Here is a 72,089-nt window from a genome sequence, read left to right as displayed (position 1 = left end):
ATGGAATTAACGAAATATCATCATGGAATCACCGAGAATAACCATGGTATCAACGAAACATCATCATGGCATCACCAAGAATAACCATGGTATCAATGAAATATCATCATGGTATCAACAAAAATCACCATGACCAAAGTACTAACAAAACATCATCATGGTACCATCAAAATCACTATGGTATCAACGAGAAATTATCAATAAAACGACGAAATTATATCTCTAAAAGAATAATTATACGAGAATGAATGAACAAGTATATCATACAACAAAAGATCATGTACCAACAATAGCTCGATAGAATTTGGACGATCATCAACTGCTCAACTGAATCGGAACGATATGTAACTAGCTTCTGCAGCAAAGTTACGTCAGTAACAAATATATGATTGATGAAGAAAAAATATAATTGAGAAGTTTTCAATTATGAGAAAAATCAAAAGCAAAAAGTAAATTTTTTCTTTTCAAACATATTCGCAGTCCAAGACGATAACCCAAAATCGGTGCAGAATTTAGAGAAACTTTCTTCTGCAAAGTTATAGACCACATCGATTACGATGGCTTAAGCAAATAGTTTCTCATCGATTCCGATGCCTGCAGCGGCTAGTTCCTTTTGCAAAGTTGTAGACCACATCGATTCCTGTCCCTTACACAGGTAGTTTCTGCAAATTCGTTTTCAATTATAGTAGAAAACTCAAAAACATAAAACGAAACTTGCTTTTCAGACATGTACGCAGTCCGCGAACGATAACTCAAAATCGGTGCAGAATTTGAAAAAACTTCCTTCTGCAAAGTTGTAGATCACATTGATTCTGGTCCCACTCTCGAGCAGTTTTTGCAAAATCGATTTCAATCAAGAGAAAACTCAAAAGCAAAAAGCGGAAGTTGCTTTTTGAGTATGTACGTAGTCCGCGAACGATAACTCAAAATCGGTGCAGAATATGAAAAAACTTCCTTCTGCAAAGTTGTAGACCACATCGATTCCGGTCTTTCGCGAGTAGTTTCTGCAAAATCGTTTTCAATTAGCAGAGAAATCAAAAACAAAAAGCGAAAGTTGCTTTTCAGGTATGTACGCAGTCCGCGAACAATAACTCAAAATCGGTGCAGAATTTGAAAACACTTCCTTCTCCAAAGTTGTAGACCACATCGATTCCAGTCTCTCTTGCAGGTAGTTACTGCAAAATCATTTTCAATTAGCAAAAAAATCAAAAACAAAAAGAGGAAGTTGCTTTTCAGGCATGTATGCAGTCCGTGAACGATAACTCAAAATTGGTGAAGAATTTGAAAAAACTTCCTTCTGCAAAGTTGTACACCACATCGATTCCGGTCTCTTACGTTGGGTAGTTTCTGCAAAATCATTTTCAATTAGCAGAAAAATAAAAAACAAAAAGCGGAAGTTTCTTTTCAGGCATGTACGCAGTCCGCGAACAATAACTCAAAATCGGTGAAGAATTTGAAAAAACTTCCTTCTGCAAAGTTGTAGACCACATCGATTCCAGTCTTTTGAGAGAGTAATTTTAGTAAATTCGTTTTCAATTAGGAGAAAAATTGAAAACAAAAACATACTGCTCTGATACCATGTTGAGAGATAAAGAGAGAGCACAGAAATAGAACCCCAAAGTGTGTAGAAAACACACATGAGATGATGTATATATAGAGGGGACCTGGGTACCATATATAGAGTAGCTTCACATATAAGCTCAACATGGCAAAGGTGGAACTCCTTCCACTCCTTGTGGAGGTGGTCTTGCTCCATTTGGCCTTTGTAGAAGTCGTGGTTGCTGAATAGTTCCTTCACCTGCATTCATCACTGGGTAATTCAAGTTAGGTCTCCCTGGCTCCCCACGGGGCCAAGGACAATTATGCATCCCATGTCTAGACTCTCCGCAATTCCAACATTGCAAGACTCTCCTAGGTCGTAGAATCTCGCTCTTCTGACTTCTTTGCTTGTTCCTTAGGACCTACAGCTTGTGCAAGGTGAATTGACAAGTTACTTAAGGATTCATTTAACTTTTCAATTACCTCTTCTGTTACCTCCGAAATCTCTCTGGATGTTGATGCTTGTAATTTTCCCTTAGGTCTAGGACCCTCTATTGGAACCTCTCCTCTTAGGAACTTGAGTTTCCTATACTTCTCAACAGCTCTAGTTTCAGCTGCGTCAAAGGTAGCAGGTGCACCCAACCGCCTCAACTTTTATCTTGAGTGTGGGAAAGAGACCGGCTATGAACCTCTCTTTCTTTAGGAACTCTGCACCATCACCAGGGTTAGCGACATTTCTTACCCATACAGCCCAAAGACGTAGAAACTCTTGTTTATACATGTAGTAGTCATCTAAGTCTTTTTGTTTGTGAGAAACAATGTCTTGCCATAGCTTTTGAGTGTTTTGAGGATCAAAGAAGTATCTCTTGAAATGGTTCACAACTTCACTATAATTCCCTTTAACTTCCTCAGGCAAAGAGTCAAACCAAGTGCTCGCATCTTTCCTAAGGACTACCTCAAACATTTCTACACGTTCTTGATTAGTTACTATCCTCTTGATACGACAAGACATCTTGAAATTCGCTAAAAATAATTCTGCATCCTCTCCAGGCTCTCCAAAGAAAAGAGGATTCCCAGACATTTGGCGTTGGCTTTCCATTGAATTGATTTCAAAGTGACACACGTTTTTTTTTTCTTTCTTAAAAAGATTTACACAATAATGTTTTCTAGCTTGCAATCTATTCTACAACAAAATAAAGATATTCACATCAAACGACCTATGATAATCAATAAGAGGCAGGATGACAGGGTTTGCTGATGTGAGAATTTCTCCTACTCTTTGGACACCAAACATGAACACCATACGTTGTTAAAAATGGATTTTTCTACTAATTGCAATGTTTATTCTAATATGTGGAGTGAAATAGAAGGGGAAAACCTCTATTCCTGGGCCATTATCCATTGTCTATGCATGACCTAATGCTTACAACAAAACAAAAATATAGACGTCCAAACTAAGGTCGTACCTAATGAGAGGCAAAATAAAAGGATTTACTGAAGCGTTTATCTCGGCCAACCTAAGAGGACCTAGAATTCTACGAATTACACGTTGAAATTGCAACTTAGTACTAACAATTATGTGTACCTTTTGTCTTGCAATGGGAATGAAAGGATCATACAAATTCTTGTGATTCATGCAAACTACTTGACTATGCTAAAGGTTGATCCTACACAAAAATACACAAGCCGTCCTCCGTGGGGGCACCAAAATTGAGGCGGTCCGGGGCGGGCAACAAGAGAGGCGACCTCTAAACACCCCTCAAGGCTCCCGTGCTGCTCAATTGGGGATGGGGCAACCACAAGCACAGAAACAACAACAACAAACCCACAGCCAAACAAGTGAAAGGGCACCACCTAGTTATGGTATGCGAACTAGGACGCAAGAGAGATTTTGGCACAACCAAGAAGATGCACCACACAACACACACAAGCAACCTCACACCAAGACACACACAAAATGGACCAGAGAGAGCTAGAGCAAAGGGAAGAGAGAGAGGAATGGATCTTGCGTAATACCTTATTTGTGACTTGCAAATGGATATGGTTCATTATAATGCTATCGTAGAGCTTGTACAAAACTCACTCAATGCTTAGTGATTGCTAAACATTGCCAAAACACACACACTGTCTTAGGGTGTGGGAGACCTCTCACCACAATACCCTCTTACAATGGACACAAAATTGGCAATGAAAACACACTAAACACTTTCTAAATACAAGATCAACTGATAGAGACTCAAAATACACAAGACACCTTGAATTCACCAAACCGTATTGCACAAATGGAAGGACGGAGATTTGAACATCGAATCACGCCTTTGATGTGCCAAACCTCGATTTATTAATGATGGAGGAACATATACAATAGTGGTTTTGAGATTTGTGGAACTCACGCTCTCTCACTTGCAATGTGTAGCTTGAAAGCTTCTCTCACACCAAGAGTGAAGCTCACAAGTGGTTGCTATACCTTAAGTCTCTCCTCACACATAGAGTGTTGGGGTGCTATGTGAGATATTGGAGGGTGTTTTACAAGAAGGAGAGGGGCATATTTATAGGTTGGAGACCCCTCATTAAGATTATTGGAAATCATAATTTTCAAGCTAACAAATCAAGATTATGATTTTTTCTGAATATCAAAACATTGTGGGCCTTCTTTGTCTGCTTGAGTCATGGATGTGGGCCCAAAAGAGAGCATTATTGATGGTAGATAAGGTGAAAGTAGAGTTTTAAGGAAGGGGGAAGAGAGAGAGAGAGAGAGAGAGAGAGAGAGAGAGTTACTATGCACATGTCTTGAGGTGAGGTGTCTTTTTTGGTTAGGTCAATGGCTATTTTGTGTTAGTATGTTAGTGGTTAGTGTTACTAATCACTAGAAAATTAATGATATATTTACAATGGGTAGAATGGGGTGGATGGTTGAATGAAGTGAGGAAATCCTTGTGATGGTGAAGCTTGAAGAAATACTTACTTGTGTAGGTTCCCAAAATGACTATCGATCATCTTCTTCTTCTTCTCTTCTTTATGCCACCGCCATCAAGATTGATTTCCGCGATGAAAATGGAAATTTGGTTGATGAGATCTCTCAATTTTCAGAGGTTAATCATGGTCCACATGCTGAATTTATGTATATATGGAAGGGGTAAGATGGAATTGTACTTTGGAGATAATAGAGAGAGACATGGAGATGGTGTATGTATATGGAGAGCTCATATGAGAGCTATGGGAGTAAGAGGGGAGGTTAATGGTGAAGAAGGTGAGAGAAACTATGGAAGGTGCAGGTTTGTGTGAGAGATTGAGAGTAATGGGTGTGTGTGTGTGTGTGTGTGTGTGTGTGTGTGTGTGTGTGTGTGTGTGTGTGTGTGTGTGTGTGTAGAAGTGTGGAAAGAGGTGAGAGAAGACTATGGGCTACTTGTGAGAAAAGTGGGCAGACTGGGGTCCATTCAAAAAATCCTAGCTTATCAGTGGTTGCTCCGAAAATCACCAAACGTTTTGAGGTTATTATTCAACTTTTGGTCCACATTTTCTCTTTTGACAACCACTTCCAATTCGGAGTGGAGATGGATATTAAAAATCCCACCAAAATACCTGTTTGTTCTTCACAAAAAAGTCTTCACTGGCCCCCCTTTTGTTGAATTTGCATATGGCTCCAAAGAGGAGCCCCTCCTTGCATAAGAGCATGACATAATTGATTCCTTGGGGTTTGAAAATGTGCATGGTTGTGGATTATGCACAAATATAATACATGGATATGATGAAAAAAGACAGGCTAGTATATATAAACAATTTATGGAATCTAAAATAGTGTGAGTTATAAATATATAAAAAATAAATATATAAAAATATAGGGAATCAAATGAGAAGGGCCCTCATTTGTTTTATTGATATATATTTATTTACAAGAGGTAAGAAATAGGAATTTAGTAAAAGGCAATGACTGATGGTGGAAAGTATTTTTGAGGTTTTTTCTTAGGAGTGGATTCACACCAAAAATAAGAGAAGCTTGTGTGAAGATATTTTTATAAGGAATAAAGAGCATGCAAAATGGTAAGAAAATTGTGGTAATGGTGAGTCAATGTACATAGCATACATAGGCAAATAACACACACCTAAGTAGAAATATTTAAATAAATACCAAAATAATTATGAAAATTCCTTATATTTAGGCCCTATATACAATGAAATATTTATACACAAATGGGTCATAATATATCTTATTTTTTATTTTTTTTTGGCTCAACTAGCCCAATGACTAGCTAACTGATGGTTTTAAGAAGATATGGGAAAAGCCCCCTAACTCACACAGACCTATGTATAATGAAAGGTAAGAACAACCACAGTGTTTAGGTGATTTTGGTAGGGTGAGGTAACTCACTATGGCAATTACGGAGAGCCGAAAAACAGCTATCAATACATTAGACGAAGGATCCCCCTTACTGCTATACTACTCCACCTGCTTGTTGGCTTAATTGTAAAGATAATGTTGCAAAGCTTGAGAGGAAAGTAGATCCTCTCTAGAGAGCACAATGGAGAAGGAGCAGGAAACCTGTTGAGGAAAGAAATAGGGATAATCTAGCAGAAGAATATGTAGGAGATCTTTAGCTTTAGGTAGAGGTGTTTAGTGAGGCTCATGGAGAAATGGAGAACTTCAGCTTGAGGATAATGCAGCAAGCTTGAGGAGGGAAAAAAGGTCCATTTATGGCAGCAAAAGTCTTCATGTGGTCTCCTTAGCCTAGACTTTCATTTAATTCACAAGGACACCTCATGCCATATGAAAGCATGACATTGCTCCTTGACAAAGTTTTGTAATCATGCTTACAATAATGCATTAAAATAAGTGTATCTTTGAAATCATGCCACCTAGTGTCCCACTAGGATTTGATTCCCTCCTAGTAGCTATTTAAAAAGAAATATAAGAAAAGTATAAAAAATACATAGAATATATATATATATTGGAGTTTACCCTAGATATAGGATCTAGCTAGAGTGTGAGATGATAATGAGATAGTAGAGATAAAGAATCAATGCTTTTTGCCCCAAGTTAAAGAGGCGGAGCTATTGAGCTTTTCCCATAGTATTTTCTGATGGTAAAGTAAGGATAGGTTACCCTTGAGAAAAATAATAGGATGAGATAGAAAGCTTATTATTATACTTAAATATGCATATGTACATTATAGAAAAGATAATTATGTATCTAAAAAAATTACAAGATAACTCTTGTAGGATGCGTTCCCACTATGTACGTGTCACAACACGACATCCACCCCCTCTAAACTTGCACATCCTCCGGCATGTGCCAACCTCATGGTAACTTGTGAAAGCAACTGTATCCCCTGTCATCCCATGACCTCCTCCAGGATCATATGGGTAACTCAAAAACTTGTATTGTACTAAGCATTGAGATTCTCCGCATCTTTTAATTCCTCTCGGATCAGAAGGAATTGTTATATACATCTGTCTCCAAAACTTTGTAACAAATCTCCATTATGGGCAAAATCTTCATGACGTAGAGACATAAGTTCCTCATCCTCCTCTTCAAAAAACACTTCCAGGCTTCCTGTAATATACTTGAAAGATTTTTGAAACTGCGCTTCAACCTTCTGACCAACCTGTAAATCCATATGTACCTCTTTCGCATAGAAGTCTGAATCTGCATCTTCATTCTCAAAAGAATCCTCTAGATAGCCTTTCTCAACATCGAGAGAAACCTCAGAAATGTGCATGGTAAACCTCTCATCAATTCTCTCACCTTTTACCAAATACCTCTCCAGCTTTATAGCATAAAACTTTGCATACTTCTCAAATATGGTTTCTAATTCCCTTTCCAAATCATGATGGCAGGTATGCTCCCGGTCACTTATAACCGAATGCTCAAAAACCTCCTTGGAGTTAGTCTCTGACACAATATCTTCACCCCTTCTTCCTTTTTGACTAATCGCTAAATTATCTTCAACTGAATCATGTCTCCACTCATCTAGGGAGAACCCTTCTTCATTACATGACTCTGGTGTCAGCATAGAGCTAGCATCCTCTTCTTGCTTCAAGGAATCACCATGTATACCCTTCCTATCCATAACAGATAGATGCTCACAAACCTGCTTGCAATTTATACCCTGTGACACAAGACCTAAATCCCTTTTATGCCTCAGATATTGTTTGCATACCATATCCCAAGAGGTTTCTTGCTCTTCTACTCTATCCTCTAATGTCACTTCAACCTGTATAGCATAACCAAACACTTCTCTATCTTTGATTTGTGAATCTTGAAGATTCATAGCTTGATCCGTAGAACCCCAATCCTCATGCAGAGAATCTACATCTGTCATTCCTTTCTCTACCATGGAATTGTGAAAGCTTGTTGCATCTAGCTCTAAATAAGGTACAATTTCATGAGTCATCTGCATCACATCTGCTACCCCATATGTACAGGACATACATATTACTCTGTCAATGCACTCCTCTTCTTCCACCTCGTCTAGCTGAGGTACTTCACAATCCGCAATGCTACTAGCAGAGCTATACTCACAAAGGAAGATATTTTCAGTCACCCCCTCTAAATTAGCACTTTCGCAGCTAGGCATATCCATTTGGGTAGTACCACATGCATCAAACTCGCATAGGAAAGCATTGATAATGGCTTCTTCATCCTGGTATATGTCTTCAATATAGGCATCCGACTCTTCTAAACTTGGTAAAAGTTCCTGGATCTTCTCAAAAGTAGATTGTAGCACATCACTAATATAGCCGTCTTCCACCTGTTTTCCCTTCACATCCTCTGTCAAAACCATAGCATCCTCATCCTTGTATATACACTCATGTGCATCTTCAAACGAATAAGGAGCGTCCAAATCATCTATCATAGCCGACGAGTTTGCATCATCCTCTAAGTCGCTTTGAGCCGTTTTAGGCGCTTGGATAGCATCATGAAAGTCATTATCTTGAGATGAAAAGGTTACAAGACCCAAACGTGCATAAATAGCTTGCACTATGTCTGCTTCATCTGCATACAATAAATTTGCATCTTGCAAAAGATATGCATCTATTACTGCTTCTAAATTGGCCTGTATGGATGTGTTGACACTTGCCTGGCTTACAGGAGACACCAACTCTAGCTGGTCACATCCACTTCCACTCTGCTCCATCTCTTGGTCTTGATGTTCCAAGCATACCTGTGTTATAGCTATAGAAAACTCACCCCAGTTGCTTGCATATACACTTGCATAGTCTTGAACTTGGTGCTTGAAATCATCACTCACAAGTTCAACAAATGCTAAAATCATCCGAGCTTCTGGAATTGCTTGAAGCCTCATCTCTGTCACATAGCACTCAAGATATCCTTCTGGATCATAGCCTTCGAATATATTAAGCTCATTATATATGGATTGCATAGCGCTTTCAATCGCTTTTTCAATCCGGTCTTCTTCTTCAAGCCATTTGCATCTGTCTTCAAGCTCTTTCATTTCAGCATATAGCTGCTCCACTTTGCTAACCATCTTTATGTACTCTCACCCCGGCTTGTTCGCGTCGGGTTCACCAAAAATATGTCGAGAAATTTGCGATCTTGCCAGGAAAGCACCGGGCTTATGGCTGTGAGAGTTTGTGAGAGAACTCAACAAAAACTATATGAAGGAGTTAAACCATAGATGCCATGAAGACTAGGGTTTGGAAAGAAGTGCAATCAAAGAAGACTCACTCTTTCTCTCTTGCACTCACACACACAAAGAAAGAACGCAAAAGAGAATGTCAAAACAATACAAAGATGAAAACATCAAGGCTATGGTCATATCGTATTATAGGTAATATGAAAGGGTTAATGGATGAGTTAATGGCATTCAATCTTGGCTGACCAAATAGGCTACGAATTATTCTTTGGAATTGTAGTTTTGTGCTTACCATAATATATATATTTTGTCTAGTGATTGGGATTAATTGTGTGTACAAATCCTCTTGGTTCATAGCAAGATAACTACGCTTACATCAAAAGAAAAATTATAGTCTATGAGAGGTAGTATGATGGGATCCGGTGATAGAAGTATTTCATTGAGCCTTTCAAAGCCGAAGAGAAACACTATACGTTGTTGAAAGTGTATTTTACAGCTAATCCATACGTTAATTCTAATAGATCGTACAGAGTGAAAGCGATAGAAATGATCATCATGTGGGTTATTCATCTAGGATAGTATGTGAGAAATGTAGATATGAGAGAAGTGAAGAGATGAGAAGTTTCCCTCCCAAGCCCTATTCTTGCCCGTAGGCAGTAAGGATACTGCGGGGAGAGATGTACCTGTAGCAAGAGAACCTAGAGAGGATGAATTACTAAGAATGAGAGAGATAGTTTTGGTTAAGGAGATGAGATTAGATACATATATAGATATATATATATATATATGTTGGATTAGAGATGAAAATGAAAACAACAAGAAATCAAGAAAACATCAATGTAGAACACATCTTACTTGAAACCCTTCGGCACCATTATTGGTGGGAGAGAGAAGAAGAGTGGATAATTCCACTTTTATTGATACACCAAGTGCGAGACCTTCTTTGATTAGAGTTGATCTTCCAAGGTTAGCTTGTTGCAAGAATGGCTAGTCTCCCTTTAGGAGAAAGTGTAGGCTTGGGCTTATGTTAATGGCTAAGTACAATTAGGCATTACTACTCACTCCCTCGAGAATTCCTCTCATCAATGGCTTGAATGCTTGAGTTCTTTCCAAGGAAGAAGAGGTCCCCTTTTATAGGTGAAGGGAACCCCCAAGGGTTTACACAAGAAGAGAGGAGCCAGTGTGAACATGAATTGGAAAAGTTGGAAATGAGCTGTCCTTGCATGATGTGGGCAGACTGGGGTCCAGTACTTTGTTTATATCTCCTCAACCGTGGCTCCAAATAAAAAAGTAAAAATATGGGCAAAAACTTCAGCTCATTAGCTACGATTTTCAATCTAAAATTGTTTTCCAATTCAGATTGGAACCTTGTGTAAAAAATTCATCAAAATAGGGTCCATTTATGGCAGCAAAAGTCTTCATGTGGTCTCCTTAGCCTAAACTTTCATTTAATTCACAAGGACACCTCATGCCATATGAAAGCATGACATTGCTCCTTGACAAAGTTTTGTAATCATGCTTGCAATAATGCATTAAAATAAGTGTATCTTTGAAATCATGCCACCTAGTGTCCCACTAGGATTTGATTCCCTCCTAGTAGCTATTTAAAAAGAAATATAAGAAAAGTATAAAAAATACATAGAATATATATATATTGGAGTTTACCCTAGATATAGGATCTAGCTAGAGTGTGAGATGATAATGAGATAGTAGAGATAAAGAATCAATGCTTTTTCCCCCAAGTTAAAGAGGCGGAGCTATTGAGCTTTTCCCATAGTATTTTCTGATGGTAAAGTAAGGATAGGTTACCCTTGAAAAAAATAATAGGATGAGATAGAAAGCTTATTATTATACTTAAATATGCATATGTACATTATAGGAAAGATAATTATGTATCTAAAAAAATTACAAGATAACTCTTGTAGGATGTGTTCCCACTATGTACGTGTCACAACACGACATCGGTATGTCCTCCCAATCAAGAGGGCGACTTCTATGTGTCTATGATGGTGGGCACAACTACTATTGGAGCGGTTCTACTACAAAAGGTAGGGAGAAACTACAAGCCGATATACTTCAAGAGTAGGGTGATTAGCCCAGGAGAGGCTACCTACACCAAGGTAGAGCAATGGGTGATGGCTCTGGTCTTTGCTTGCTTGCAGGAAATTTAAGGTACATTTAATTGTGTGCAATTTTTTTGTGTTGATAGCTAATAATCTATAGCAAGAGGTAGTACTACATTTGAAGCCAGGAAGGACGATTATGAAGTGGGTTTTGGAGCTCCAAGAGTTCGAGTTCAAGGATTATGAAGTGGGTGTTGGAGCTGCAAGAGTTCGAGTTCGAGTTCAAAGTAGATCACACGAGTCGATCTCACTTGGCAGAAATTCTTGTCAGCAAAGCAGTCAATTTGTTGGCCTATCCAAGAGTGGTGCGAGATGAAGCTAAGGAGGAGCCTGATTTAGAGGATTCTTTCACAATGTGGTTTGACGGAGCGTAACGAAGGGTAGTACAGAAAACAGGAGAAGGTGTGGTGATACACAACTCACACAACAAAGCTATATTTTTGAAGGCATATGATCTGGAGTATGTCCACACCAATAATGAGGTGGAGTACCTCACTCTACATTTGGGTTTAAAGCAGTGTATAGAGTTCGGCATTTTGAGATTGGTGGTGAAGGGAGATGCGTTGCTAGTCATCAAGCAACTGGCTAATGGCAGGTAAAGCACAATTTGTTGAAGCATTGGTTCTTTTCCATCAAGAAGATGCTAAAGTCATTTGAAGAAGCCCAATTCAAGCATGTGAGAAAAGAGCAGAAGCAAGAGGCGGACCAGTTAGCAAGTAGCAAAGTGCAGGTGCATGTTGCAGGTCTTCGACTGGTCTTTGAGTGCAATCCCTATCTGAAAATACCCCAAGAAACCATCCATAATCGAGTATCTCTTGTGCCCGGCCACCTGGTTTAGGATTTTGTCTTGAAATGGCAATGGATAGTGATTCCTCTTAGTCACGGCATTCAGTGGCTTGTAGTTGACACACACTCTCCATTTCCCATTCTTTTTAGGGGTTATGACCACTGGCAAGGCCCACTCTGACTCTTTCACAAGGTATATGATGCCTGCATCCAGCAACTTATTGATCTCCTGCCAAAGGGCCTCCTTTTGGATTTCCCCTAGTCTTCTTAGCTTTTGTGCTTTAGGCCTATGTCCCTCTTTGAGAACAATATTTTGCTCTACCCCTTTTGCACTGTATAAATGTTTGTATTCCGTTGCAAATAGGTTTGGATAAGACTCACACAGTTGAACATAACCCTCCTTTTCATGTTAGGAAATAAGACGTAGCTAAATAGATTTTTGAGTAGATTACTTAATGAAGAGAGATAGATTTCACACACAAGAGATTATAGAGTAGAGAGAGAGAGAGAGAGTACACACGATATACGTGGTTCACCCAATGTGGGCTACGTCCACGGGAAAACAGCCACTCAATGGCTTTAGCACTTCAAAAGAAGAAGTAGTTTACAAAGGGATTAAACCCTTGATAGAGCTCCCGCCTTGCTTCACTCTCACCACCTCACACTCACCTTGTTGCATCAACTTCACACTATGAAATGTGTGTAGAAATGGCCTCCTTTTATAGGCCAAAAGGGCTGCCCTCTCTTATGAGAGACAGCCATGTGTAGCCGCCCTTGTGCGAATAAGTCCAAATCGGACCCTCCAATCCGCCCACGTGTGGCCGCCCTTGAGAAGACAAGTCCGCTTTTGAATTCGGCCACCGGCCATTGACTTCCGACCACCGGCCAACCGACTGGTTGTTTTCCGACCACTTTCTGGCCACCGTCCGGCCATAATATTCCGGCGAAAAGGAATATTCCAGCAAAAAAAAAAGTCTCAGGGGCCTCCGCCCCCGAGGCCTCTAAAGTTGCCCCTGATTCTTGTTCGTGAAAATTTTGGTTTTCGGTGAGTGATTTTCCTTCACGCACGATGGCTTCTCCTCATAATGGGGGCCTTACAAATGTGCACTTTTACCACAGAAAATTACAAGGGTAAATCAGGCTCCATACTTAACAATCTCCCACTTGGAGACTGATCTCCAAACCAAACCTGTGACTGCTTTTCATTCTGGCTTCTTATCCTTGAATGCCGATTGAAGATGAGCAAAAGCTCAACTTCTCCTTGTTGACCACCTTCGTAAACATGTCTGCAGGATTTTCACTTGTATGCACCTTTCCTAGCTTTAGCTGTCCCTCTTCCAAAAGAGTGCGTATGAAGTGATATCTCACCTCAATGTGCTTTGTCCTTGAATGAAAGGCTGAGTTCTTCGCAAGATGGATAGCGCTTTGGCTATCACTGTACAAGACACAATTGTCTTGTTTGAATCCAAGCTCTTCTAAGAATCTGTGAAGCCACATAATTTCTTTGCTTGCCTCCGTCATTGCTACATACTCTGCTTCCGTGGTAGAAAGTGAAACCACTTTCTGCAGCTTTGAAGCCCAGCTTACTGCTGTGCCTCCAACCGTGAACACATAGCCAGTAGTGCTTCTTCGAGTATCTTTGTCACCTGCCATATCTGCATCAGCATACCCTTCTAGAAAAACATCAGTTCCTCCAAAATACAAAGCATTTGTTATTGTCCCTTTTAGATACCTAAGTATCCACTTCATAGCTTGCCAATGCTCTTTACCTGGGTTGTCCATGAACCTACTCACAACTCCCACTGCATGTGCAATGTCTGGCCTTGTCCAGACCATAGCATACATTAGAGAACCTACCACTACAGCATATGGAACTTTAGACATATAGGCTATCTCCTCTTGTGTCTTTGGACACATATCCTTCGTTAGTTTAAAATGACCTGCCAAAGGTGTAGAAATTGGTTTTGCATTTTGCATTGCAAACCTTTCTAGTACCTTCTTGATGTAATCTTCTTGAGATAGCTTTATTGTCTTCTTCGTCCTGTCCCTTGATATTTTCATACCAAGTATCCTCTTTGCAGCACCTAAATCTTTCATTGAAAAAGATTTGGACAGCTCCTCTTTTAGGTCTTTGATGTCGTGCATGTTAGCACTTGCAATCAACATGTCATCAACATACAACATTAGGATGATGAATTTCCCATCTCCCAAATTCTTCGTGTAGACGCAGTGATCCGAGTTGCATCTTGTGAATCCATGATCCAACATCCATCGATCAAACTTCAAGTACCATTGTCTTGATGCTTGCTTTAAACCATACAAGCTCTTCTTTAATCTGCAAACCATTTTCTCCTTACCTTTTACTTCATACCCCTTTGGTTGAAGCATGTAGATTTCCTCCTCTAAGTCACCGTGAGGGAATGCCGTATTTACATCCATTTGCTCGAGATTTAGATCATGAGCAGCCACAAGGCTTAAGACAAGCCTAATTGAGTTCATTTTTACAACAGGAGAAAATATTTCATTGAAGTCAATACCTTTCTTTTGAGAAAAACCTTTTACCACAAGCCTAGACTTGAACATTTTCTTCCCACCTTCTTCTTCCTTCAGCTTGTACACCCATTTGTTTTGAAGTGCCCGCTTACCTTTAGGCAACTCAACCAACTCCCATGTTTGGTTGCGATGTAGTGAGTCCATCTCCACTTGCATGCTCTTCGTCCATTCTTCTTTGGATTCATGTTGCATAGCTTCTTCGTATGATTCCGGCTCTCCAGAATCAGAGATCAAGAGATGGTTGAAGGAAGGAACAAACCTTTCTGGAGGTCTACTTACTCTTGTAGATCTTCGGGGAATAGGTTGAGGCTCCTCATTTGGTTGACGTTGTTGCACATTGTCACCGTTTGCAGTCCTTGAGTTTTTACCGTCCTCAATCTCCATGTACTCATCACCTGTTTCTTTTGTTTGTTTTCTTTCCAAGTAATCTTTGTACATATTTTGTTCGTTAAAAATTACATCCCTACTCCTTAAGATTTACCATCTTCAGGATTCCATAGGCGATACCCAAAGTCACCTTCTCCATAGCCAATGAAGAAACACTTTTTGGACTTTGCATTTAGCTTTGATCTTAGGCTTCTATCTATGTGCATGAAAGCCTCACACCCAAACACTTTGAGAAATGCATGGATACGTTTCTTTCGAGCTTCACCGCTTGAAGATAGCATAGACATCGCATGTCGCTTGCGCTTGCGAATGTGGTAGCCCAATGGAATATGTGTGAGATGATCGATTCATCAGTGCATATTACACGAAGTGTGTTGTAGCTAAACATAATTGTCTAGACGGCCCTCTTGCTCCATTTTTTGATGCTCTGCTTTTTCAATAAGCTTTGACATCTCATCATTTAGCTGCTTCGTCTTCTCATGGCTTCCTCTCTAACTTGTTAAATGTCTTTCATGTACTTCTCTTACAATGATGAATAGGCAGCACAGAGATGTTTTCTTGCTTCCCTTTCATTGACAAAAGCTAAATGTAGTCTCCAACAGTAGCCAAACAATCCGTCTCTCCCATCTCCAATAGAATGCAATAGCTCAGTGACATTATGAAAAGGCGGTGATGCATTGGTCATTGGATCGCCAGGGTAGATATGGCTATCAACCCATAAGTTGATTTCCTTGCACCCAAGGTTCTGTAGCTGATCTCCAATATTGGGATTAGATGTGCCAAGTTGCACAGTAGCGTACTCCTGCTCAAAATCATCATTTAATCGATATCGTTTTGACTTGTTAGAAATTTCTTGCAGTGGTAGGGGATTGAATGACATTTATGTTAGTTAATCAAGCAAATTAGAGAGAATGTGAAAATGGTGACTGCTACAAGCAAGTGAAGGTGGCTATGGAGGAAAGAAGTGGAGAGTACTCAGAGATAGGAGAAAAGGATTATGTTGTGGGGGGAAGAAAGAGGGGGAGTGCAGCTCAATCTCCTTTGAATTCAAATTGTTGATCATGAGTGTAGAGAGAGAAATATTGTTGCACACAGAGGTAATGGAGTTTTCCATTGCTCTCAGTTGGAGCTGGAGTGAGAGAAGCATGAGGGCGGGGGGGGGGGGGGGGGGAGAGAGAGAGAGAGAGAGAGAGAGAGAGAGAGAGAGAGAGAGAGAGAGGGAGATAGAAAGACAATAAAGGAAGAGAGAGTGGGAGAGAGAATAGATCTACAACCTTGGAGGATCTACACTCTGTCAAAAAGAAGCAGCTAAAAATGTTCCTTATTGATTGGGAGAGAAAGTGACAAGAGAGAAAAGGAGGAAAAAGAAAGAGAGAGAGTTGGCTCATGTTTTAGAGAGAGAATGCAATGAATGTGGAAAATCTTCTTTTTTGGCAGCGGGGGACTAAAAAGTGCCTCCTTTAATGAGTTCTAAGTGAGAGAGTGTTTTAGATGTAAGAGAGAGAAGAGGGGTGGGAAAAGGACATTCTAAAATTCATTTACCCACCTCTCTTTTGGGTTACTAAATAGACTATTTTCAAATTCAAAATACGGAAATGGCTTTTTTTTAAATCTCAGCATAGGCCTTTTTTCCCTCTCTTTTAGGCTTGGTCAAACTTGACTTAAGCTTTAAGCATTCCCTTAAACTGCCATACAAAGAGGCCCTCTTATTCCCCATTCACTTCCTAATGAAAGGGAGAGGAGCTAGGCCTCACCATCCCTTTGTCTACCAACTCTTGTACTTGCCTCACGATGTCCTCTTGTTGAGCTTCGAAAACTCGATAAGGAGGCTTGTTAGGCGGTGAGCTTCCCGGTAGGATCTCAATTCCATGCTCATCATCCCCTCGTTTTGGAGGTAAGTCCATCTAGAGATATCATTGATAAAAACACCTTGGAATTCATTTAGAAAAGTAGAGAAGTCTAACTCTTCTTGATTCCTACCATTTTCATTTGGCGTCATTAGTGGATTTTTTGACAAAAATTATGTAGGCAGAAACCGAGCTTTTGATTGACTTATCAAAAGCCAGTGAATTTACAAGTGGTATAGTACAACCAGACTCATTAGCATCTATATACATGCTCTTTCCCCTGTAGGTGAAGTAGATTCTTCTTTCAGGGAACTTCACGTTGGCAACCATGCGGTTAAACCATGGTGCCCCTAGGATAGCATCCTCATGTTGGAGAGGAGAGATGAAAAAGTCTTCTTTGTCGACATAGCTTTGGACATGAAACTTCAACTTCCCAATCAAGGGAGTAATGGAGGCTTGTTGTCCCTTGAAAGCTGTGTCAGCAATTACAGTATCTCCCATCTCAAAAATTCAAATGCCCAACTTGGTGGCCAACTCTGTTGATATGCAATTGTGAGTAGAGCCAGGGTCAAACAAGATGAAGGCATCATGTTCCCTTACCTTTCCCAAAGCATAGGAGAGAGGTGATCTTTGCAATGAGCATCCTCTTTTGGAGCTTCGATGGTGGAATCTCTAGGAGTCTCATTGCGGGTATTTCTCTTAGGGCAAGAACGATAGCCATGTCCTCGCGAAAAGCTTCAAGATCTTCAGGAGAGAGTTTTTTTTTACCTTTGTAAACTCGCTTCTCCTTGGATCGATTGTTGGTGTTGCTGTTATTGGAATTACCTTGGGAAGAATTTTGGGCATTGGTTTTCCCCTTTGCATCACTTTTGTCTTTGTTTTCCATGGGCTTGACATTCCGTCTAGCCCCTTGTTGGAAATTGATGCGGGAAGCAACCATGGTGTGGTGGATTATTTTGGTGATAGAACCAGGCCATTGTTGGGAGTTGACATACTCGGCCATTTCTTCGCGTAATCCTGCACAAAATTGTTGATTTTTCTCGGTGAAGTCTATCTTTTGGAAGACAATAGCCTTGAGATGTAAATCTCAAAACTTATCCACATATTTGTGAATAGACTCATGTGAGAGAAGCTTCAAACTGTGTCATTTGGTAAGTACTTTGTCCTTTGCATCGCTTGCAAGGAATTGCTTCATGATGGAAACTCATAGAGTTTTCCATGTCTTTGGGGATTCACCATTGCCACGAAGGCTAGCCCACCATTGACGAGCCGATTTTTGTTAGTGCATAGCTACATGGCATAGCTTGGAGGACTCCGTGAAGCCCTTGTCTCCAAAGGCCGCATCAAATTGCTGGATGAAGGCCAATACTTTGTTGGTGGCACCAAAGGTGCCATCATAGGTGAGAAAGAGATACTCTTTCCTCCCTCTTTGAACTTCTTGAGCTTTTGTGACCTTCGCCATGCAGGGTATGATTTGCGATGTCATCCCCTCTTGTATTCTCTAGGAGAATAGCCATAGCTTTCGTTGGAAGAGGTGGAAGGTGAAGAAGAAGGAGAAGAGGGTGACCTCTTTCTTGACCTTTTCTTCCTTTGTTTCCTCTCTTCCCTTTCGGAGTGACAAGGAGAAGGACTGTGTGTTGATCATTTCGTATTGAGAGAAGTTTGTGATCATCTAGACCGTCGTCTTCGTGGAGCCACATCTTCAGAGGAACTTAGGGATTCATTACTTTCTTGTTCTTTGGATTCCTCCTCTCGTATAGGAGAGATTCTTCTTTTGGGGGTCTCATCAAGAGGTCTCCCAAGCTCTCTCTCCTCTTGGAGAGGAAGGGAAATCCCATAAGCACGAAGTCATTGAGTAACTTCGGCTTGCAAAGCAGGGTTGCCCATAGCTTACTACAACCTAGTAACAAGATAATTGATAAACATGGGGGCATCATCATTAGCACCTTCATGTGCAAAATCAAAATTATCAATGTTCATTCTACTCTCTTAGTTATTGTCAGGCATGCTAATTATACTTATGTGTTTACTTAGTGTATTCTTTGGCAATTCAAAACCTTAGTTGCTACTCCTCTTAGGCTTTGAAAATCAGCACTTAAGTATCTACACCCACGCCTCAAACTCGTTAATTATAGAGAGTAGTGGAGTGGGTCTAACATAGCAAAATTATCGAGGGTTAGCTCCTTTCAGACTTCTTATAGCTCAATAATGGTAAAGCAAGACCCCATTATTAAGACCAAAGCTCTTAAGGTGTGCACCATATCCCACATAGTGGGCTCCACAAAACCAATAATAGATCCCAGTCCCACTTACCCTAATATAACTAACAAAGTTAACCACTAATAGACTACTTAAAGACCTCTCTTCTTAAACAAGAAAAGAGAAACCAAATGCTATGATACCAATGTAATGAAAATGGCCTATGAACTTTGAGAATAGTGGAATTAAGAGAATTAGAGTGAGCATTTTTGTGGGATTACTTTGAGAACATAGAGGGTGAACTTAATTGATGGTAGCAACATAAACATAGTACTTAATTAACTTGGCATGAACAATACTTTTGCAAGAGAGAGTATTAGAGAACATGACAATAGTTGAGGACCGGATTTACTTGGAGGTAGTCCTCCCTTCAAAAGGAGTTTGTATTATAGCTTCTCCCATCAAAAGAGACTTGGTACAATACAATCTTTGTGTTCCTTGTGACCTAGATGATGCAATGAAGATGGAAAGCTTCATGCATCACGAGCATAACATAAAATTTGTAAAAAACATTAACTATCCCAAGCCTCGGTCCCAAGGCCTCAAACACCTTCGAAGGTGGAGAGAGCTAGTGGGGAATGAGGGTAGGGAAGAGGAAGAAGAATCATTCATAGGAGAAAGAAATAGTTCATCACTTTTCATCATTCTTCTTGATTAGCATAGCATAATAGCATAGTAATGAAGATGAAGAAGATGGCAAGCTTAAGCATTGAAGCATGGCTCTTGGTTGGATTTGCATTCCATAGCCAAGAGTGTTGGTGTAGGCTCTCAACTTCTCAACAATCTTGGAGAAGGAGATGGAGCTCTTGCACTTTGCACCTCACACAATGAGAGAGAGAGAGAGAGAGAGAGAGAGAGAGAGAGAGAGAGAGAGAGAGAGAGAGAGTGTGTGTGTGTGTTGGAGAGTATACCCCCTCTCATGCTTGGTCCACCTCTCTCTCTCTCTCTCTCTCTCTCTCTCTCTCTCTCTCTCTCTTTTATTATTAAATTATATCATTTGGATATGTGTCCTCATTTTCCTCTTTGAGAGAAAGAACTTAAGTATTTATTTTTATGCATCCAAATTCTCATTGGACCGCTTTAAAGCCTATCCATTAGGATTCACGCACATCGTGAGGGCCACATGGGGAGGATCTTGACATGTGTCTTTTATGCTTCTTAAGATATCATGTTTAAATTGAACACTTCAAGCACCTTAGTCATTTAAGCATGAAAACCCTTTATGCATCTTGAGAGATTATGTTTGAATTGAACGATTCAAGAACCTTAGTCATTTAAGCATGAGAAGCACCTCAAGCTTGGGTAAGGTTTCCACAAACACCTTAAGCACCCTAGTTAGCAAGCCGACAAGCACCTAATGCTTACATAGGATTCACCTCAAGGTCAGCCTTAGCTTGCCTAAGGTCAAAGGACGTTTTAACACTGACTTTTGGAGGTCTTTAATGTAGCTAACCCTAAGGTCTTTAAGCTCCATTAGGTAGCAGTGCTCTTTAACATACCATCTCTCATTTGGACCCCTTTTAACTTTGGCCCCGTGTTGAGACAAATCCATAAGCACATGTCTATATTCTAACCCTTATGCCCATTTATTCTCCCACATTAGATGATTATTTTAATATGAGAAAATCATTTGGGTTGGTTAAATATTAGATTTTATGACATCCCCATTAAGACCCTAAGAGAGTAAATGATCCCAGAAGACCCGAATTAAACCTATCATAGGGTAGAGTATGTCAAAGCTCAAAGGCAACATATATTTAGTTTCAAAAGTGGAAAATGTCACCCAAAGCATTTCCATATAGAAAGTTTCTTAGCCGCCTATACGCGAAGCCTACCAAATCAAAAATTGACCAAGATAATTCAGAAAATTACATAAAGCAATTCAATATATCAACGACTTTGTCTAATCTAAAAAATTTATGAAAGAAAAGCTTAATCCCAGGAACAATACACATTTCTGAAATTTCAATGAGAAAGGACCATGGGGAAGGAGCACAAATTGCTTAATCAATCCCAATGGTTTCATCTATGTTAGAATAGGTAAAACCTAGTTCAACACAGCCACCAATTGGTCGGCAGACAATTGAGGTTAATCAATAGAACATCATTATTGCATATTTGAAACAATTAGCAAAGAAATTCAAATGCCACCCATATTGCATTAGCATGATAACATGGCAGAAACCAAGAAAAACACATAGGTTAAGGGTATATCCTTATCATCAACAATTTGGCACCAACCTAAAAAGTAGTGTTTTGGCCAATAGACTCCATAGTGTAAAACTTTACAACGGGAGACACAGCTACTCCACACGAAATAGCTTGCAATGAACCAGTGCAATCGGCAGACAACACACTCAAATCACTTTCACAGACACACACGACGTAGAGCAAGGCTAAGCGAGGGGAAGATTTTCCCTCACCTTTGTTTAAATAGTTGAAGGTAGATGACAATCCAATCGGAATCTAACAGAGATTCCCCCAAGCATCCCTTACAAGATCGTCCCAAAGTCCAAGTATGAAGCTACTAAGTAATGCTATTAGGAAAAAAGAAAAAGGGAGAACCAGAGAAAACCATAATATGCAATAGGCAGGGTGAGCGTCCGCAGAAGAAGCCATCACGCTCAGGAGGAGCGAACAATAATATGTACCTGAATACTCCATGGTACATTAGCCCCTTGAAAAGAAGTTTAAGGGTAAGTTTCTACCATAGAAAAAAACCTCACCACCAAAGTGAGTATGGGGGTAAGTTCCCGCGTATACTCATTCTACTAGGGATTAGGCCCCTCGGTCAGTATCTATTCCATTAGTCGGAACTTGGTGGTGCCACGTCATTGACTTGTTAGACTATACTCATTCTACTAGGGATTAGGCCCCTCGGTCGGTATCTATTCCATTAGTCGGAACTTGGTGGTGCCACGTCATTGACTTGTTAGACTATCCACTAATGATAACACTTCTACCACTCTCATATGCTCGCTAGAGAACAACTATCATGGAACATTTTCACATCTCTTCCATTGTCCTTGAATCTATGGATGCATATTCTGTCTTGGGATTCAGACTCACTTACATAGACTTGTCTCTTACCGAGCAATATTAGACCGTTAATATATGCTAAATGCATTGCAATATGATAGCTTTGTATGTGAGATGTGTGTGGACTGTTCTTTGCAACTATGAGAGCATAGTCTTTTATGGTTGGGCCTCTACTTTGGTATGCACGTGGATGATCCTCCCCTACAAAGGAAGCAGTTATTTCATGTTAACCATGCTTATTTATTGCATAAACCTTTCAAGAATATGGTGGATGCTATAATTGTTCCTTTCATTCATCAATTACAACTTCATCCTAATACTGCTTGGTTTCATTTTGTGATGTGAATGCAATCTATCATTGAAGACTATGGCATGTGGTTCATGCATGAGCAACTTGCTTCAGCAAAACTTTTATGTCGGCAATTAAATGAATTCGTAGATACAAGGCCTCTGGCTAAGAGAGAACTGCAGCAATTGATTTAAGCAAAGTCTTTTTTGATGACTAATGACTATAGCAAGTTAAGGAACTGGCAGTTTCAAGCAAGGCAAGCTACATTCGTGGATAAAGGATGTTCCTCACAATAATTTTTCACAAGTTTACATCATGCCACTCGGGATGAATCAATAAAGAGAGTACAATCAGAGTCCGGGGAATGGATGGCCAAAAAGCATCAAATTTTCAATACTTTTTCAACTCACGACAGATCTTTGTTTATAGCTCCTACAACTCCATGTTGGGATGTGTGTCACATCCACACCACCAACTAGTGGAAACCCCCTCCTCTACTTTAGAAGCCTACATTTGACATCGTCAATTATGTCACTAGATGCCCTCTCTCTACTCCTATAAAAGAAGCCCTTTAGTATCCAAGCATAACCCCAATCACTACTCCATCGCTTGAGCCAAATTTGTAACCGTCATTTGCGTTTAGCTTGTTATCAATTTACTTCATGATTTGCTACTTTCATTTGTGTTAATTTAATCTCTCCCTGATCTCTTGTGATTAATATACTAACTACACCATGAACAACTCAACATCATTGTCTCCATAAACAATTCCTTTCATGCAATTGCAGAGCCAATGATTCACACCTAGACCTATTAATCCTATTATTTGATCATTGTCAATAGCTTAATCAATTGCATTAGCACCCTAAGTTCATAAAAATCCTACTCTCTAACCACCACTTGGGCACGAGCATGCTCCACTAACCCGGTGATGGTTAAGTGAAGAGAAGGTTAGATTTAGTGCATATAAGTAGAAGCCCCCTTTGCACTTGCGTTGTTTGGCCTTGCATACTTTTGTATTGTTACATCATTAGTTGGGCTATTGTTATAGCCTTTGATAGCAAATTTTGGATACCTTTAGCCTTGGTTATTTTATTTTCCTTATATAGGGGTGTGTGCATACACTGTGCTAGAGCATAGATGCTCGCAAGGTGTTTGAGTTCAATTGCCTATTTTTTCAAGTCCGATCATAAAAAGACCCCCTTTTTAAGAGCTCAAAAGATTCACTTCCCACAATCGTCTACATACACATCGCCAACGAATATGCACCATACCCTTGGTACCAACTCACTGCCTACGCCATCCACAGTCCAAGCCCTAGGGCTACAACTCAGGATACGGCCATAACCGCACACCACCACCAATTGGCCATGCATGCATGCCGCTACACACGCTACCCACAAAAACAGTCTTCACTCCAAGCACCAACACATACGAGGCCTTGTGTGCTATATTTACACTATCCATACACACATGTAGCATTGACCTACCAATTATTAGCTCAAGCTTATTTTTGGGCTACCACAAATCATCAACATCAAAATTTAGCAGCATATGATATTTTTCGAAGTACAAGGTGTTGAAATATTAAGGACACGTTCTCACAATGCATGGCATCTCTTGATTTTTGCATTTATGAGACTTTGTTTGAAGAAATTTGCAAAAGGTCTGGGCATTTCGTTTTGCATGCAATGCTGCCATCAACATTCACTCACTTGCTGATTTTGGACACGACTTTGAGGGGAGGAGACGCATCCACCATGATAACTTTAACAACAAAAGACACTTTGAAGTCGACATCGACAATAACAAAATATTTGAAGTAGACATTCACCTTTGGCCCCGAAGTTAATCCCCTCTTGAGTACTATATAAGATGATGTGAGAATGTGCTGGGGCCCATTGTTAATACTTTCATAAAACACTACATCAAAATTAGAAAACACATTTGACTACCATCTAGCCCTATCCAACAAGCCTAATCCAATAGTCCACAATTGCTCCCAAAAATAGAAGGGATCTACTTTGGCCAAAAATGGTTCATCCGCCCGTGTTGAGGAAAAAGAACTATGAAGCAGACTCCACTATATCTAGGAGCAAAAAAAAATAGCTAGGGTTACCTCCAACAACTAATCCAAAGACAAACAGGGCCCTACATATATGCTAAGCAACTGAGTCGTAATCCCAACTACTCTTTTGCTTATGCCAAGACCAGAATTACAAGCTCAAATTTTGCAAGACTGTTCCTTTCCAAGGCAATTCTAGCAAGCTACAGCACTGAGAGACAAGAAAGGTGGTATTAGCATGTACATGTACAAACAATCCAATACATAACCCAAGCCTTACGTGTTCTTCAAGTCTAAAAGACCCTTTTCCAAGGCAATTCTAGCAAGCTACAGCACTGAGAGACAAGAAAGGTGGTATTAGCATGTACATGTACAAACAATCCAATACATAACCCAAGCCTTACGTGTTCTTCAAGTCTAAAAGACCCTTTTCCTTGAGCTTGGGATCAAACCTAAGCCTCTCCTTGCAATTTCTTGCAAGGAAATTCTTCTCCAGTTGACCTTCGATCCTTCGTGAGACATTCTTCAGAACTTTGGCCTTTGGTGGACCAGCCCCCGCTTCTTCAAGTTTTAGAACTTCTTCATCTACATTCTCAAAAAACGAGAGATTATGAGAGACAAGCCTAGAGGCCTACCAATTCCAATAGCTTAGACGTCAAGCTTGTATCCTATTCAACATAAATATTACCACATCTTCTTCACAAATGGTTTAAAGGGATCAAAACATTCAATGTTCGCAGAAAAGGTGACGCCTAATCGTAGAAATTCATCTGCTTCGAAAAAAGTAAGTTCAATACATACATAATGCAGGAGCAAGAAATCTCTCGAGGAGAAGAAAAAACCAAGGGAAAGGTAAGGAAGAAAAGGATACAATGTAGACACATACATGCACATTGCATGCACGCTGGTCCACCTCTTTAAATAGAGTATCAAGTCTTCCGACTTTCTAATGTCATGAGGCTTTTCCATTTCCTGCACTCTTACCCTTCACTTTTGCATTTTAGATGTTTTGAATGGGCTTTCATTTTTCTGAAATTGTAGGGACCTACTCACATAGCCAATGACACTTACCAGTTACCCTATGTAGCAACTTAAGGCTCGTCCCCTTGACAAACAAGATACATATACCAAGCAAGTGATGGAAAAGAACTATTTTGAGAATCTTTCACTCATGCTTTGCTACTCAACCGAACAACAAATCAAAACTCTTCGAGAAATCACCACCTATTAGGGTTGATGAGACAGACTCTAAACTTCACCTTTTACTATTAGTCTGCCCATTCTAACATGAAAAACAGAACTGCAGCAGTTGGAAAAAATTTGAATACCTGTCATCAGAGGCTTGCAGTCCAAGGGATTCTCCCACAGGTTCTGCTGTGAGCCACTGTCATTCCCACTTGGACGTGAACCATTTTCTTCAGTCCATTTCTCCCTGATCAATTCCAGCAGGGAGCGGCTAGGCTTGTTAATGTTCTGTACTTTCACAAAGAAACACTTCAAAGGCATACGGGCAAAGTGAAGCCGCATGCTTGAATGAACCTGGAAGTATATAAATTGGTGTCAGTTAGGGCTGCCACGTATATGCCTCTTGACCTCAGACAAAGAGCTCCCAGCAAAAGCGGTTAATGTGAGACCCGTGCTCTTGACCCTAAACCCAATAGGCTAGAGTCCTTGAGCCCTTGACCCTAAACCCAATAGGCTAGAGTCTAGCGAATCACCACCCAACCATCCTATATATAGAAGGGCCGGGCTACACATGCTCTACAATGGCAATTACAGTAGAAGCAGGGATGCCACTGTCCATGCCACTATGAACTTAACTACTTTCCCTGCAAAGACCTTTGCCCTGCTTTAAAGCATTAGTGGTGTGTTCTTCTATATGAACAAAAAGTCATGCACCACAATGCAACATGATCTACGTACACATTAAGTTTGAAAATCTTCAAATGAGAAGAGCTCTACAAAGTTTGTTTTGGTTCTGTACTTATCCAAGCCTACTTAATAGACTATCATCATAGGAAATAAAAGATACTCTCTTTTGGATTGCATTTATTAGAATGCTTAGTGCTTTCAACTTTCAAGAAGGCATAGCATGAAATCCACTTTATCTTTCAAATCGCATGTTCTTAAAGAGTGAAATTTGACCTGCCTCGAAATTCCAATATAGTGCAGCACCCTATCACTGTCAAAAATGGCATAAACGCAAGCTTTCGCTGAGGGTTCACTACAGTTGGTGATTAAACCATCTTCATTCAGATAAGGCACAAATTCCAAATCCTTCAAAGGGATGATCTCTTTGGATGAACCCAGCTGCCGCTTTTCCAAAGCTGCCTGCCTTTGTCTGTATTCTTCTTGTACCTGTTATAAATCCATCTCTCTCTCTCTCTCTCTCTCTCTCTCTCTCTCTCTCTCTCTCTCTCTCTCTCTCAAAAAAGGAGGGCTTGTACCCTTTCTATTACACATCCAAAATGCATCAACGTCCGAAGGCATTACAATTAGTCCATACGCATTACAAATGACAACATTGGTATAACCCCTAAGACATGACAGGATTACAAAACCGTAGTGGGAAAATCACCAGTGATGCAAAGGGATAAAAAGGGAGAAACATCACGAACTAGACTCTAGAAGAAAGGGAGTAATGGACCATTGTAGAAGAGAGCTGCAGCAAAAACAGGCCGCCTAAAACTTACGAACAGGCAGCCAAAAATTCTGCCAGAGAATCTCTAAAAGCAAAATCACGATCTTTTGCGCACTCCAAACACAGGACTTCATCTCCACAACATAACAGCATTGCATCAAATATATGCAGAGCAAAATACCCCACCCAAGAGAGGATCATACCAACGCTTGCATCAGAATCAATCTCTCTCTCTCTCTCTCTCTCTCTCTCTCTCTCTCTCTCTCTCTCTCTCTCTCTCTCTCTCTCTCTCTCTCTCTCTCGTTCTCACATTTTTGGCTGTTTTGTAGGGTTTGGAAACTGTTTTTTGTTGTTTCTAGGGTTTTGACTGAATTTTTCTCTGTTTTTTAAGGTTTTGAAACTATTTTTTGCTGTTTCTAGGTTTCTGCCTAAGTTGTCATGGTATTTAGTCAATACTATGCATGATGGAGCTGATGGTTATATTGTCTTGTGGGTGACTACCATGGGTCTGTACCTTGCACTTTCCTTCGAGGGTGAATCTGGGCTTATCTTGGATTCATCTAGGTATATTTTTTAGTCGTATTGCGGACATGCAGACTTCACATTGTGAAGTTTTCGTCCGAGTTACGACCAGTTGATAATGTGCTGATTCTTTCTATCTTTTGTGGTGCGTATGCCCTATCAACTACCTCATTTTTGTGCTATTTTTTCCGATTTAATGCTTCTTTTAGTGCTAGGCTTCATTATGGCTGAGTTTGCCCTTGATCTCCGGAGTCGTGGCAGAAACTCAGCACGCTGAACTTTGTGTTGATGTATGCTCATGTGTGCGCGTGTGTGGTGTGTGTTGTGTTGGGGAGCATATGTTAGTACCTAGTTCTACACCCACTATTGGGCACTGACGACGTTAGTGGGGATGTCGTGGATCTAGCTTAGCGTTTTGTGAGCCTCAAGAAGGACGTGAATGATCAGTCACGTCATAGTCACATAACCTCACTTGCACAATACAATCACTCAAGTCATTTATTAATAAGTGACTTTGAAATGACAATTATAAAAAGTAGGTAGGGAAAATGGATAAAAAACCTACAACAGAGTCACTTGGTCTTCAATTTTTAGGACATCAAAACCCAGTACCCACAAGGGCATTCACGGCTCATAGCACCTCAATACCCAACGTTTGTAGATTGCATCAATTCAGCCTAGCGTTTTTGCATCAGTTCAGCCCAACGTTTTTGCACCTAATGAGCCTTAGCATTTTGCAATTCATCCACATGAAGCATAAGCATTTAGCCATTGCAACAATTTGTGCAAGCATTCTAAAGCAAGTACTTGCTCTAGCAACAGAGCAAGGGGACCCTTGAGGGGTTGGGACGTGACATGCGGTGTCATCTCTCTCTCTCTCTCTCTCTCTCTCTCTCTCTCTCTCTCTCATTTTCAAAAATTCTCAGAGTTTGCAGGCAGAAATTCAGAAATACAAAAAACTCAAGAAAATTCAAAAAAAATTCAGATTCCATACCTTTTTGCATGATTCTTTTTGCAAAAATTGCAAGGGTACGCAAAATGTATGCTTGATGCGGGAGAAAATGTATGCATAGTGTGGAAACATATGTGCGCATAGTGGCTCTCGTTTTCCGGGCGGCGATTAAGCATGAGGAAGCAGAATGATAAGACCGACCCCCTTAGAGGATGCCATTCAAAAGTGCAAAGAGGAAATGATGGAGACCATTACCAAGATAAACCGCAACCTATTGGACACAATAAAAATGCTCGAAGGACGCATGTTGATCCAAGAAAGCAAGATAAATGCACTGGAAGATCGTGTGACGGCTCAAGATAAAGAGATTGCGTCACTCAAGAAGGATCTCGCCAAAGCACGATCAAGAAACATACTGGAAGAGGGCGAATTGCAACCCTCAGTAATCGAAGAAATCAACACGATCAAGGAGCAAGTACGGGCCATCAAAGAGGGAGAAGAGCAACTCAAAGAGATGACGACTTCTTGGATAGATGTTATTACAAAGACTCAACAGAAGGCAGATGAAGCCGAGAAATGGATCGAGGTTGCCAAGAAAAGAATAGGTAAGGAAATAACGTCCACGTCCACACCCATTATTATTAATCTGACACTAGAGGAGCAAAGAAGATGTGTGCGCGCTTTACATGTGAGAATTTGCGGCCTTAAAAGACAAAGACAATGTGGACGAAGATGTAAAAGAACTCATGGCTTTGATGGGGGTTCACGAGCCGATGCACACAAGAGCTTGGAGAGTGGGCAACAAAAAGAAAAATGGAAGCAATGGGGAAAACTCGAAAAAAAGGGCACTCATCCTTCGTTTTTCCTCCATGGAAGCGAAGAAGGCCTTTTTGAAGAAAAGGCAAACTCTTAAAGAGACGGGCATCTTTCTCGGGGATGATCTTACCCTCTCGCAGATCGCTCATATGCAAGAGGTAATGCCGGAGATTAGAGCGGCAAGGGGAGAAGACAAGATTTCCTTTTACCGAGATGGAAGAGTGCTAATACTGGAGCGATGCTCCACATGACGGTGCGAGACTTATGGGACCACACTCAAAGTTGCTGCCTGGAATTGTAATGGATCTATGCGTCTTGATGTGGATGCTTTTGAGGATAGTTTTACTGAAAGAGACATCATCTTCTACTCTGAGACACATCAAGCCCCTGGGCAATCTATGCCTCACATCAGTGGATATAGATGGGAAACAACTTACAGACAAGAGACGTGATCAGAGCACAGAGGACGAGGCTCAGGGGGAGTGGCAGTGTTATTTAGAGAGGAATTGCAGCCATTGATACATATAGCCCGCAAGGATGAGCAGGCTAAGTACATGTGGGTGAGATTAAGAGCAAAGACAAGATATCTTTACATTGCTATTTGCTACTTTCCCCCGAGTGCGTCAGTCTATGCATCACCCAAAGCACAGTCCCCCTTTTCTATTTTGGATGACACATGGGAGTTCTCTAGAGATAGTGACATTATCATTCTAGGGGACTTCAATGCTAGGACTGCCCATCACCAAACAGCATTTTATGATACTTTAGAGGAGATGCTAAGAGAGCTAGATGTTGTAGAGACGGGCTTGTCCAGACAATCACAAGATGTGGAATATAATGAGTATGGGCGACACTTGATAGAGATGGGCACTCCTCATGGACTGGCCATCTTGAATGGCCTACAGAGATTTCCCACTGCGGGAGATTTTACATGCTTTCCACACAGACATGGAGCCAGCACAGTGGATTATGTCATGGCGCAGCCGAGTCTTATCTCTAGTATCCAGGATCTCACAGTTGAGCCCAGACCGGTTGGGGTGGCAGTGGATCATGCTCTTGTGTCGTTGACCATCTCCTTCCAGTTCAGTGTAGCACACAAGCCAAGGGTAGCAGTCCCTACTCGCTACACCTTCACGCGAGAGACAGATTCTGTATACGATACATAGACGGGATCTACAGACGCCTATGCACTAAGGAGCCAATGCGACCTCTGGAGGAGCTTACTACTATACTGACACAGACATTACATGATGCAGCAACAGAGGCATACCCACACACCCAACCTGAGCAGAGACGCCGTTCAGGGAGCATGCCTCAGAACAGCTGGTATGATGAGGAATGCCACCAAACTAGAGCTAGACTTAAGAGGGAGGTGCTTTTGGGGGACATCACTCACAGACAGTCACAGATTGACCTCCGACGCCTAGTGCAGCGGAAGAACAGGGAATTTTTGGCTCGACTAGAGCAAGATCTATACCAGCTATTCTTGAGTCAGGACTTACACAAGGTTCAGGAGAGGCTTTTCCACTCTTTACCATATCTTATATACCTAGATGAATCCAGGATAAGCCCAGATTCACCCTTGAAGGAAAGTGCAAGGTATAGACCCATGGTAGTCACCCACAAGACAATATAACCATCAGCTCCATCATGCATAGTATTGACTAAATACCACGACATCCCCACTAACGTCGTCAGTGCCCAATAGTGGGTGTAGAACTAGGTACTAACATATGCTCCCCAACACAACACACACCACACGCACACACACACATGAGCATACATCAACACAAAGTTCAACGTGCTGAGTTTCTGTCATGACTCCGGAGATCAAGGGCAGACTCAGCCATAATGAAGCCTAGCACTCAGCCATAATGAAGCCATGACCATATCTTGACACTCAAGGCCATCATTGAGGAGGGCAGATCTCATGGGAGACGGATCTATTGTAGCTTTGTGGACTTCCGCAAAGCCTTTGACACAGTACCCAGAGCTAGAGTGATGCGCAGATTATAGGAGATGGGAGTACCCACAAAGCTCATTTGGGGGATCATGGCATTGTATAGATCAGTACCAGGGCATGTACGCACCTCTGAGGGTCTATCTACACCGGTTTACTCAACTATTGGGGTGAAGCAGGGCTGCCCACTCTCTCCTACTCTATTCGGTATGTATGTGGATGAGGTTTCTGACTACATTGAGAGCGATGGTGATAGAGCTCCAGAGCTGGCAGGGACATGGATTCCACTATTGTTATATGCTGATGATATTGTGTTGGTCTCCAACTCTCCAGAGGGGATGCAACGTTACTTGGATGCTTTGCATAGGTTTGCCCACGAAAGTGGTTTGTCTGTCAACCTTGGTAAAACCAAGGTTATGGTGTTTAATTGTCACGTGCACATCTAACCCTATATGTACGTGGACAAGCTGGGTTCAGTTCAGTTAGATTAGGAAGTGTTCTGGCACTTTTGTGAGTTTGTTCGCAGACCGTGCATGCCCAGACACTTTGAGTAAATGCATATCCTCTGGTTGCACACGGCATGATCATCAGATTACAGTCAGCACCCATCAGGAGCATTTTTACAGTGCATAGACCTATTTTCCCTATTTTAGCCATTTTTCACTTATTATTTTTTAATGACTTTTGTTGGGAACTAGGTAGGGCAATTTTAGCCATGCAAGTATATTAGAAACCCTATCGCTAGCACTTTTTGGCAGAAGAGGCAGCAGCAACCGTGTGTTCAATAGGCACCCTCTCAGCAAGACTCCCCAACAACAAACCTAGCGTTTTTGCCAAGCAAAAGCCTAGCATTTTTCATCAACAGCAAGCCTTGGCGTTTTGCATTGCAGATCAGCCCCAGCGGCAGCAAGACCAGCAGAAGCCTAGCGTTTTTGTAGCAGAACAGCGCAGATTCAGCCCTCACGTTTTTGGTTTGCAGATCAGCCTCGGCATTTTGCAAATTCATCACGACAGAACCAGCATATGCATTAGCGTTTTGCATTTTCAACATCAAGACACCATAGTAGAAGTCCCGAACCTTGCAGATCTCACCTTCCCGCAGCAGATCCTCGCCGCACGGTCAGATCAAAGAGCGTTTGCAGTTTCAGTCCGGAAAACGCAGATCTCAGCATCTGCGTTTTCAGCGCGTCGTCGTTGCATCGCCGTCGCCAACGACATAGAGTCAAAATTCAGCAGATAAAGATTTGCAGATTTCAGCCTTAGCGTTTTCAGATTTCAGCCCGTCTCGTCGTCGTCCTCATCGTCGTCGACATCGTCGGCAAGTCCATTGCATTGCAGAGATTTGTGCAATCAATGGTAGACCGCTCTCGCCATAGAGAGTGGGGCCTTCGAAGGAGGGTTTGGCAACATTCTGGTGTCGTATTCTTCTCTCTCTATCTCTCAGTCTCAGCACCTTCATTCACAGTGTTTATCCACTTTGTTTGTGATCATTTGCACTCTCTCACTAAAGGAACGGAAGGCTCTCCCTGCCGTAAGTAAAAGGAACCCTTGAGCACAGTTCGGAGCACACATCTTGAGCAAAGTTTGACATTCACCGATGATATTGTGTTGATCTCCAACTCTCCGGAGGGGATGCAACGTCACTTGGATGCTTTGCATAGGTTTGCCCACGAAAGTGGTTTGTCTGTCAACCTTGGCAAAACCAAGGTTATGGTGTTTAATACCACCCCACAGTGGAGATCACGAATCCAGCACCTACATTCACATACAGCTAGGAGATTGTGGAGTATACAGATGCTTACACTTACCTTGGAGTGGTTTTTAGCAGACCTGCATTTTCACTGAGGAGGGCAGCAGAGTCCAGATTGACTAGAGCCCATGCAGCATTGGGTAGATTGGAGAGGATGTGTTCGCAGGTTCAGTTTCAGGAGCCTCGGACGAAGCTCTGGCTCTTTGACACTTTGGTGGCTTCTGCATTGCTCTATGGAGCTAAGATATGGGGACCTTCATTGGATCATCACGAGGTTGGGTCGCACTGATGGATGGGGGAGCTGGTCTCTATGATCTCGCGGCTCATTAGAGCCAAGGCTTCAGTACCACGTGCCATTATCCGAGCAGAGCTAGCGGCCCCCCCACAAGTGGTTGAGGCGCTCACCAGATCAGTCTCCTTCATACACCGCATGTGGAAACTTCCGGAAGACAGATATGCCAGCCTTGCACTTGAGTCCTCTCGACGGTTAGCCATGCAGGGAGATACAGCATGCTGGTGTGGGGAGATGACATCATGGTTTCAGGCGCATGGGTCCAGCATAAACAAGTTGCCACCCTTCCAGTACTCACTCGCTGCACCATCTCTCACTCTTACATAGTCCGAGATCACCAGGCTCATCCGCCAAGACTTGACTCAGCTAGACACCAAGATGACATGGATACAGCCAGCACAGGAGCTCGGCACGAAGATGGCTTCCTACAGAGAGCATCTTCTCCAGCTTACAGAGGACGGTTTTGTGACAAGACCCAGATACATGGACACCCACCTGTCTCATGGGATACGATGTGCTATTGGCCAAATACGCACATCTTCTCACCAACTGCGGATTGAGACCGGGAGATACAGCGGAGTACCAGCAGAGGCCAGGTGTCACGTGACACATCCCAACCCTATGTGTCCGTGGACAAGCTACACCACAACAGGGTTCAGTCAGCCTTGCACTTGAGTCCTCTCGACGGTTAGCCATGCAGGGAGATACAACATGCTGGTGTGGGGAGATGACATCATGGTTTCAGGCGCATGGGTCCAGCATAGACAAGTTGCCACCCTTCCAGTACTCACTCGCTGCACCATCTCTCACTCTTACACAGTCCGAGATCACCAGGCTCATCCGCCAAGACTTGACTCAGCTAGACACCAAGAGGACATGGATACAGCCAGCACAGGAGCTCGGCACGAAGATGGCTTCCTACAAAGAGCATCTTCTCCAGCTTACAGAGGACGGTTTTGTGACGAGACCCAGATACATGGACACCCACCTATCTCATGGGATACGATGTGCTATTCGCCAAATACGCACATCTTCTCACCAGCTGCGGATTGAGACCGGGAGATACAGCGGAGTACCAGCAGAGGCCAGGTGTCACGTGACACATCCCAACCCTATGTGTCCGTGGACAAGCTACACCACAGCAGGGTTCAGTCAGTTCAGTCAAGTTTAGATTAGCAGTGATCTGACACTTTTGTGAGTCTATTCGTAGACCGTGCATGCCCAGTCACTTAGCATAGATGCATATCCTCCGGTTGCACACAGCATGATCATCGAAATTCCCCTCAGAATCCATTAGCATCAGTTAGGGGAATTTTCCAGTGCATTTAGCCTATTTTTCACTTATTATTTTTAAGCGACTTTCCAACAACAGTAGGTAGGGCAATTTTGCTGAGTTAATATATAAGCAAACCAAAGTTCACACTTTCTGGCAAAAGAGGCAGCAGGAGCACCTTGCTCAATAGGAAACTTCTCAGCAGAACCTTGGTGGATTCCCTCCAAGCAAGATCCCAAGCCTTGGCGTTTTCTCCAAGCAGCAGATTCCTATCCCTAGCGTTTTCAACAGCATTCATCGCCGGAAAGCCAAGCCCTTGGCGTTTTTGCATCAGATCGTCGCCGGAAAGACCATCACATGCCTGGCGTTTTTCACATGCCCAGCGTTTTTGGAAATGCAAGATCAGCTAGCGTTTTTGGTCAACCTTAGTCTCTAGCGTTTTGGATTTCAGCAATAGAAAAAGTAGCAAATTTAGCCCACAAGAAGTAGCAGATCTCAGATTCTGGTAGCGTTTTTGGTCAACCTCAGTCTCTAACGTTTTGGATTTCAGCAATAGAAAAAGTAGCAGATTCAGCCCACAAGAAGTAGCAAATCTCAGATTCTGGTAGCGTTTTTGCAGCAGTAAATCAGCCTTAAAGAAACGCAGTTTTCAGCCTATGCACAGTAGCAGATTAGTCCCCCAGATTGGTTGCAGAAGTTCTCTCATCTTTAGCCCAAGAAAACGCAGCCAAAACAGTCATTTTCAGCCACCGAAACAGTCCCGAAATTCAGCGATTAGAAGATCTCAGATTTCAGCCGTCAAGTCGCCGTCGTCGTCATCGGCATAGTCCCATTGCATCAATCCATTGCATTCGGATTGTACACCTTTGTGCAATCAAAGTAGACCACTCTCGCCGACGAGAGTGGGGCCTTCGGAGGAGGGTTTTACAACCTCTCGGTGTCGTATCTCTTCTCTCTCCTTCTCTCAGTCCCATTCACTTGCACGCACAATATCCACTCACTTTGTTCGTGATCATAGCACTCTCCATAAGACGGAAAGCTCTCTCTTTCCCTAAGAACTAAAAGGAACCTTGAGCAATAAAGATCACTAATCTTGAGAAAATACAACATTCATTCCGCTGCACCTTACATTGGTATCAGAGCTTTGGAAGTGTTCTGCATTACTCAAGGAAAGAACCACAAGAACCACAAGAATTTTTTTTGCTTGTTGCAGTCGCACGAACCCAAGTTTACTTGGGCGTGGCGATTCCTAATCGTGTTTTGTTGAAGAGTGACAAGAATCCCAAGAAAGAAGGGCTTGTCCAGCCTCCCCTTGTGTCTCTTTTCACTCATTGAGAGCGGACCATGCACTTAGCGGCCGGCCAATCGACGTGAGGTGGGAAAAAGCAACCTTGGTGTGAGCGCAAGGCCGCCAAGGGGTGCGCCTGCAGAAAAGGGTAGAACTCGGGTGAAGAGAAGATCCTTCTCCAATGCGATTTGCAAGCGAAAGAAAACCTCAAGAACCTCAAGATCCTCAAGAACACAAGAACCCAAGAACCCAAGTTCCTCGTGAACTTCAGAACCCAAGACCATAGTTACCGGGGAACGCGTTCCGCAGACCCTAGAAGGCCGGAACGCCGTTCCCTCCCCCTCTGCCAAGTTGGAACGCCCCGGAACGTTTTGTCGTTCCGGGTGACCACGGCAGGCCGGAACGGCTCCAGAAAAGTCCAGAACGGCCTCGGAACGGCCAACTCTCAAAAATGGGAAGAAATAGGCAGTTTTTTGCAAATTTGCAATGAACATTAGGTGTTTTTTTAGTGTGCAAGGACTCAAAAATTAAAATGCACCCCCTCACACCCATTCCCTTCTCAAGCATTATTTGGGTGTTTTTTATGCCTCCCGTTCCGCGCCGTTCTCGTTCCGGACCCCTTCGCCGTTCCCTCGTTCCGCGAGGGTCCCCGTCGCCGTTCCCGTTCCGCGTAACTCTCCCGGAGACCCTCAAGAACCCAAGTCCCTCGTGGACTTAAGAACACAAGAACCCACGATTGCAGAATGGTCATCACTTGAAGCGGCATGGATACTTTGCTTGGAGGTGATGAGCATGAGAGAGGCGAAGAAGAATTTTCCCCACCATGAGGTTTTTCCGACCCTCCCCCTTTTCCATCTACGACAAAGATTGCACTAACTCCTATGGAGGAGTTGGACCAAGAAAGAGAAGCAAAAAGAAAAGCCTACGAAGAAGATATGGCAGCCATCGAGTGTAAGAACCAAGACAGAATGACAGCCATAGCACGTGAGACCAAAGCACTACAAGAACAGAGCGACCGACAAAACAAAGAGTTCTTGCGACTTTTTCCTCAAGTACAGACGTACTTTGCACAGAATCACGGAAAGGAGACTGTCTCCGTCTCTTCTTCTCCAAAGCAGGATACACAGGATTTGCATGATTGTTTGAAGCATGATGATTATTTGAATAATATTGCTAAGCATGATGATTTGAATGACAATGATAAGCATGATGATTTGGATGCCAATGATTTGCATAATGATTTGGATGACAATGACAAGCATGATGATTTGCATGAATAAGATGTGATTTCTCACAAGCATTAAGAATTGCATGAAGATGATGTGATTGTTCACAAGCATGATGTGTTAGTGGATGCTTTGTCTAGCGAAGCTAACCTCGTTGTAGATTCGATCAATCACCAAGAATCGATCTTGGCTTTCAAGTCGAGGTCCACAGATCCCAGATTCGATAGATCCCGAAGAAGCGATCTTGGCTCTCGAGCCTTGGTCCAAGGAACCATCACAGGAAGTATTGTGTGTTCGCATGATTGATACGCACGCATTGTTCGAGTGTTTCATTCGTGACGGTTTCCTGTATTTTAGTCAACATCGTTATGTGATCCCTTTTCCTAGGCCTGACATATTGTATGTTGAGCACGTTTCTATCATGGATGAGCACGAATGTATGCGGATTGTTCATGAAAAGCTGAAAAGTTTGTTTGTAAGGAAGTCGCATTCAATGTTTCTTCCTTGGCATGACACAATTTCCGAAAGAGCACATGATTGTATGAGTACCAAGCATGGGCATTTTCATTATGATTTGCCACAGTTGATTGATTTCGATCAAACAGAAAAGATTCGACCTCATTGTTTGCATGTGTTTGATGAACAGGTTGTCACTCCGTCTCTATATTCATCTACATTGCATATACAGTCTTTAGAGAAGACAAGATTTTTTTCCTTCACTTTACATGGAATGGGTATGTTCATGGTTTTGTGTTGGAGATGGTTACAGGAATTTTCAGCCATGGAGATTCTTGAAGACGAAAGAAGCAGGACTCTAGAAAAAGTTGAAGCATCAAAGGAGCTACAGAAGACCTTGTCACTTTCAACGCGGCCCAAAGAAGAAAGCGTTGCAGACCTTTATGAAGTTCAAGTACCGCACGACCCACACATCAGAGTGGGCCGGCGAAGAGTCCCTTCCAGGATTCCGGATGCTGTTGGTGATCTCCCTCGACGCCATACAGTTCGGTACCAATAACTCACTTTGAAAAGGAGGGGATGTCACGTGACACATCCCAACCCTAAGTGTCCGTGGACAAGCTACACCACAGCAGGGTTCAGTCAGTTCAGTCAAGTTTAGATTAGCAGTGATCTGACACTTTTGTGAGTCTATTCGTAGACCGTGCATGCCCAGTCACTTAGCATAGATGCATATCCTCCGGTTGCACACAGCATGATCATCGAAATTCCCCTCAGAATCCATTAGCATCAGTTAGGGGAATTTTCCAGTGCATTTAGCCTATTTTTCACTTATTATTTTTAAGCGACTTTCCAACAACAGTAGGTAGGGCAATTTTGCTGAGTTAATATATAAGCAAACCAAAGTTCACACTTTCTGGCAAAAGAGGCAGCAGGAGCACCTTGCTCAATAGGCAACTTCTCAGCAGAACCTTGGTGGATTCCCTCCAAGCAAGATCCCAAGCCTTGGCGTTTTCTCCAAGCAGCAGATTCCTATCCCTAGCGTTTTCAACAGCATTCATCGCCGGAAAGCCAAGCCATTGGCGTTTTTTGCATCAGATCGTCGCCGGAAAGACCATCACATGCCTAGCGTTTTTCACATGCCCAACGTTTTTGGAAATGCAAGATCAGCTAGCGTTTTTGGTCAACCTTAGTCTCTAGCGTTTTGGATTTCAGCAATAGAAAAAGTAGCAGATTCAGCCCACAAGAAGTAGCAGATCTCAAATTCTGGTAGCGTTTTTGCAGCAGTAAATCAGCCTTGAAGAAACGCAGTTTTCAGCCTATGCACAGTAGCAGATTAGCCCCCAGATTGGTTGCAGAAGTTCCCCCGTCTTTAGCCCAAGAAAACGCAGCCAAAACAGTCATTTTCAGCCACCGAAACAGTCCCGAAATTCAGCGATTAGAAGATCACAGATTTCAGCCGTCAAGTCGCCGTCGTCGTCATCGGCATAGTCCCATTGCATCAGTCCATTGCATTCGCATTGTACACCTTTGTGCAATCAAAGTAGACCACTCTCCCGACGAGAGTGGGGCCAACGAGAGTGGGGCCTTCGGAGGAGGGTTTTACAACCTCTCGGTGTCGTATCTCTTCTCTCTCCTTCTCTCAGTCCCATTCACTTGCGCGCACAATATCCACTCACTTTGTTCGTGATCATAGCACTCTCCATAAGACGGAAAGCTCTCTCTTTCCCTAAGAACTAAAAGGAACCTTGAGCAATAAAGATCACTAATCTTGAGAAAATACAACATTCATTCCGTTGCACCTTACACCAGGACATGCCCCTTGTGTGACATGGAGCCTAAAACAAAGTTGCATTACACATGCCGCTGCCCCGTCTACTACGAGATACGAGGCCGCTTCCATTGCTTGTTTAGAGAGGGTTTTGGACCACTCTCCAGAGTCTTGGGATACAAGGATCAAATATGCCTGGGTTTGTTCTTGCTCGAGTTTTGCAGACACAGAGATAGCCTGACGAGTGGAGAGGCTAGCCAGCCTCAGAGACGGATCATAGATTTCTTTAGATCAAACACTGGACAGCCGAAGGAGCTACTCCCACAGCAGCGCTCGCATTCGTCTCACATCAGAGACACACTGATCGACTCAACGATTGAGCTGGGGAAATCCAGGCGCCCACGACTCTGGAGGACTACACAGCATCGACGGAGGCTACATCAGAAGATTCGGAGCACTTTGGCCAGGCATGCACGACGCCCAGTCAGACTACTAACCATGGAGGAGTTGATGGGATCCGCCAGCGACCGATGCTGGATCTCCTGTGATTTAACTATTTAATTATCCCAGCCAGCTGCTCACTTAACTATTTAACTGTGATTTAACTATTTAGTTATCCCAGCCAGCTGCTCACTTGGCTTAGTTCACATCAAACAGCTTAGGATTCCATAGTATTTTTCTTCTATTATGTTGTTATTTTATTACTCTGACTTTGTATCAGATCCACCATATTGTAACTTTTTGGTCTCATAGGTCACTTTGGCCGTTTGAAGATGTTAATATAGCATTTTATCTCTCTCTCTCTCTCTCTCTCTCTCTCTCTCTCTCTCTCTCTCTCTCTCTCTCTCTCTCTCTCTCTCTCTCTCTCTCTCTCTCTCTCTCTCTCTCTCTCTCTCTCTCTCTCTCTCTCTCTCTCTCTCTCTCTCTCAGTTTCTTTCAAGTGAAGTAAAGTAACCTTGTACTGCAATGGTGATCTATAGACTCACCCAAAGCGACTAGAGGTGATAAGCAATAGAGACATTGTCCTACTCACAAAGACACATGAGGAACTAGAGAAACGGCCGTTCTCTTTAGACAAGAGTGGCAGAGTAGGCTACAGATTGTGGCATGAGATTCAGAGGCCTCTTTTATTTGGATCCGCTTAGAGATTAAGCAAGAGTAGATTAAATACATCGCCCTATGTTACTTTCCACCTACAAGCTTGATGGAGGGAATTCTAGAGTACTCTACACTCGTGGAAGTTTTCCTCATGGGAGACTTCAACGCCCAAACATGCAGCCACTAGTGTGAGACCTATACTTTTTGAGGACCAAGAAATACTACATACTACAGAGGAGGACCTCATCTCAGCCTCCGCAAACGAAGCTCACCCCACTACCTATCGACGCCATTTACTTCGATTGGGCTCCCAGGACCGTCTCCTTATAAATAACGGGATAGCACTTTGGCCACTATCGTCCGAGGGGCCTAGACCCAAAATAGCAAAAGCTTAACGTGTGGACGTGACTTCTGTAAAACGCGTTGGCTGCTGACTTGGTGTTAGCGTACGGACTACCGACGTGTACATTGTTTATAATTTTTATTTTCTTTAAAAGCCATTTCTTTACCATTTTGAAACTCTGAAACACCGGTTTTTCCGTTTTCGTTTCTGCCGTTTCCGTTTTGGATGCTGACTATGCAACTAAGGATACATCAATGAATACATGAGCTCCAAGCAGCCCACACCATGAAAAACTCCGGGCTGACTAGTAACTCCACCATGTCCCTCCAGCAAGACCACTACGTGGACCTGGATCTTGGAGGCTGCATGGTTGAGTGTTCCATTGGAGATGCTCCTTTCCCCTTCTTGCAAATCTTAGACTGTCTAGACCATAGTTTGGTCATGGTGAAGCACGGGTATGAGCTCCTATGCCACTTCAGGGGTAGTGACATCCTGCTTGTAATACCTTCAGTTCAAGGAAAACTATGGTATGCCTGTGAGAATTTGTGCCATACACGAACTCAAATGCATGAGGACTTTACCATTAGGACAAATGCACATTTCAAATAATTTACCTTTTGATTATACTGCCATAGAGAAGAAAACAGTCTCTAAAGCATAAAGGCTGCAAAATAGCAATTCAATAATTGACATGTTTGCGAGTTATTGAGGAGGAAAAGAATTTACGAGTAAGGTCCTCTGTCTGGTCATCTCCGCATGATTGTCAGCAGCAGCTAGCTTCTGCTTCCACTTTGGCTCTACAGTAACTAGAGAGCCCACAAGTACGAGAACAAGTAGTCAAACTCTCTACAGTGCCATTAGCACCCCCTCTAAATAGTACAAACTGACGTATGGCAACCTTGAAATTCAATCGATCTAACAACATCAAAAGGTTTTAACGTCATTGGATGCATTTTCATGAATGCTTTTCTCTGGGCCAGGCTGAAAAATACTTTAATCAAATCCCCATGAGTAAACTCCCAAAAATTTGGTATGGAAAGGTTCCCTACCCTATCTACTTCCCTTTCCTCTTCCTAATTGAATTCTTTCAATCAGTGCACCATATGGTCACTCACCAACTTTACTTTAAAGCCAAGAGGAGCCGCGCTTACAGCAACAAATTGTAAACAACATAAGAACAAGAGGAAGCAACCTAGCAGAAGAAATTAAAGAAGAGCTAAAAGTATACACAAAGATGCCCAACTTTGCACACACAATGCCCTTAACAGCACGAAAATTCAAGCAAGTCAATGTCAGTGACCACCCACATCACTCGAATTTTTGGACATATGACACCTAGCTAAGGTTCTAGAGATAATTAATTAGTATGCTTCCATAAATGAGCATAGACAAATTCTCTAACATCACTTGCATGCAGGGCAGAGCACTTTCAACACACAAAGAAGTGGAGAACTAGATCCCCTAGAATACTAAGGAATAAACCATTTCCAAGGAACTAAACAAGCCTATGCGTCATGCAAGAACAGCAATTGAGCGCATTGAAATGGAGACATCAGGCAAGTGACAATCACTTGCATGACCCTTGAACTGAACGTTCGAATATAACTCTCTTTTCTCAACAGCAGGAACTCAATCAACTAGGCCCTACCTTGAACATATCATACATGGATTCTAAAAAGTTAACCATGCACAAACAGCACAGTTAAGAAATTTATGTGCACACACAAAATACCTGAAGATGATCCCTCATTATCCAGGACACATTGGACACTCAATGATGACCTCTGTGGATGCCGAACGTGTGAGAAGGAGAAACCTTGCGGATGAGTTCTGCAAGAGAAAGAACATCAGTACTGGCACCATGCAAGCTTCATCAAGCATTTCCATTCCTTCAAGCATAACACATATTAAAAACCATTCCAGTAATTGCAAATTTTTGGTCAGATCTTGGAGGTGTATGAAAGCAAGAACGTGAAATCAAGAGTGTGAATTTGAATCTTCTGGCACAAAGGACTTGAAACTTCAAAGATCTGGAGCAAGCTGGACAGAAGAAAGCTCCATATTTGCTTTGAAAAATAGTTGAGATAAGTACGCTAAACTTGTCAAACACTGACTGTCATCCTGATTTATGCATAAGTTGAGCTTGAAGCACGATATGAACTAAACAACCATTGAGCCAGCATGCTTGCCATGGAATCATTGAGACAGAAAGACAAAATGGACCCGAAGCTACAAAAAGGCCAGTCAAAAATGTGGCCTTAGTGATTTTGTCAGAAAGATAATGGGTAAACTTGCATGCGGCAATGTCTCCACTGACAACTTGACATGCCACATGTGATTGAGCTGCAGCATGCTAAAGACTTCGCCACAGACATTGGACCAGCATCCAAACCCCTTTTGAGCATCAACTTCTAGAGGAGGTAGAACTAGAATTGAAAAAGCCAGGATAGAAGCTTTCTTCGTTCTGGAAAATGAAGGAGAGGAAAAACTATGAAAAGAGCAATGTCAGCTTACAGAGCCATGGCAGGTAGAACTTGAATTGAAAAAGCCAGGAGAGAAGCTTTCTTCGTTCTGGAAAATAAGGAGAGTGAAAACTATGAAAAGAAGCAATGTCAGCTTACCACTGCAAGCAAACAAACAAAAAGAACATGCAACAAAGCACCCAATAAGAGTCTCAACATAGTGAAAGTCTTCCGTTCCAGCCACCTCGAAGCAACTGAATCAGAGGCAGACGTCTCTGCCGAGAGGAGAAGGAAGAGGGCAACATCACATATAAGCTTCCATGAGAAGATCACAGAGCAAGGTAAAGGCGGCATGCAATCAAAACTCTCCAGGAGCCGACGTGACAAAGGGCAAAAACGAGGAGGCCAAAGAAGAAAAATCTATACCTGAAGAGTAGATCCACAGCTGCCAAAGAGCTACCATTATCTGCTCCGAGGAGACAATGCGGGGCACTGTTGAGGAGACGCAAACGCCGGGAAGGCGAGGATGGCCAGGCAGTCCAATGCTGCTGCTGCAGCAGCACCGTCATCCCCATGTATCTATCCAGTAGCTGCCAACCCACTTCAATCCACGGTGGCCCTTCTCGATATCGTCTAGCCTATCAAAAGGTTTTTCGAAGTATTTCCAAAAGGATGTTTGGCCTTGGAGCCTACATAGGAGAAGCGAGCTTCCCATTCCCTCCCCCCTCGAGAACACGGTGAACTTTCATCTCATTTTTAGTGAGAAATATACTGGAGTTGATATTTTGGTATTTATTGCAGTTGATATGTGGAAAAGGTTTGATCGAATTAGGTCTATACGAATGGATATATATTTTATGTGCATTTTATTATTCAAATGCTCTTTTATGAGCTTTGGTCATATGACTGACCGACCAGTTTGTACTCACGTTGACTATTCAAAAAATCTATAAAGTAAATACGTGCAAGAGGGAAATGGTCACTCTTGCACGGGAGAAGATTGCACCCAATGTTTTCTCTCTCGTCGTGCCGGCGCAACACTCCACTCTAGGAGGTGCGCCTGCATTCTCGCTTACTCTATCTCTCTCTCTCTGTCGCTCTATGTTCACATACGACGTTGATTATGTGCGACGGGATTTGCCAAGTAAGCATATTTGTGTGTTTCATGGATTGTATTATGTTATTCTTGATATTTGCAAGGCTCTCCACGCTCTCGTTTGTACCAGTGGTATCAAAGCGCGGGCTACACTCAAACAATTGAAGATTTCAATAATCAAAAAGCTAAGTGCAATTACACAATTTTGTTTTGCTTCATCTAATTTTATTGTTTTATTACTTCTTGATGAACATAATTTCTGTAAAATTTCAAAATCTCTAGATAATTAAGGATAAATACTCTTGCATCAGAGCCAAGGTCACACACTTGAGAGTTCTGACAATCACAAATATGGGGAATCAAAGCTAAGTGTTGCATCATCTTTCTTTCTCTTTTTGCCTAATCGTTAATGTTATGTCTTATTACTGACATTAAAAGTTTATGCTTGATTTGTATATGTTTGATTGCCGCTTCATAGCTAGATATAGCTATATAAATAACATAATAGAGAGATTAACTACTTATAGAGAGTAATCAGTATATATATAATGTTGATATAGTAAATATATTTACAATCAATTTGTGTGCATTTGATCACATTACGAGTAGCATATACATAAACGATCATACTAGGAAGGAATGAAGAGTTTGGCGCGAGTGAGAAGGTACAAGGGAAGGAGAAGCTAGACCGAGAAGTTTTGCATAGCCTTGTAAATAAGGAGAGAGAGAGAGAGAGAGAGAGAGAGAGAGAGAGAGAAGTAAAAGAAAAATTACTTTTTTCATCATAAGAATTGATCCATAAAGATGAAATAGAAGTAAATACGATGAATATCTTAAATGTCATGAGAACAAACCCAAGAGGTCTACCACATATGATGCGCCGATGTGATCACCATGGGAAACTACCCAAAGAGACCATCTCAAAATTTGAGATATCGGCATGTCGTCTTTGCACTGCCTGTTCGGAACATTAAATTACCTACAAGCCGAGAAATCAAGACAGAGTAGCAATAGGGGCCGACAAGAGCGTAAACACTCAAGCTCCTATGGCTTGTCATCGCTGGTCTGCACTACCAGCAGCCTATTGAAAGCCATTCGTCATGTCACGAGCACCGGCCTGAGCCGTCCGGTTTCACCCCCTTGCCCAACCCCTCTCTAGCTCACATACGAACCTTTCGATCAATAGTAGCCGCTTGACCAAGTGCACTCGAAGTGCAAATGCAACCACTCGATTGCATGGGCAGGGCACAACATGCAAGACCAACACTCTAACCAACTCAACTACAGGATTGTCACAATAGCTCCTCGACAACGTGTGGCGAGGTGTGCCTGTGATACCCATGGCAATGACACGCCATGATTTGATGTCAATGGCAATGCCCATCGCGACATGTCGTAACCACACCAGCAAACAACATCGACAACGACCATGATATGCAGCCAAATCGGGACGGAAGCAGTGTCAGCTCGACCTATGGCAGCATGCAATATTTACCACAACTGGTGGAGAACTGGCGTCACTTCAAATTTTCACCTGCACTGCCAACTGAAAGGCAACTCTCTGTAACATTTAATGCACTAGTAACTTGTGTGTAGCGAAAAATGATCACATAGTGAACATTCCATTAAGAATAAGTTCCAAATGAGCATAGAGAGAGTACTTCATTGGAGAAAGCAACATAGCAATTTACACCTAACTAGTTTGGCATAGACAATACTTGAAAAGAGAGAGAAATAGAACAATTGACAACAATTGAGGACCGGATTGACATGAAGCCGGTCCCCCCTCCAAAAAGACTTTGTATTATAGCTTTCCCATCAAAGGAGACTTTTGTACAATACAATCTTTGTGTTCCTTGACAAAACTCGTTGGTGAAATGAAGATGGAAGCTTCATGCACCAAATTATGCTTGAAAAACACACCTAGTGGGCCTAGCCTCAGTCCCAAGACCTCACACACCTTCAAAGATAATGAGAGCTAGCACGGAATGAGGAAAGATTGAGAAGAAGAAGATGTATCTTAAGAGAAAGAAGTATTCTCCTCACATAATCACTCTAATAGCATAGCTTAGCTTAGTAATTAGCATGGTAGAGGAGATGAGCATGCCATTGAAGCTTGGCTCTTGGTTGGATTTGCATTCCATAGCCAAGATTTGTTGGTGTAGGCCTCTACTTCTCAATGCTTGGAGAAGGAGATGGAGTTCTTGCTCAACACATGAGTTGTGTGTGTGTGTGTGTGTGTGTGTGTGTGTGTGTGTGTGTGTGTGTGTGTGTGTGTAACAAAAATTAGATAGACTAAAATGCCAACCCCTCTCTCTCTCTCGATCAACCCCTCCTCCCAATTACTGTTGATGGCTTCCCATTGGCTCCTACAAAGCTTAGCCAATAACAATTTAGAAACATGATTGATACCCTTCTGACATGTGTCCCTCTTTCCCCTTTTGTGAGAGATTTAGGTAATTAAAATAATTTATTTAAACTCTCATTGGACCTTTTAGTCTTCTGGCCAATAGGAATCAAGCAAGCCATTGGGTTGTTGGATGCTCATTGGACCCCTTGGTAGACTGTCCAATAGTTTTCTAGGGAGATTAATTTCTATTGGTTCTTTTATCAAGCATTTTTCAATTGATTAGACTAATTTTGCTCTAGCCTAATTCTCATCGATCCACCTCTATGGCCATCCAATAGGATTTGAGGGGATGTGTGTGTGTGTGTGTGTGTGTGTGTGTGTGTGTGTGTGTGTGTGTGTGTGTGTGTGTGTGTGTGTGTGTGTGTGTGTGTGTGTGTGTTTCTCTCTTCCCCTACCACTAGGGCTTGCCCCCTCCTTCCTAGGGATGTGGGAAGAATTTTTAGTCTTCCCATAACCATCCAATTTTCCCCACTATTGGCCATTGGACAATTTAATTAGATTTAAGAACTTTAGCCTATGGAAGTCTTAATGGAGCTAAACCTTAGGTCTTTTAAGCTCCATTGATGCACATTGCTCTTTTAGAGACTGTCCCCCTTTGGATCCTTATTTTCCCTCCTTTGGATCCCTGCCGAGACCGGTATGGCAGCCTTACCAATATTCTAGCTTTTACTCCCCTGGTACCTCCCCATATTAAATGATCAAATTAACATGAACAAATCATTTGGGAGAATTAGATATTAGTTTTTATGACATTGCCTCTCTCTTGAAATCATAGTCGTCCTCGACTATATGGTAGAGAAGATAAAGCCTAGTCATTAGTCTGTTTGCTAGCAAGTAGAGGATCCCTATTTTACCCTACGACACCGTTCCAAAATGGATGACTAGTCGATTTGGTGCTTGAGAGCCTTAGTTACCGCAAGCATGTCTGCACATTAGTCCGTATCAATCTTCCATAGTAGAGTGACAAGCTCTACTTGGTGTTCAGGAGACATTGTCTCCACAAACATGATCATAAGCATGCATACTTATTAACATTTGTGCACAATAAAGAAAAAGAGAGTCTTATAAGACAAAAACTTTGTTCATTTATACATATTTACATTTGCTTACTCTAGGGAATCATTGTAAGCACTGACAAGGTTTAGGGTATCCTTTAATTGTATGCCTTGCATCCATCTAGCATCTTCAAAAGGATAACTTTTAAACTTGATAAGATATCGTTGGATAGTCTTACCATCTCTCAATACCTTGTCTTCATGTCGGAGAATGGACTCAGGCTGCACCACCTCTTCTTGGTCATCAATCTCCGGTGGGTCTTCAATGGTAGCTTCTTGAGGTAGCTCCCTTTGTAAGGCTTTAGTAGGCTGGCATGGAAAGCATTGTGTATGAGCCAATGGTTGGGCAACTTGAGTTGATAGGCCATCTCATTGATCGGCATAAGAATCTGAAAGGGACCATATTACCTTTTTGCTAACTTAGAATAGTATTTTTGGTGTCCTGTAGGATTCTTGTCTGTCGTGTGCCTTAAGTGAGCCTTGGGAAACTTAAGCAAGACCCAATCATTTTCTTTAAAGGCTAGAGCTCTTTTGTGCTTATCAGCAATAGCTTTTTGCCTTTGCTAAGAGATGGAAATAGCATCCTTAATCTTTTGGAAAGATTCTTGTAGGTCTCGCCTATATTCATCTGCAGCGAAGATCTTCCATGTACCTTAAGTAGCAGGGGACTTTTTGATCTATCCTCAATGACCTCAAAAGGTGCTTTTCCCATGAAAGTATGTACAATATTATTGTAAGCATACTCCACTAAAGGTAGGTACTTCTCCCATTGGGACTTTTGATCTACTTCTGTGACGTAAGCTTTTAGTAGATTAGTAATTGTTAGGTTAGCTACTTCACTTTGGCCATCCGTTTGCGTGTGATAGGACTAAAAGAAGTTTAGCTTGTACCTAAATTTTCAAAGAGACCCTTCCAAAAATTACTGTTCATTCTAAGATCTCTATCCGACATTATGGACATAGGCAAGCCATGGCACTTGAAGATTTGGGATATCAAGAGGGTTGCCATTTGATGGGCCTTGATAGTCTTTTTGACAGGTATAAAATGTGATTGTTTGCTAAACTTGTCCACTATCATCCATATTCTTGTATTCCCATGGATAGACTTGGGCAATCCAAAGATAAAATCCATGAATATTCTCTCCCATGTGAAGGAGTACGAGTGGAAGTGCGACGCGAGAGAGAGTGCGAGAAGAAGAGCACGACGATATGGTGAACTCGCTCTACTGTAATGTGTAGAGCATAGTGAGTTCTTATTAGGTTTTTACAAAAGAATATGTGTACATACCTGGCGGCCCGCCCACTTACCTGGGCGACCACATTGGGCTTCATACCCCAACAACCTCCCACTTAAAGTCCAATGTGGTACTTTAAGTGTGAGAGAAGCTACCATACAAGCTAATATACAAGAGATGTAGAGAAGTGATGTACTACCCGACACCTAACTGCTTGCGAAAATGCGCAAAGCTCTCTGAGGGAAGTCCTTTTGTTAGTAGATCAGCACGATTTTCTGTGGTGTGAACTTTGACAAGCTGAAGTTGCTTATCCTCGAGCATTTCCCTGATGAAATGATACTTCACATCCACATGCTTTGTCTTTGAGTGATAAACTGGATTGCGAGCCAATTGTATAGCACTTTGACTATCACAATATAACACAGGCATCTCTTCTTTGATTCCCAAATCTGTTACTAGTCGATTAAGCCAAATTGATTCTTTGCATGCCTCTGATGCTGCAACATATTCATCCTCTGTAGTAGACTGAGTAACACAATCTTGTAATCTAGAACGCCATGATACTGCTCCACCAGCCAATGTAAAGACATACCCTGACGTAGACCTTCGGTTGTCTAAGTCACCTGCATAATCTGAGTCTGTAAAACCCTTTACACTTAGCTCTTGACTCCCATAGCATATACGCATACTCTTTGTATCTTTCAGGTATCTCAATATTCCTTTCACTACCTCCCAATGTTTCTTGCCTGGGTTTGACATGTATCGACTTACTACTCCCACTGCAAATGCAATGTCTGGGCGAGTAGCAATCATTGCATACATCAAACTACCCACTGCAGACGCATATGGAATCTTATCCATTTCAGCATGTTCTTCCTCAGACACGGGACAATCTTGTTTGCTAAGTTTCACATATGGTGGCAATGGAACACTCAGTGCCTTTCCCTTCTCCATATTGAAACGTTGCAAAACCTTGTCAATATACTCTGTTTGAGATAACCAAATCAACTTCTTTGATCTGTCTCTCTCAATGCGCATACCAAGGATATGACTTGCCTCACCCATGTCTTTCATGTCAAACGATTTTGCCATCTTTGACTTCAAAGCTGAAATTTCTTCCAAGTGCTTGCCAGCAATCAACATGTCATCCACATACAAAATAAGGATCAGCCAACTACCATCCTTAGCCTTCTTTGTATATAGACAGTGATCGAACTCACTACGTTTGTAGCCTTGAGAAAGCATAAACTTGTGGAATTTATGGTACCATGCCCTCGGTGATTGTTTTAAGCCATAAAGACTCTTTAACAACTGGCATACCCAATCTTCCTTGCCTTTCTCAACAAACCCTTCTGGCTGCTGCATGTAAATTTCCACATCTAAATCACCATGCAAGAACGTTGTCTTGACATCCATTTGGTGCAACACCAAATCTAATATGGCAACCAATGCAAGAAAGCATCTCAATGTAGTCATCTTGACCACCGGAGAGAAGACTTCATCAAAGTCAATGCCTTGTTCTTGCTTAAAGCCCTTGGCAACAAGCCTTGCTTTGTACTCTGGCTGACTATCATGAGCGGTGATCTTATACCTGTAAACCCATTTACAAGGTAGAGCCTTTTTGCCCTGTGGTAATTTAACTAGCTTCCATGTCTTGTTTTTATGCAGAGCTGTCATCTCTGACTGCATGGCCAATTGCCAATTCCCGGAGTCCTTCATTTGCACTGCTTCCTTGTAATATGAAGGCTCATTGCAATCAGTCAACGTGACATAGTTCATAGATGGAACAAACCTATCAGGAGGTCGCATGACACGTCCAGATCTACGCACAATAGGTGGCTCAGGCTCAGCCACAACCTGTGGTTCCACTCTATCCTGTCCTTGCTCCTCTTGAGCCCTGACATTTTGTCTTGCACGTGCAGGTCCATCCTCTTGGAAGACAACTCTTCTAATCTCCTCAACCCTCTCTGGTTTAGAATGATATTTGGATTCATTAAAGTGAACATCATTGCTGCGGACAACCTTTCTGGATTCGGGATCCCAAAGTCTGTACCCCATCTCACCAGAATTACCATAGCCTAGAAAGATGCACTTTCTACTCTTTGGCTCAAGTTTGTTCCTAAATTCCTTTGGAACGTGAGTATATGCCTCACAACCAAAGACTCTGAGATGCTTGTATGAGGGCATTTTGCCTGACCATACCATCTCTAGCACTGAATCCTTTTGCAAAACCTTGCTAGGAGATCTATTTACAAGATAAACAGCTGTTGATACAGCTTCAGCCCAAAACCCATTTGGCAGCTGTGCATTAGACAACATACTTATGACCTTCTCTTGTATGGTCCTATTCATCCTCTCAGCAACACCATTTTGAGGAGGATTGTAAGGAGCATTAAGTTCACGTTTTATACCTTTTGACTCACAAAAGTCCTGAAAGGCCTTTGAAACATACTCTCCACCATTGTCAGTGCGTAAGCATTTAAGCTTCTTACCACTATGATTCTCCACAAGTGTCACAAACGTTTTGAAAACACTAAACGCTTCATCCTTGTGCTTGAGAAAGTAAACCCATACTTTCCTCGAGTAATCATCTATAAATGTCATAAAGTAAGAAGCTCCCCCTAGAGATAGGTTAGGCATAGGTCCACACAAATCACTATGAACAAGTGCCAACTGTGTATCTCTTCTACTGCTTCTATGCTTATGTGGCTACTGTGTTTGCTTACCATACAGACAATGTTCACAGAATTCAAAATCATTAAATGAAAAGCCAGGCAAATAACCAGAACGAGACAAGATTTCCATTCCCTTCTTGGACATATGTCCTAACCGGCTATGCCACAAAGAAACGTTCGGCTGCTCGGTTACATTGATTACATTTTTAGAGAGGTCATTGATTACATTCTGAGGTCATCTCGGTCACCGTTCGGCTTCGACAAAGTTCTGCGCAGGCCATTTTCGACTACGTGGTCTCAGCCGTGTCTTTGCCTGTCGAATTTCACTCCAATCTGAGCTGGTGACTCTAGCCTCCTGCAGTGCTACCCCGAGCCTCGATCTGAGCTCTGATACCAGTTGAAGGAGTACGAGCGGAAGTGCGACGCGAGAGAGAGTGCGAGAAGAAGAGCACGACGATATGGTGAACTCGCTCTACTGTAATGTGTAGAGCATAGTGAGTTCTTATTAGGTTTTTACAAAAGAATATGTGTACATACCTGGCGGCCCGCCCACTTACCTGGGCGACCACATTGGGCTTTATACGCCAACACCATGGTGAATTAGAGATTGGCAAAGGTTGAAGCAGTACAGGTTTCTTTTCCCCTATCAAACTTTGTCTTTTGACATACCACACATTTTGATAAATACTCTTGTATGTTTGCGTTCATGGCAGGCCAATAGAAGTATGTTTCTATCCCTTTTAGGGTAGATTGAATCCCTCTATGCCCCGCATAAGGAGGAGCATGGGATTCATACATTACTTTCTCACGTAGTGAGTTAGTAACGCATAGTCTGTTGCCATAGAGAAGATAACCATCTTGTAAGGTAAAATGGTTCTTCCTTCTTCCCTAGTGCAAGGGCCGAAATCACATCTTTAAAATTGGGATTGATAGTGTACTCATCTATCATAGAAGATAGATCATTGTGAGTTGCTATGGATACCACATTCACTCTCAGTCGTCTTGAGAGTGTATCAGCTACTTGATTATGCTTACCAGCAATGTGAGCAATATGAAAATGGAATTGCGAAAGGAAATTTGCCCACCTCATTTGTTATGTCGGAGAGCTTGGTCTACATCATGAAGTACTTAAGGCTTTGGTGATCCGTTCGCAGAATAAAAGGAGTCCGCAATAAATAGTGCTTCCACGAGTCTCGAGCATGTACAACTGCTAAGAGTTCCTTCTCATATATACCTAGAGCTTGTTCAACAGGGTCAATCCTTCGATTTTCGTAGGCTATGGCGTGCCCTTCTTGGAGCAAAACAACTCCAAGGCAATCACCACAAGCGTCACATTGGACCTCAAATGACTTTGAGAGATCCGGTAGTGTAAGCACAGGTTGAGATATAAGCTCCTCTTTAAGCTTTTCAAAAGCATTGTTCTCCTTGGTGGATCATATATACCTAACGTTTTTCTTTGTTAGGTCATGTAATGGTCCCGCAATTTGTGAGAACTTTTCTATGAAGCGTCTATAGTATGCACACATGCCTATAAAGCTTCTTAGTTCATGCAGATTCCTCGGATTAGGCCATCATTTTATTACCTCTAACTTTGATGGATCCATTTGGATGCCATCTTGAGAGATAATGTGACCTAAATATTAAATCTCTTGTAAGAAAAAATCACTTTTCTTTCGATTAATACAAAGTTTATTCTCTCATAAAACTTGAAATATTACCTGGAGGTGTTGCTTGTGTTCGTCTAATGAATTAGAGTAGATGATTATATCATGAAAGAACACTCCAGTAAAGCTTCGGTGAGGCCTGAATAGCTTCTCCATCATGCGGTTAAATGTGGTTGGTGTATTGGTCAAGCCAAAAGGCATGACATTGTACTCGCAAAGATCAAACGTAGTGCAAAATGTGATCTTTACAATGTCTTGATCAACTATCCTTATTTGATGGTAGCCACTTTTTAGGTCAATCCTACTGAAGTAGGCCGACCTCTGTAGCTTATCACATAAGTCTTCTACCCGTGGAACGGGAAACCTATTCTTGATAGTTGATCCTATTTAGTGCTCTATAATTTCCATGTTCGTGGAGCTTCACCGTTTTCTCATAGGCTAGACCACCATTGCCTTGCGGACTTTTGAAAATGCATAGCTACATGACGTAGCTTAGAGGACTCCGTGAAGTCCTCATCTCCAGACGCCGCATCGAATTGTTGGATAAAGACCCAGGACTTTGTCTGCAGTACCAAAGGTGCCATCGTAGGTAAGGAAAGAGATGTTCTTTCCTCCCTCTTTGAAATTTTTGAGCTTGGACAACCTTTTTTAGGCGGCATAGGGTTTCCTATGGCCTCTTCTCTTGGGTGGTTTGAGAGCTGCAGCATCACTTTCTTCAGAAGAGGAAGATGATGAGGAAGATGGAGAAGAGGGTGACCCCTTTCTCGCCTTTTTCTTTCCTTGTTCCTCCTTTTTGCACCATCACTTTCTTCAGAAGAGGAAGAGGATGAGGAAGATGGAGAAGAGGGTGACCTCTTTCTTGCCTTTTTCTTCTCTTGTTTTCTCTCTTCCCTCTTTGAATTATGGTGAAGAGGATTATGCGATGGTCTTCTCCGTTTAGGGGGTGTTGGAGAGTGTTTTGCCCACCGTCTTCGTGGAGCCATCTCCGTTGAGGTGGCAGGAGACTCGCTTCTTTCTCATTCTTTTGGTGGGGGCTCTATCGTTGAAACTTGGGTTCTCCTTTGGGAGGGAGATGCCTCACCGAGTAGTAAGTTTTTGAGCCCTTTGTATGGATCCTCCTCTTCTTCCCTTATTGGAGAGAGTCCTCTTTTGGAAGTCTCACCAGAAGCCTTCCTAGGTACTCTCTCTTCTTGGTGGGGATTTTGGAAAATACCATGGGTGCGCAATTGCTGTAGCACTTCACCTTGGAGGGATGGATTGCCCAAGGCTTGTTGAAGCCTGGAAACAAGATAGTTTACAAGCATAGGGGCATCATTAGTTGCTTTTTCATTAGCAAAGTCAAAGCTATCAACATTCATTTCAATCTCTTTTCCTTTGTCAACCATACTAGCAAATGTTAGATGTAAATTTTTACCTGTACTTTGGCACTTCAAGACCTAGTTGCTACTCCTCTGTACCTTCAAAGATAAGCATTCAAGCATCTATACCCATGGCTCGAATGTTATTAACTGCAAGGAATAGAAGAGAGGGTTTCACAGAGCCAAGACAGCTCAATAATCATTTAACCACAGGCAAGCCCCATAGGACTCCATTATTAAGACCATAGCTCTCGACGGTATCCCCGTTAACTGCATAAAGCAGGAATGCTTCAAGATGAAAAATCCCTATTCTACTTACTCTTTTGCAATTAATAACACCAAAAATTTGTAGCAAGCTTGAGGACCTCTCTTCTTGACCAAGAAAAGAGAAACCAATAGGTCTAATACCAATGTTACATTTAATGCACTAGTAACTCATGTGTAGCAGAAAATGATAACATAGTGAGCATTCCATTAAGAATAATGAGCATAGAGAGAGTACTTTATTGGAGAAAGCAACATAGCAATTTACGCCTAACTAGTTTGACATAGACAATACTTGAAAAGAGAGAGAAATATAACAACTGACAACATTTGGGAACCGAATTTACATGGAGCTGGTCCCCCCTCCAAAAAGGCTTTGTATTATAGCTTCTCCCATCAAAGGAGACTTTTGTACAATACAATCTTTGTGTTCCTTGACAAAACTCGCTGATGCAATGAAGATGGAATCTTCATGCACCAAATTATGCTTGAAAAACACACCTATTGGGCCTAGCCTCAGTCCCAAGACCTCACACACCTTCAAAGATGGTGAGAGCTAGTAGGGAATGAGGAAAGATTGAGAAGAAGAAGATGTATCTTACGAGAAAGAAGTATTCTCCTCACATAATCACTCTAATAGCATAGCTTATCTTAGTAATTAGCATGGTAGAGGAGTTGAGCATGCCATTGAAGCTTGGCTCTTGGTTGGATTTGCATTCCATAGCCAAGAGTTGTTGGTGTAGGCCTCTACTTCTCAATGCTTGGAGAAGGAGATTGAGTTCTTGCTCAACACATGAGTTGTGTGTGTGTGTAGCAAAAATTAGATAGACTAAAATTCCAACCTCTCTCTCTCTCTCTCTCTCTCTCTCTCTCTCTCTCTCTCTCTCTCTCTCGGTCGAGCCCTCCTCCCAATTACTCTTGCTGGCTTCCCATTGTCTCCTGCAAAGCTTAGCCAATAACAATTTAGAAGCATATTGTGACATATGTGCCCCTTTCCCCTTTTGTGAGAGCTTTAGCACTAGTTTGGTACCAAAACAGGACACTTTAAGTGTCCTTTTTTAACAAATTTAAATTGTACTTTTTTTAACCACTTGTCCGTGCGAAATTGTCAATTTAGACAACGCAACAACAAACTATAGATTCATGATTTTTAAACAATACCAAATGCAGATTCACCGATTTAGGCAACACGTCTTATTGGTTTAGATTCATCGATTTAGGCAACACTGATCACAAAATCATGATGCACTGGTTGGTTACCACTGTCACTTGTATGGTTTTGTTACCTGGGTATAAAGAATGAAGAATATTTGGATTTGACATGGGTATATATGATGGCAGACATTTGGACTTGATATATCATGATTTTCTATCGTGACAATGTTTCTAGAATTTGACTTGAGATTTATGAAAATTGAATGAGGAATGTGACCGATGATGTCCTGATTCATCAGGTAATGACATATATTGCTTATTCTAGTGGTATGGGACACTAAAATAGGTAGTATGTGGATGACGGCAAGCATAAGCAGTACTGTTGTTTAATTTCATAAATTTCTCTTTTACTATGTGATATTTTTGACACAAAATACTAATCACGGTTTTGACAAGTATGCTTTGCAAATTCTTATCTTTGCAACTAAGGACAGTTTCTTTTTGACAGAGAGGTTGCGGAGGCACCTCTGCACAGACTAAATTCGCACAAGGACGACACAACATTTTTGGAGGATTTTTTTGCCGTTTTTCCCTCTCCGAGTGTCCAAAAGAGGCGACTTAGGAGTCGATCCTAGGGTTTTTGGTCCTTCCGGACACACTGACAAGGTCAAAATCACCATATTTTGAGTCACATTGTTAATTTTTTAAAATTCTTGTTAGTTTTAGTACCTTGTTTAAAGAATTTCAAGGGTACTCTAATTTTGTGCATAAGGGACACCCTTTGCTAAAAGCAATCTTTACCCTGATAATAAACTTGGATGATAATCACCAATTTCCCTCTTTTGGACACCCGAAGACAAAAAAACCACAAAAAAGCCTCCAAAAATGTTGTGTCCTCTTTGTGTAAATTTAGTGTATGCGGTGGGGCCTCCACATACACTAAACTCTCCCAGAGAGGATGCACCATTTTTCGAGGCTTTTTTTGCCGTTTTTCCCTCTCGAAGCATAAAAAAGAGGCGGCTTAAGAGTCGATCCTAGGGTTTTTGGGCCTTCCAGTGCATTGTCGAGGTCAAAATCACCATATTTTGAGTCACATTCTTATTTTTTTTTCCTTTTTTTGTTAATTTTAGTACCTTGTTTAAAGAATTTCAATGGTACTCTAATTTTGTGCATAAGGGACACCCTTTCCTAAAAACTATCTTTACCCTGATAATAAACTTGGATGATATTCCCCATCTTCTGTATCTGTATATGAAAGACAAGTATTCTTCTAAATTATATGATTATTTTTACTTATACTATGGTTGATGATACAGGGAGAGAAAGTCGTTAACACTAGAATGGTAACATGACACTTTTATGTCCTTGGTCCCTTCCAAACCTCTATGGTAGCTTAGTACTTTGTGAGCCCCCCCCCCCCCCCCCGTGCGCATGCCTTTTCCATCCTCCCTCGTCTCGCCCACATATACATCCTAGTGAATTCATCCCTCTGGAAAGACCACCCCACCTTAGCTCGCCTTGTTGCTGCTCGTCGCGTCTACAAACGAACAAGCCATAGACACACACACACACACACACACACACACACACACACACACACACACACACACACACAAACATAGAGAGAGAGAGAAAGAGATCAAACAAATGTGCTACAATGTATGCTAGCAAAAGATCATTAACAAAGCATTCACAAAAGCAAGTGATCGACATTAGCTACAACATCCTCATTGTACGATGCATTAAAACATGGCCTTAATTAATCATGCACTACATCATCATCTGCTAGTTTCATAGCCATGACGCGGTCTATGTGGAGTCCCAGTTCATCAAATCAGCAATATAGGGATCAAAACGATCATCCTCATCATCATTCTCTTCTTCTAGCTCTTCATCCTCTTCTTCATCTTCTATGTAGGTTTGCTCTTCTTCATCGACATCATTCTCATTTGCTTCGTCAAGCGGTCGTGCTGGAAGTTCTTCACCTTCTATGTTTGCTTCATCATCATCGTTGTGTTCATCCACAGTGGTGCACAGTGACTGCATTCTGATATACAATCAAAAAGCATATGCAGTTGTAGGCACACAAATTGATTAGTAACAGAATATTAAACAATTTGTTAGAGGTAAACATTAAACTGTAATATAATTAAACGCATAAACAATTATAAAGGTAAAAAAATAAACAAGTCCGGGTGTCTAATCTAATGGTCGAAAGGCACTAGAGGTCAACTATTAATACCATGGGCAAGCTTCTCAACTTTCTCTGGTCAAGTATTTAATGTCCGAGGGGAGACTGACTAGAGGCTATACCTAAAAGACCTTGTAGTGAAGCTACGATAAAAGAAATTGCTCATGAAATCATCACCTGACTCATTCCCTTTTCTTTGACCCCCCAAAGTCTTTTCACATTGATTCAATTTTGATGTGTGTGCTTATTTGTATGCCTTGGGTTTTTTTCTTTTCAAGGAAAAGTGCCCACACTGGGAACCTCTAGGGCTCTAGTACCATAGGCAATACATGTGAGTGAAGTATCAAATCAAGCTGGGATTTCTCTTCCAGCTTAAGATTTTACATTGTGGCACTTTTGATTTTTTTGTTTGTTCGTTTTCAACATTTTAATTTTGTAACTTTGGGGGGTCATATAACACTATTACCCTCCCCAGGCTCATCACACTAGTAAACTCCCTTTATAATACTTAAGCTAAAGGTCAATAGGGACTAAGCCCACTAGAAAGCCCTAGTACATTGCACACAATGCTACCTAAATTGGATTAAGAGCCTAAAGTAACCATTGATTATTCTGAAGGCATTCCCATGGTATTAGGAGAAGATCTCTAACGCCTAACTTGGTCAAACTAGCTTAGTCAAACTGCTTGATTCTTTAACCTAGATAAGGGATTATGACAAAAAATTATATAGGATCTAATGTTTAATCTAAGCAAATGTGCTAAATATTGTGCTAGCAATCACATTCAAAGCAGACAAACATGGATGCAAAAACAAAGACAAGGGGCAATGCTAATGGTCAAGAAACACCTATTCGTGTTGATGATCGCGCCTAATTTGAAGAGTGGACAAGAGAAAGATTCCATGAAGTTCCAAATTCTAACAACAGCAACACATTCTTGTATACACTAGAAAACACAAGGAATACCTCAAGGAAGCACATCAGTGGGAAGAGGCACCAACCTTTCTTGAACACAATCAAACAACATAAGGAACCCTAACTTAATTATTTGCACCCCCACCTAGAGAGTCAAGGGAACAAGATATTCTAGAGATGGAGAGGTAACCCTAAGGCTAAACCGCTATCCTCGTCATCGTCAAGAAAAACAAAGTCATCATCCGTGAGATCATATGTGCCATTCGTGTATTCATGTAACTCTTCCTCATCATTAGAGGCACAAATCTTCACTAAGAACGTCACTAAGCATCTATAGTCATCTTGTTCAAGAGGGTAAGCTTGTGCAATCGGAGAGACGTCCTCTACTAAGTATAGATCAGTCGTGGTCAAGAGACGTATCAACCATTCTAACTCCTCGAAATTCCTCTCACATGCTAGCGTATCTACCAAATCCCATTCACATGCAAGCACCGGGTAGACTATGTGAAACACTTGTGAAAAGTAAAGAGGGTACCTCTCACCCAAGGTAGGAATGGATGACTCTAGCGTACTAGCCATATCTGTACACACAGATAGATGATGGTTAGAGTGCAAATATTAGAAGGGTCGTGTCAAAAGGTCGTGTCCTTGTGCATAATGTGTTTTTATGATTTTGTGTCATATATAGAACTTGTAAGTTTCCAAATTGTTGTTTGGTGGCTCCTGCTCTTTTACTTTTTAATTTTTGTTTTTGTGAGTATAAGGCTTTATATATACATTCCCTAAGATTGGGAGATTGAGAGGTTAAGGAGGAAGGTTAAGAGGGGAGCAAGTGAATGATGGATATCAGCAAACACTCTCCCCTTCCTTGGGTAGATCATACCTTTTGGAATGATGTCATCACCTTTTGAAACCAATTGTTCCAAGTTGCTATGGGTGAAGACTTTGACCAATAGTTTTCGACCCCCCTAGGCATTTCATCTAGTTGCAAGGGTGGTAAGGTACCCTCCCATGATTTTATTTGCAATGTTGTAGTAGGTGGTGGACTTACAATGGAAGGTGCAAACTCTTTTTTGTTTGTATGGATATGTACAATGGTAGGTGGAGGTTGTGTCGAAGTTTCTATTTCCATATATGAACTACATGAAGAGAAAGAAGTTTCATTTGTTTTTTCCATGGTTGAGCTGAGCAAAACAAGCCTTTCTTGCTTGGGTACCCACACTAGCTCCAGATCAGGTGTATAGTGTTCTGTGATCTTTCCTTTCCCATGATCTTCAATCGGCTTTATCGTCACAGGATTTGACTCACATGGGTCAGGTGACAGGTAAGAACATAATTTACGTTTTGGCACCCAGATTTGATTATTTTCTTGATAGTAGCCTTGGGATTCTAATAGTCGTTTAAGAATCCACAATGTTTTCTTACATTTCTGGGAGCGAGTGGGGCGTTTCTTACAAGGTTCTTGTTTTTTAGCATTAAAAATTGTCACTAAAGAAGCTTCAGGGACCCATTTGTATGTTTTCTTAGTTATATTGCGATGGGTTGTGTGTCTCATTTTTTGTTTCAACTACAGAAGTTGAAGCTCTAGGCTATAGGGACATATGATTCAAGCTCCTGGACATGCAATGTTTTGGATTTTATTTCCTCAAGAGGCAATATCTCAGGGACTATGGCTCGGGTGGTAGGGATTAGAGTTGGCTTCTGTGTTGTGACACTCCCAATCCCCCAATCAATAGTGCATTTGGTGGCTATCATCCACGCATGTCCTAGGTTAATATTGCCTTCCATAGGTCCAGTCGGCATGGCAAAAACGTCTTGAGGTACAACCCCGTTGTCATAACTAACAAAAGTGTGCCAGATTCCAAAAACCGTAGTTTTTTTCTTGTTGACACCCTTGACTTGGATAGTACTCTCAGATATAGATGGCTTTCTTAACTGACACCACACTCCATATGACAACAAATTATATTTAGCACCTGTGTCCAATAAGACGTTATATAACACTTTTTTATAGGTGCTATTTAACTCAATAGGGTATCGTAGAGGTGTGTTAGAGTCCAACCAATCATCCTCTGTCTCAATGTGAAATGCATGTGTGACTCCAAGGTTGGCCTCTCGTTGGCGTCTTATAAGTTGTTGTCACTCTGCCTCAGCTTGAGCTTGTATCTTCTTTAATTTTGCTTGTGCCTTGGCTGCCTTTTTTTGATGGATGGCATGTAGCTCCTCTTGGCTTAAATGATCATATTATCTTTTAAATTTACTCCCTTTGAGGAATCCAATGGTTTTAACTCCATCAAGAGTTTCCACACGAATTGTACCTGGTGGGGTGATTTTTCATACTCTATATGGTCCTTTTTCGGCATATTTCAACTTTTTCTTCTTGTTACGCACTCCATACATAAGGACTTTATCACCAACATTGATATCTTTGTTCTTTAGATGACGGTCAAACCATTTCTTTCTCCTATCTTTCTCCACAAGTGCATTTTGCACAGCCAATTGCCTTTCCCAACCTCTCAAGGATATATAAACGCTCAACTAAAGGGTTACTGTCCCAACCTTCTTGTGAAGCTATGTGTAGACTAGGAATTACAAACTCCCATGGCATAACTGCTTCTTGGCCATATATCATTTTGAATGGTGTAGAATTAATAGCCACTTTGTAAGAAGTACGGTAAGCCCATAGAGCTAATGTCAACTTCAAATCCCAATCTATGCGATGAGCTTCCACTGTTTTGGTCAAGATAGAAATTAAGGTCTTGTTAGTGCTCTCAAATGTAGCCTAACAGATAAGTTCTCGTCTACCTTTCCCACAAAGCACCACCCATTGACCATTCAATAAAGTTCCACACAAAAACTCTTGAAAATGCCTCGTCCATTTTATTGAGAAGCTTGGCCATTTGATTGTGCGTAATTCGGTGTAGACTTATGGTGAGCTATCATGAAGTTTGTAGTGAGTTCTTTTATTACTCCATTTATAAAATGAGTACCATTGTCACTCACAATTTCAAAGGGACAACCAAATCTTGTAATAATGTTCTCAATGAGAAACTTGGCAGTTGACCTTGCATAAGCCTTACATGTCGCCCTGGCTTCCACCCACTTTGTTACATAGTCAGTGGCAATGATAATATATCGAGATTGAGTGTTACGAGCTACCGGACTAATTGGGCCTACAAAGTCTAAACCCCATTTTTCAAATGGTTGAGTCACTTTAACAGGATGTAAGGGCATCTTATCCTTTCATTGTGTGATCTTGTAACATTGGCATTCATCACATCCTTTTGCAAAAAGTGATGCATCCTTGCATAAGGTAGGCCACCAATAGCCTGATTGCAACACCTTTCTAGCAGTTAGTTCCCTTGAGAAATGTCCTTCGGCTATACCCATGTGGGATTCTTGCAGTATGTATAGATACTCATCCTCACGAGCACAACATCTAAGAATATCCTCCTTCCCTAGCTTGTAGAGAGTTCTTGCAATTAGAGAATAACATTCACATTCTTTTAACACCAGGCATGGTTTCGACTAGGAATAGGGAAGTATCGGGAAATTCATCATTGACTCTAGTAAGGGCTTAACCATTGGGTATGTGAGACAAATGATCCGCCATGACATGTCTTTTACCAGGTCTCACCACAATAGTAAAATCAAACTCAAGAAGAATCAACAACCATCGTGTAATTCTTCCCGTGGAACAAGGTTTATTTACTAGAGACAACAATGCTGATGTTCAACATAGAAAACAAACTTGGGTAGTAGCAAAATTTCTTCACTGCGTAAATCATAGCTAAACCTTCCCTTTTTGTAGTGGTGTAGTTTCTCTCAGCATCATTTAATTGAGGACTTGCAAAGCTAATGGGGTAGTCCAATTTATGTTCTCTTGGTTGACCTAGAACACACCCAATAGCAAAGCTCGATGCATCGATATGCACATGGAAAATTACATTCCAATCAAGCACTCGTAGAATGGGAGCGCTCGTCAAGGTCTTTTTCAATGACTCATAAGCATGGTCACACTCCGCGTTCCAGTGGAACTCAATAAGAAGTTTGTACAATGAATGAGCTATCTCGGCAAAGTTTAAAATAAACTGCCGATAATAACCAACATGGTCCATGAACCTTTGAACTCCTTTATATTTTGTAGGTGGTGGCAAATCAGCAATGGCTTTAATTTTTCTCTCATCTGTGGAAATCCCATTTTTGGACACTATATGTCCTAAAATGACTCCATGTTTAACCCAAAATTGTCATTTAAAAGGGTTTAAGGAGATGAGATACAATCTGCTTCTCAAACACTTTTCGTAAACATGATAGATGTTCTTTCCAAGAAGAATAAACACAAAGATCATCTAAGAAAGCTTTGCAAAACTCCCTTAAAAGCATTGTTTATTAATCTTTGGAAGGTAGCAGGAGCATTGGTTAAGCCAAAATCCATAACACGAAATGGGAACACCCCGAATTCGATTATAAAAGTCGTTTTAGCTTAGTCGTCTAGTGCAATTGTGATTTGATTGTATCCAGAGTACCCATCTAAAAAGCTATAAGCTTCCTTCCCTGCAACTCTTTCAAGCACATGTTCTGAATATGGCAAGGGGTAATGGTCCCTCCTAGTGGCGGCATTGACCTTCTTGAGATCCACACACACTCTGAGTTTCCCGTTCTTTTTTGGCACAATACCTATTGGAGACACCCATTCTGAGTGCTCAATAGGGTATATGAATTCACATTTGACAAGCTTTTTAATCTCTTCTTGAACAATCTTTGCATACTTAGGATTCATTGGGTAGAGTCGTTGCTGGACTGGTTTAGCCATGCTATTCATGGGGATTGTGTGTTGCACCACAAAAGGTGGAACACCTTTCATATCATGATATGTCCAAGAAAATATATCCTTGAATCCCTTAGGAAGTTCTTTAAGTACATACTCCTCAGTCTCTGTCAGATCTTGAACAATGAAGACAGGTTTGGACTCCTCTCTTGGGTATGCTAACTCTAATTTCCTTAACTACCGTTGGACTGTCATAGACTCCATTGCTTCCATTGATAGGTTTCCTTTGAGCCTTTGTATACACAATTTTACGCTCCTTCGTGGTGTAGGATTTGAAATGATCGGGTGCAGGGTGTAAGTCTGTTGTTTTGTGGACTGTGATTTCACTTTTGCTTCCTTTTGTTGTTGGGCTAACTCTCGATTTTGTCGTTTCCTTATGATACGGCTCAACTTTGGCTTCTCTATAGCCTCTAGCTGTGCGATGTCAATGGGTTGTGGACTACACCACATAACGCTTTGAAGGTATTTATCCCAGTTATCTACCAACTTTCGATAAGCATCACATGCCCCTATATAATTAATCGATTCTACGGTAGATTTCTTTTCATTTGTTCTAGCACGCACATTTGCTCGATAACATCACCTCTTATATCTCTTACTCTTCTTTGTAATTTTTTATTACGATCGATCTCTAGTGAAGGGTCACTAGATGAATTGCTACTTGTGTCTTCTGCTCTCTTGGATAGATTGTCACCTTGGGTACCACTGGGCTCAGTGTGGTTTGGCCCCGCATTTGCACCATGATTTAACTCGGATTCTTTGTCCTCAGAGTTGATTTCAATTGATGATTTTGACTCCAAATCATGTAGGCTATAGTCATGTGAGACACTACTGGTTCCAATGTCAGTCAAGCCTTCATCATAAGCTATATGCATTGCTCCTATCATATTTAAGGGTACAAGTTGTGGCATTTCATCCCCTCAAGTGTTACCCCCAGGTCGTCCCCCTATTGCCCCAAGTGTCTATGGTTTCTACTAGGTGGACCCAATCCACATTGTCAGACTTGGTCATCCCAGGTAGAACATCCATATAAGGAGAATTTTCCCCAACATCAGTGTCCATTTTACATGTGTAACAATACTGCAATGGGACTGAGTGAACTGTGATCAATTATAAATCTGTTTCCTAGAGGATGTGCTCGACCGATTACAAGATCCACTCGAATGACAGAATCTTGGAACTGCAAGTAGACATGGTTTTTGAACCAGTCATGCACCATTTTTGCTTCCCTCATGAAAGGACGACCTAAGATCATCTCAGATGACATAGTGTGCTTGGATAAATCCATGACAATGAAGGTATTCCTTAATTTGTGTCGAAAGACCTTGATCTTGAGACTTTCTAGCATCCCAATAGGCTTAACAATAGTCCATCTTTACCACTATGTTTGTGGTCCCAAGGTGAGGTCTTCCCATAGTTTCCCAAAAACTTTTAGTCACAATGCTAACCCCAGCACCACCATCAAGGATTCCCTTCACAGTTAATCACTTGGTAGTGATTGGTATGGTCGCATTGAATTCATAGCCTTCAAAGTATTGTCCCAACTTGTTAACATGTATTTCAACAACAGAGTGCTCATCTAGGTTGGGTTGTGGATCTAAGTGTTCCTCCTCTATTGGCACCTCCCTGGTAGCCCGACTTTCAGTTCTCCATTGAGAAAAGATCGAAGAGCTAAGAATAGCTCCGGGTCTCCATATCGTTTGGACATAATGGTGGTTCTAACTTCTGAAGCCATGAAATCCATCAATTTGGCAATATTTAACGACACATTTTGGGCTTCAGTCTCTTGACGTGGGAAAGATGGGATCTCCATTTCTTTAATATGGCCAGGTAATCCCTCTGTAAACATTCTCTCCAACAAGAAGGGAGTACGCCCACTTTCCCATGACTTAAAGTCACTTTCTTCTTGGTGGATAACACTAGGTATGGCTAGTGGCCTATGGACTTAGGTGCTGGCTCTAGATCCCTTTGGGACTCTTCTATAAAACTCCTTATTTGCTTGTCTCGCTCGATCTCCTCTGTAGGGTTTGGGTAAGTTCCTATCTTCTTCTTGGGTCCTGGCCATTGTGGCCCATGATGATCTTCCTTGTTGGTTTCTTTCCTACTGGTTGTTTTGGTCTCCCTGGTTTCATCTGAATCAAAGTTCTCCTCAGCGTCGTTCATATATACGGGGTCATCACCAGTCCCTATGTTGGTCTTTGAACTGGGGTCTGACTTTGTACTTTTTGTGATCTCTTCCTTCGTGTTTTATTCTTCTTCTAAGATTTGGGCAATTGATGCCATGTCTCTTTCTTCAAGAATATAATTTTGTTTTGGAGCATCAATTGTGTGAGTACATTTACTGGTACCACAGGTGTACTTTGTAAAGCTCGAGCTACGGAGCATGCATGTCTTCTCGGATTGCGAATCGGAGCTATGGATAGAAAGTTATGGCCGTTTGAAGATTTTCCGAGGGTCGGGTCTGAGCCCCACTTGGCCGCATTGGAGGATGTGCCATCTTGTATATTTTGGGCCTCGCCAAGGTTCTCGGTAATGTGTGCGCTATGTGGAGTGAGCACGAGTCGACTGCACGTCAATTGGATACTCGATCGATCAAATACAACGAGATGAAGTTGGGAGCCGTGGACAGTGAAAGGCCACATATGTTTTTTTCCGTTTTGGGTAATGCCTCGGATTGCGAGCATGGAAGAGTCGAGAAGCGATGGTAATTGTGTTGAAGCAAGTCGGCGATGCAAACTTCCATCCGGGATTTGCGGCTTGGCAGTAGGATATTGCGGCAGGGGTAAACTCAGTTTTTTCCTTTTTTGGATGTATTGTCCGAGGCTAGTGTGACATTGAGTGGTGGACGAGAGCTGGAATTGGAAATTAGTCGGTGAAGTTCCCATGCGGCGTGGCCGGTAAAACTCATTTGGTGAATTCAAGCACATAAAAGCACCGACGGCACGTGAGTCAAAGGCAGGAGCTCCCTTTGTTTTGCAAATGAAAAAAGGAAAGGGGTGGCTGGAGCTTAAAAAAGGAAAAAAGAAACTTGAGCCTCAAAAGGTTAAAGGCCAAATTACAAAAGAAGGGAAAAAAACTAGGAGGAGACACAAGAGGCAATAGCGCCGGGTGCAACTGCTAAGGAGGTGGCTTTTTTCTTCCTGGGGTTTTTTTCTTGGGTTAAAGGGAAAGAAAGAAAAGAATGGAAGGCAGTGTTTTGGAGTAAGTTTTCATTTGGGGGCTTAAGGAAGGAGAGAGAACTTCATGCGCTTGCATTCGGCAATCGGAAGCTAGCATGTTTGGTCCGTGACGTGGCTCAAAGGAGTGAAGGCTTTGCAAGAGAGGCGGCCACAACGAAAACTACGAAGAGGAAAAGAGGTTTTTTGAAGCGAAGCCAAAGTGGATTTTTCGTCGAGGATGTGCCAACGGATGCGAGTTTGGAGGGAGGTGTGTGTCCCTCGGTATGAAGTCGTGATGGCTATAGTGCGGCCAAGAGCAGGCCACACGAGTTTGGTACATGGTGTGTAAAGAAGCTGTCATTGCCGATTTTTTTTGGTGTCGTCTCTCCCCCCTTCCCCCCTTTCTTCCTTGCTCGTCTCCCAGGTGTGTGGTGCCGGTGTGTGTGAGCGTGTGCGCCCCCCCGGGCCCCATGTGTGTGTGAGAGAGAAAGAGAGAGAGGTGTTGAGTTGTGGAAGTGAGGAAAGTGGGCCAAATCGGTGTGATCACTGTCCGAGGATTGTGCAGGCGTGTGTGTATTTGGCGAAGTGCAGGCGAGGCCCTGCTAGTGTGAATCATTTTTTTGAAGGTGTTTTCGAGAGGACAGGGGTGCTGTGGATACCCTGAGCTAGATAGGGGCTGCTGTTTGTGTGTCGGGTGTGTTCCCCATTCCCACCTCTCCATCTTCTGGTGCCCCCACTGAGGAGCACACTGATTGCTCCCAGTTAAGTGAAGAAAAGCAGTTTTTTCTATTGGTCGACATGGCATCTCGAAGCTATGGTCCGATTTTTACAGGTGAAGAAAATCCTGATGAGTGGGTTGCAGACTTTGAGTTGTATATGCTGTCGCTGCGCATGCCGAACGAAGACAGCAACATGCAGACATTTCCTTTGGTGATGCGCGGGAAGGCAAAGATATGGTACGAAGCTCTGGAAGGTGAGCCGAGGCATGCTTGGCCGGCTCTGCGGGCACGTTTTCTACATGACTTCCGCAAAGAGGCATCCCCGATCGAGATGGATGCCAAACTGAAGGCGCTTAAGCAGGATGTAAGTGAAGAGTTCAGTTTGTTTTTGGATCGTTTTGAAGTGTGTTGGGCAGAGTTAGCGAGTGCCATGCAATTGGCCAATGGCGACTACTTCAAGCTCGATAAATTCATGGCATGCCTGTATCCTAAAGTGAGGGAGAAAGTGGATTTTGAGAGCCCAGAAAACTATAATGGTGCAGTGGCCATCGCAAAGGCAAAAAGCAGAAAAATAAAAAAGAAGATTGAACAAGGCGTGTCGGGATATGAAGCAGTGGTCCAAGCTCAGGGTCCGAGGGATGTTGTTCATGATGAGAACCCTGCAAATCGAGGTGTAGCTGTTGTGCCACAAAATTGGGTGCGAACCGTGCAGGATTTGTCTGAGCAAATGCAAGAATTGCGGCTGAGCGTGATGGATAGAGGTCAACCGAGAGGAGCAAGGGGCAGGGCAAGGCCACTGCCTGGCCGGTGTTACAATTGCGATGAAGAAGGACACTACGCACCGGATTGCCCTCATCCTCTAAGAGAAAGAGGCGGTATTTATCCACTCTTCGGCAGAGGTAGAGGCCAAGCACAGCTCAATGGCCCGAGGGAGCAGGTAGTCGAGAATCAGGTGCCGCCAGCTCCTTAGGATGGTGGTGAAGTCCCTAGGGTGAATATCATTGGAGTCGATAAGCAGGATGTTGAAGTTTTGGCCAACAAAAGAGCAAGGAGGGAAAGAGAGACAGAAACCGAGCGGGAGACGAGGGCCCATAAAGGTAAGGAGAAAGTGTACGAAGGCAAGGAGCAGCCGGAAACTAGCAAGAAGAGGAGGCGTCGCAAAATCAAGCAAGCAGACTTTCAGCTAGGGCGCGGCTACCCGGAATATGACTTGGTAAGCGATGTCCAAAATCAAAAGACTAACATTACCTTTGGTCAGTTGTTGGCTTTAAATCCCAAGCTACAAAGACAGTGGTCTACAAGTGTCAGCATGAGGCTGCCAAAGGCCAAGGGGAATGTGCATGCAATACAAAACATGGCATTGAGGGTGGGTAGCCCGACGGATGTCCTTCCTCTAGTGGATGCGGTCATTGAGAAGAGGATGCAGGTTCAGGCCTATATAGACGGTGGAGCACAAGTTTGCGTCATGACGGAAGCTGCAATGAAGGAAACAAGGGTTAAAGCAGTAGCTAAATCAAATGTACGCATGAGGATGGCTAACCATACCAAAGCCAGGTGTTTGGGCATGGCTCAAGACGTAAGAGTGAAAGTGATGGGCATTGAGTGCCTGATCGATTTCTTTGTGATGAAAGCGGGTGACAATGCTTATCCAATCATCTTGGGTAGGCCATGGCTACTTGCAATAGGGGCTAAGAAGGATTGGGGGAGCAGGGTGTTCACCTTGCCTGACAAGGAGAGAGGGAGACATGTGGTGCTTGATTTGAAGACCAAAGAGAGCCGCTTTCACCCTGTGGTAGAAAAAGACAAAGATGATACGACAAGCTATGAGTATGAGACCGAGACAGGATATGATGAGGTCTACACAGATACTGAGGAAGAGGAAAGTGAGGATGATATTCTAAAGATAGATGCCGACTTGTTTGGGGTCACTATTGAAGGCTCCCATGTAAAAGGAAAGGTGCAACCACAGGTTGGTGGCATAGGTGTGGAGGAGGTAACTGCTATGCTAAGTAAATATTTGACCCAGGAAGAGAGAGAAGGCTATGTGGAGCTGTGTGCCTCTTTTCCGAATTTATTTGCGACGAAGTACGAGGATTTACGAGGAGCGAAGGGTGTAGAGCATAAGATAGTTCTTAAAGAAGGATACCAACCAAAGGCGCAGAAGCTAAGGAGGTTAGGGGAGATTCAGAAAGAGGCTCTTTGGCAGGAGATTAACCAATTGTTAGATGCAGGTATTGATAGCCGTTTTTCGGCTTTCCAAAATTGCCATAGTAAGCTACCTCACCCTATCAAATCACTCAAACATTTTGGTTATCCCTACCATTTCACTGTACATAGGCGTGTGTGAGTTAGGGACTTTCTCCATATTTTCTTAAAAACCCTCAGTTAGCTAGTCACTGGGCTAGTTGAGCCAAAAAAATAAAAAAAAAATAAAAATAAAAAAATATTATGGCCCATTTGTGTGTAAATATTTCATTGTATATAGGGCCTAAATAAAAGGATTTTTCATAATTATTTTGGTATTTATTTAAATATTTTTACCTATGGTGTGTTATTTATGCTATGTACATTGACTCACCATTACCATATTTTTTCTTACCATTTTGCATACTCTTTATTCCATATAAAAATAATTTCATGCAAGCTTCTCTTATTTTTGGTGTAACTCCATCCAAACAAAAATCCAAAAAAACTAGTTCTATTTATGTGTATATTTTTTCACTATTGTGATTTTTTCTTCCTACATCTATTCTCTATTACTCTCAAAAATTAGACCACCAAAATTATTCATTTTTTTATGGTAGACTTATAATGAGAGAGATTTATTTTGACCCCTTTATATTTTTTCCACCTATATTATTAATATTTGACATGTACATATTTTTAGACCCCTCAATATTTGATTTTCTTAGTTGTACTATTCACTTATATCATGATCTCAACAATATCTTCAATTATAGACCTACCAAATAAGGTCAAGGGTATGTGAAATACATGCATGCACCATGGGGGGCTCACTCTTGGAGGTATTCAAAAGAATCGTCCAAAGAAGGACCTCACAAGGACTTTGTGCAGTGGAAAAAAACAGTCGGTTTTGCTGAATTTTTAAAGATCACACGCTCCCCGAATTTGAAAAGGTAATACAAACAAAAGTTGTAGATCGTGGGATGAACTTTCACCTCAAATTTTTTCATATTTTTTTGAGCTACGAGCTGTGAGCTATGATTTTATTGGTGGATCCCAGTTTGCCCATGCTATGCAGCCACATTCCCTCTTCCACTTTACCATTTTCCTCTTTCACACACACCTCTCCACTCATCATCCCCACCTCTCTCACCACTCCTCTCTGTACCCTACTCACCTTCTTCTCAACCTTGAAGAATAAGAGAAACCATGGTGAACTCATGTCTCCTACACACACTTCCATTCCAAAATTGACCACCTAGTCTCATTTTTTCTCTTCCATATTACCCATATTTATAAAAAAAACCACAAAATTCAGCCTCTTCTCTTGAAAGACAGCATCATGGTGATTGATTACTCATGTTCACTTGCCTTGGCTCCCAAGGAAGGTCAAGAGTGGAGAAAAAACGTACCGTCAAAGCTAGTGGACCATCAACAAGCATCAAAATTGACCCTACTCAAGACACTTGGAGCATCGACATTGTAAGAAATCCATGTTTCTTACCTATTAAGAGTTTTTTCTTCCTTATTTGTATCCTACATGGATACTCCCATTGTAAATATCCAATTCCATTTGTAAATCAATAAAAATACTAACTCTACTAATTTACTAACACTAACTTAGTATGAAAAGTCCTGTCACCTCCACTTCTCTCCTCTCTCTCTTCTTCATCTATCCCCACCAACTTCTTGATAATTCCAAGCAAAAGAAATTAGATAAGTGCTGAAAATCTAACCCAACCATGGTTAGAGGAGTAACCCTAGCTCTCAAAATTGCTATAAAAGGAAGGTGTATCTAGCACAAAAAGGGGGAGAGTCATAAGCAAGAGCACTATGCTATAGCTTGAG

The 72,089-nt window shown here is 41.9% G+C and overlaps 1 protein-coding gene and 1 pseudogene across 2 annotated transcripts; both read right to left on the bottom strand.

Annotated features, from left to right (window-relative positions):
* Window positions 1-24,694: 24,694 nt before the first annotated feature.
* Window positions 24,695-44,030, bottom strand: LOC147447022 (uncharacterized). 2 transcript variants are annotated; one of them, XM_086522923.1, is made up of 7 exons: window positions 43,759-44,030; window positions 43,385-43,441; window positions 42,603-42,700; window positions 41,597-41,676; window positions 26,628-26,840; window positions 25,811-26,021; window positions 24,695-25,067 (listed from the first exon to the last, which is right to left on the bottom strand). In XM_086522923.1, exons 1-7 carry the CDS (start codon window positions 43,905-43,907, stop codon window positions 24,883-24,885), a joined length of 993 nt encoding a protein of 330 aa, XP_086379049.1. In that variant the 5' UTR covers window positions 43,908-44,030; the 3' UTR covers window positions 24,695-24,882. The 2 variants fall into 2 exon arrangements, with proteins under 2 accessions (XP_086379049.1, XP_086379050.1); XM_086522924.1 differs by lacking the exon at window positions 43,385-43,441 and having other exon boundaries at window positions 43,759-44,018.
* A 13,972-nt stretch (window positions 44,031-58,002) lies between these two features.
* Window positions 58,003-58,289, bottom strand: LOC147447021 (uncharacterized; annotated as a pseudogene).
* Window positions 58,290-72,089: the final 13,800 nt, after the last annotated feature.

Source organism: Adiantum capillus-veneris, chromosome 11 (genome assembly GCF_014529385.1).
Source record: "Adiantum capillus-veneris isolate H3 chromosome 11, ASM1452938v2, whole genome shotgun sequence".
In the NCBI taxonomy this organism is placed as follows: Eukaryota; Viridiplantae; Streptophyta; class Polypodiopsida; order Polypodiales; family Pteridaceae; genus Adiantum; species Adiantum capillus-veneris.
Note: the sequence above shows the minus strand (reverse complement) of the source record. Positions and strands in the feature narration are given on the sequence as shown.

What these genes read in the sequence shown, in the direction of transcription:
- LOC147447022 (XM_086522923.1), bottom strand. Translation starts at nt 43,907, where the DNA reads ATGGGGATGACGGTGCTGCTGCAGCAGCAGCATTGGACTGCCTGGCCA. An exon ending in ATATTGGAATTTCGAGGCAG is followed by an intron (nt 26,022 to 26,627) that starts GTCAAATTTCAC and finishes ATATACTTCCAG; the next exon opens with GTTCATTCAAGCATGCGGCT. An exon ending in CTGCAAGCCTCTGATGACAG is followed by an intron (nt 25,068 to 25,810) that starts GTATTCAAATTT and finishes TTGAGAATGTAG; the next exon opens with ATGAAGAAGTTCTAAAACTT.